The sequence below is a fragment of the Myotis daubentonii genome, chromosome 5 (assembly GCF_963259705.1).
Source record: "Myotis daubentonii chromosome 5, mMyoDau2.1, whole genome shotgun sequence".
NCBI lineage: Eukaryota > Metazoa > Chordata > Mammalia > Chiroptera > Vespertilionidae > Myotis > Myotis daubentonii.
Genome location: NC_081844.1, coordinates 75,323,307 through 75,395,395, shown reverse-complemented (window position 1 = coordinate 75,395,395; position 72,089 = coordinate 75,323,307).

The following is a 72,089-nucleotide window of genomic DNA, read 5'->3' as shown; positions in this document are numbered from 1 at the left end:
TTGTTTTGAAAAATACATTCAGGCCTCAGGAAGGAACATCTACCATCATCTTGCCCAAGTCAATGCTGCCTGAATATGCTGAGAAATTCTGATGAGGAAATAGTGCAGACCTGGACTAATAATGAAGGGGAAGATACCAATGAAAGCATGTAGAGACAGCAAACAGATATTCTATCACATATGCTCCACATTAATCCTTCAAAGTTTTTCAAATAAAATATAAACTGTTTTTTTTTTTTTTAAATGAGACGACCTAGCCAGCCTGCTCAAGAGCAGAGCAGCCTCTTTATTAGCTATCAGGGAATTAGTTTATTCCCACCCCACGTTCTTAAATGCAAACACAAACCTCAAAACCTCACTGATCCTGGAATGCCTGTAGGTTTATTTTCTCTCTCTACTTACTTTCTTATAAATTCTGTTCTTTGATGACAGTAAAGTGGTTGTCTCTTTCTCGGCACCCACCCTCCTCCACCTTCCCTCTAAGATTAGCGGTCTGTTCCATACTTCTGTGTCTCTGGATCTATTCTGTTCATCAGTTTATTTTGTTCATTAGATTTCACATATGAGTGAGATCATGTGACACTTGTCTTTCTTTGACTGGCTTATTTCACTTAGTATAATATTCTCCAGGCCCCTCTATGCTGTCTCAAAGGGTAAAAGATCCTTCTTTTTTACAGCTACATGGTATTCCATGGTGTAAATTGTACCACATCTTTTTTTTTTTTATTTCTTTAAAATATATTTCTTTATTGATTTCAAAGAGGAAGAGAGGGATAGAAACATCAATTATGAGAATCATTGATCGGCTGTCTCTTGTACACCTCCTACTGGGGATTGAGTCCACAACCTAGGCATGTGCCCTTGGCTGGAATCGAACCCAGGGCCCTTCAGTCCGCAGGCCAATGCTCTATCCACTGAGCCAAACTGGCTAGGGCATATCACATCTTTTTTATCCACTCATCTACTGATGGGCACTTGGGCTGTATACAGATCTTAGCTATTGTAAATTGCGCTGCTATGAACATAGGGTTGCATAATTCTTCCTCATTGGTGTTTTGAGATTACATTACTGGAATATATTACTAGAAGTGGGATAGCTGGGTCAAATGGCAGTTTTATTTTTAATGTTCTGTGTAAATTCCATCCTGTTTTCCATAGTGGCTGTACCAATCTGTATTCCTACCAGCAGTGTACTAGCATTCTCTTTTCTCCAAATTCTTGCCAGCATGTGTTTGTTGATTTATTGATGGTAGCCATTCTGGAAGGTGTGAGGTAATGTGGATGTTGTTACGATTTATGTTGTCCTAAATTCCCTTAAACTATCCTCCGACTTTTAAATTCATTTTTCTAATTGCTACTCTGAATGAGTGTTGTTTTTCTACCTTGTCTTTCAAATAAATAATTAAATCCTCTGCTTCATCTAATGTACTTTAAATTCTTTCCAGTGTATTCTTGATGTCAGATATGGTATTCTTCATTTCTGACTGGTTCTTGTTCATTGTTTCTTTCTTTTTTCCCCATTATTTATTTATGTTTTAAATAAACATTTATTGTTGAAAGTATTAATTATACCCCCCCTTCCCCCCCATTGAACTCTTCTAGTCTACCCCCATTCCCCCCACCCTAGTCCTTCACCACCCTATTGTCTGTGTCCATGGGTTATGCATATATGCATACAAGTTCTTTGGTTGATCTCTGTCCACCCACCCACCCTCCCTACCTTTCTTCTTAGATTCCACAGTCTGTTCCTTGCTTCTACGTCTCTGGATCTATTTTGTTCATCAGTTTATTTTGTTCTTTAGATTCCACATATAAGTGAGATCATGTGATAATTGTCTTTCTCTGACTGGCTTATTTCGCTTAGCATAAGACTCTTCAGGTCCCTCCATGCTGTCTCAAAAGGTAAGAGATCTTTCTTTTATATTGCATTGAAACAAAAGTACATTACATAACAGAAATTTCGAGTATTGACATTTTGAATTCAAACACTATACCCAATCACAGTCTTCAGTACTCAAGGGGTCCCTCTGGTGATTTTCTCATTGTGAGTTCCTGTTATTTTGTAATAAAGTGTGACCCTTTTAGAGTAGGGGTGTGTGTCAGACCCCTCTGCAGGCCCCAGCTACAGCGAGCTACACCACGTGGCCCATGGGGAAACTTTCCAGGCAGGGCAATGGCAGGGTGCTCAAGCTGCTTCCTCTGGGTATTTCGGCCTCAGACTCCAGCCGCTGAGCTCCTGCTCACAGTCTCTGAAACCTGCACCTCCCAGGCACCCTCTCTCTGCCAGGCGATCCCAGCTCACCCAGCAATCTGCAGATCCAAAGCTTTTTCAGTTTCTGTCTGGTCCTGGGTTCTGGCGGTGCCCTGGGCCAGCAGAGGCGACAGCCCCCTCCCGGCAAGCATAGTAGTTCCTGACCCTGACTTCTGGTGGAGGAGCCAGGAGGCCCAGCCTGGTGTGGAGGGAGGCCATAGAGGCTGTAGCACAGACAGCAGAGCAAGGCCAGGTCATTTCTTTTTTTTGTTAATCCTCACCTGAGGATATTTTTTCTATTAATTTTTTTAGAGAGAGTGGAAGGGAAGGAGGGAGGAGGAGGAGAGAGAGAAATATCACATTGATTGGTTGCTCGTTAGTGAACTTTATATAAATGAAAACAGCTATGAGATTCAGCCAGATTTATGTGTGTAGCTACAGCCCATTCATTCTCGTTGCAGGGTAGTATTATTGCATGAATATATCATGTTTTATTTATGCATTTTACTATGGATATAAAATTGGTTTCTTTTTTTCCTCACTTTGTGGCCATTACAACTAATGTCCCTATAACATTATTATCCTGCTAATTAATCAACATGCAAAGGCTCAATTTTAGTAGATGAGTCAAACTATTTTATAAAGTTGTACCAATTTATATGACCACCGGCAATGTGTTAAAGTTATAATAGTTCTATATCCTCATCGATCCTTGATAGTACTGTCAATTTTATTATTTTTAGCCATTCTGTGGTATCTCATTGATATTTTAAGAATATTTTGTACATAAGTTCTAGGAAAAAAGTTAATGTACTAATTTTCTTAAAACCATGTTTCAATTACAAACAACTATCAGAAAATTTTTTCATTAAATATATGTCAACATATGCAAAAATTAAGGCCATTTCTTTCTTACATTTTGTGTAGTTGAAAAAAGAAAAGTGAATTACTGGCTTCCATCTGCTACTCTCTGTGAGGATTTAATCATGCTGCCTGGTCCCCAGGATCTCACAGTCGGGAGGAGGAAGGGGACAAACGAACAGGTGTTAGTAAGGCCGTGCAAGAATAAGGAAGCATAGAACACGGCACTGATCCTGTTTCAGGAGGTCTGGAAATGGAGCTCTACCCTTAGATATAAAGGATAAGTAAGCTTTAACAGATGAACGAGTGGGGATTAGGGAACTGAAAACAAAGGTAACCACTTATAAAAAGGCTCAGCACCACCGCCAACTCCCTGAGGGACCGTCATAATAAAATAAACGAGATGGAGCCTGGGAATGTCTGAAGTGTACCTAAGGTCAAATGTTTGGAGACATAGACATTGCTGGCAGCACAGTGGGAGAGCCTCCATACGACTGTTTAACGCTTGTGTGCACGGACATGTCACCTGTCCACTGTTTCTGCACCCACGTCACACTGGGCATTGCTGTGTCCCCTGGTGCCACAGCCTCGCATGGATAAATGGCCCAGAGGGTGACAGACCTGCAGATGCTTTGGAGAAGACAATGAGGTAGGATGACACAGGTACCTTTCTCATCTGCCAAAGACAATCTGAACGCGGACATCTCAGTGGATTCCAGTGTAGTTTTCTGACAGTTCCGAGGAAAGGTCCTCCTCTCACTGCCCCACCCCACTGAGTTATATTTTAGCATGTGCAAGTCCCTTGTAAAGTAGATTTAATTTCAGGAAAAGAGGAGAATGACTAAATTGACTGAGATGTAGATCTGTAACCAGTGGACTGGACGGTTAAATTAGAAGCTCATTTGTTATGGCAGAATGAGGAGCTGCTTTACTGCATACTGAGTTAGGGGAATAAGACTTGCATCTTCTATAGTTTGAGTAGTTTTTCTACAAAATGCTTGGCAGCCCATTGGTATAGTGGGTTAAAGATTCTCTCGGCAGGTGTGAAGGAAGCACAACAGGAAAGAAAGAGAGAGAACCTAGCAAAGAGTCCCGTTTGATGGCCGTCCACAGACTCCAGACTTAAAGACAGAGAGAAGCCAGCATGTCTGAAAGCAGCAGCAGGACAGCAGCTCTCCCAGCTCACCCTGAAGCCCAGGAGTGACAGCACTGAATGAGGGAAGCAGAGAGGGAGGTAGGGTCACAGAGCAGAATGTTTATTGTGGGAGTTAAAAGCTTAAGCTTGGGGCAGACTCCTTTATTATTAATTCAAGATCTACCATTTACTCACTGTATGCCTTTGAGAAATTTACTTAACTAGTCGGAGCCTTGGTTTCCCTCTCAGAAAAATGGGCTCATTATAGCACATCACAGAGTTGAATTCAGAACTAAATGAAACAATAAATCCAAACGTGATAGCTCAGTGTCCTGGCAAGTGATAAGTGTTTAACCCATGGTTAACTATTACAATTGGTAAAGTAATTACTGTTATGGGATTCAAAGTGGTACAGTATCCACAGTGTGGAAAAGGGAGTGTGTGGTTGAGGTGGGAGGGCCATTTAAGACGTGGGCATTGAGGAGGTCAAGAATATTGTGTGGGCTGAAACCGGTTTGGCTCAGTGGATAGAGCGTCGGTCTGCGGACTGAAAGGTCCCAGGTTCGATTCCGGTCAAGGGCATGTACCTTGGTTGCGGGCACATCCCCAGTAGGAGATGTGCAGGAGGCGGCTGATCGATGTTTCTCTCTCATCGATGTTTCTAACTCTCTATCCCTCTCCCTTCCTCTCTGTAAAAAATCAATAAAATATATTTTTAAAAAAAGAATATTGTGTGGGATGGCAATTCATGTAAATAAACTCTGAAGTCTCATAGCACAGTGGCATGACTTGAGGTAGAGAGGAATTCTGAGAGCCAAATGCCAAATTGTATACAGGATGGGACAAAAGTAAGTTTACAGTTGTGGGTACTCGAAGCACAGTTTAGTCTTGCATTATTGTTTATTATTATATTATTTTCCATACAAACCTATTTTTGCTCCACCCTGTTTTAGCCAACAGGGAGTGATCAGATAGTTAGCAATGATCATGTGGAAGAAGAGTATGAGCATCAATGAGCTGGGAATTTTCCAGGACAAATGGGAGCTCTCAGAAGTGAGCCTGGGGAACTAAGAGGTGTGAGGTAGGGGACTGAGAGAGACCAGCAGCATTCACTTAAAAAAGATGCCAGAGGTTGGGTCCTTTGGGAGAATCAGGTTTCAGTTTAAGCAATAATGGACAGTGTTCCAGAAAGTGGGAGAGGTATAGTAGAATTTGTTTACTGTGGAAAAAGCATGCAAGACCCCCTGGAAAGGCTTTCGAGGATGAGGCCACAGGAGGATGGGAGTGACTGAGGGAGCCCTGAGCACTGGTGACCATCAGAAACTCTCTTCAGGATCCTGCAGGTGACCTTCACCCTTTCAAGAGACCTTTTGGAAAGACTCAGACTTTGTGTTGTCAGGGTTGAAAAGGCAAAAGAAAGAAAAAAGAAAGAAAGATAAGTATAACTCAGGAACAGATATAGACAGATTAAAAAGACACTGATGGAAGGAAATTCATGCTAATTAGCAGTGTTATATTCAATACTACTACTCAATAATACTTGTCCATAACTCTCATTCTAGATCATCCCAATAAAATCCAAGAAACTTTTCTAATGAAGTAACTGCACCATTCTATCTCAAAGGCACTAGAAATCACCAGGGTGTGCCTACGTAACCTGTTCAAGACAAGCACTGGCAGTTTTACTTGGCAAATCCCAGAAGCTGGGAGACGGTGATTGGTTTTTAGAAGCCCACTTTAGATATTTCACCTCCTTCGGTGTAGGCAATGTGTTAGGCCAGTGGTTCTCAACCTTCCTAATGCTGCAAGCCTTTAATACAGTTCCTCCTATTGTGGTGACCCCCAACCATATTATTATTTTCGTTGCTACTTCATAACTGTAATTTTGCTACTGTTATGAATCATAGTGTAAATATCTGATATGCAGGATGTATTTTCATTGTTGCAAATTGAACATAATTAAAGCATAGTGATTAATCACAGAAACAATATGTAATTACATATGTGTTTTCCGATGGTCTTAGGCGACCCCTGCGACCCCAAAGGGGTCGCGACCCACAGGTTGAGAACCGCTGTGTTAGGCTGTCTTTGAGAATGCCTCACAGCTGTTGAGACTCTGTATTGTCTAGGACATGGTCTCCTCTCACCCTTTAGGGAAACTGGAGAGACCTGCCTGCCTGAGACACACGACTGCCAAAGTCAACTTGGTAGCTTTGCTGCAAAGCCCAAGATCTTTCCAAACAGTAGAGTTGATGCTGCCAAGGCCAAATACTGTATATGAAATAAAAGAAACATCCACAATGAGGGTCGCTAATGAAGATGAAATTGTTGTGTCAGGAAATAGAAGTAAAACAGTTATGGAGGGGAGTTGTGGTAGGATCTGCTTCCCTATTCAAATTCCTTATTTTGCTCTGTCTCCAGGTAAACAGTATAAAGGTGAGAGAGATCTTTAAGCCTGTGTAGCTGAGACAGATTTCGTTAACAAGTAAGAAGCAGTGCAGACATCTGTCTGCCAGGACAAGCAACTTCAGACCAGGGGAAACTCTCTTCAGCTCATTCAGACATTTGGCATAAATCACTGGCTGCCGGCTGGAAATAGTTTCTTGGGAAGGATTTCCTGAGACATTAATGTTATGCTCGGAAATTCAATGCCGCTGAACAAAGAGAGCACTGTTTCGGAGCTCTGCCATGAATCTGGCGCACCTGGGCACTCTGCTTGGATGCCAGGGCCCTTGCAACCACTATTTGAAGTTGTGGGGCCCCCTTGGTGAGCATCAGAAGCTACTTACTGCATTGGCACTTGGTATAGAAAAGACAGAGTGTGAAGAGCATGGAACTGTGAGTCAGGCAGAACTGCAACTAAAACTCTGTTTTGCACTCACAATGTGTGTGACCTTGGATTAGTTATACACTCTCTTTGAGGGTGAGTTTGTTTCCTTTATGTAAACTGGGGCTGATACCAAGTGGGAATTATATGAGATAAAGTATGCAAGGCATTTAGAAAAGCTCCCAGTTCTTAGAAAATACTAAATAGTATTTATCATAGGAATAAAGCCCCAGATCCACATGCTTAATGGGGAAAAGAGTAAGATATCTATTATAAAACAACTGTTAGCTGACTATGCATTCACATTGAATACACATAAGAATTTACATAACAGTTCTCTAGCCCTAGACAGTTTGGCTCAGTGGATAGAGTGTGAGCCTGCGGAGTGAAGGGTCCCAGGTTCGATTCCGGCCAAGGGCACATGCCTGGGTTGTGGGCTTGATTCCCAGTAGGGGGCATGCAGGAGGCAGCCAATCACTGATTCTCTCTCATTATTGATATTTCTATCTCTCTCTCCCTCTTCCTTCCTCTCTGAAATCAATAAATATATTTAAAACAAAACAAAACCACAGTTCTCTAATTCAGGTTCTGGTATATCTTCCAAGTTTTAAAAAACCATGTGGGTATAGAGTTCTGTTGTGGGATTCCTAAGCTGTTCAACTGAAATTCAGGCCGTGAAACTAGCTTGAGTCCCTCATCCAGACTCTGAAGCTTGCATGTGGCCACCATGATCTTTTCTAGCACCGAGGGAAACAAACACTTCCAAAGGGTAGCTCTCCATCTCTCTTCTCTTTGGTCCTTTCCTCCAAGAGCCCCACCTCCGCTTAGTCTCCTGGAGAGATTGTCAGCTGAGTGGATCTAGTTGATTGCATTATGAATAAACCCAAGTGAGAATGGGAAAGAGGTTCCTCTTTTAGGGATAGGACCCCTGGAGCCTGAGGTGATGATCAGATTTTTAGGTAGTGATGATGGACCTTCTCTCAGCAGTTCTGTGAACTTAACATTTACAAATTTCAATCTCTTCCTTATCTACAAGAACTCCTTTAGCCTTCCTGGCATACTATGTCTGTATACATTGAAAAGGTTGAATGTTGGAAAGGAAAAATAGTTCCATTTTGCCATAGTTCCTCAGCTGGATTTCATTGAACTCTCACAGAGGGAGGAGCAGCTATCTCTGCCCTAATGGCTACAGATGGGCTGGAGTGTTCCTTGAGGCCCTAATAACAGCAATACGTCCCCTGGCACGTTCAGTCTTAAGAGGCCTCTCTGCAGGATATTCCATTTGCTTTTCCACTTTGGAGTTCTTTAAAGTCTCCAAATACCAATCTCCATTCCTTTGCTCAAGATATATTGGCTGGACCCTCAGGCTTTATTGCCACTGTCTTCTGCTCAAGAGTTGTGGAAGGGTCTATCTGCTTTTCTGTCCTGAAGTTACAGACTTTCTGACCCTACACCAGATCTCTTCCTAACCCTCCTACTCTACATCACCCTTATCCTATTTTTCAGAGCGAACAGAGTTGCTCTTTCTTTTTCTCTTGTGACAGAAATCTGCGTTTAATCTGGGTGGGTATTAATGGAAATGTCCTAAGAAGGATGGATCTTCTGCTCTTAATTTCTCCAAATGCACTATTCCAGTCCCTTGATGTACTTCGTAAGTGACAGCGAACTACTTCATGCCTACGCGGAATCCTAAGTTCCACAGCAATGTTCAGTCTCCAGGCCATTGTTCTGGGTGTCATAGAGCTCAGTTTTCTTTTTTCTGTTGTACATTGTTATGCTGATCCATCATCTCCAACAACCAAGGAGCCACTTGGCGTTTGTTTACATGAGAGGTATATACTAAAGAAAATCAGTTCCCTTTGTCCCTTTGTCACATACCATGAACCAGATGATGAGTAGCTAGGGGTTCATTTTGAAGTTTGAAAAATTAGACACTATATATGACATTATATAATGCTATTTCCAGTGGCATTATATATACAGATTAGAATATTTACTGGCTGAACAAAGTAGGTGGGATCTCAATACCAGATATCAAGTTGTATTACAAAGCCACTGTTCTCAAAACTGCCTGGTACTGGCACAAGAATAGGCATATAGATCAATGGAATAGAATAGAGACCCCAGAAATCGGCCCGAACCAATATGCTCAATTAATATTTGACAAAGGAGGCAAGAACATACAATGGAGCCAAGATAGTCTCTTCAATAAATGGTGCTGGGAAAATTGGACAGATATATGCAAGAAAATGAAACTAGACCACCAACTTACACCATACACAAAAATAAACTCAAAATGGATAAAGGACTTAAATGTACGACGGGAAACCATAAAAATTCTAGAAGAATCCAAAGGCAACAAAATCTCAGACATATGCCGAAGCAATTTCTTCACTGATACAGCTCCTAGGGCACTTGAAACTAAAGAAAAAATGAACAAATGGGACTACATCAAAATAAAAAGCTTGTGCACAGCAAAAGAAACCATCAACAAAACAACGAGAAAACCCACTGTGTGGGAAAACATATTTGCCAATGACATATCTGATAAGGGCCTAATCTCCAAAATTTATAGGGAACTCATACAACTTAACAAAAGGAAGATAAACAATCCAATCAAAAAATGGGCAAAGGACCTAAATAGACACCTTTCAAAAGAGGACATCCAGAAAGCCAAGAGACATATGAAAACATGCTCAAAGTCACTAATCATCCGAGAGATGCAAATCAAAACAGCAATGAGGTACCATCTCACACCTGTCAGACTGGCTATCATCAACAAATCAACAAACGACAAGTGCTGGAGAGGATGTGGAGAAAAAGGAACACTTGTGCACTGCTGGTGGGAATGCAGACTGGTGCAGCCACTATGGAAGACAGTATGGAGTTTCCTTAAAAAACTGAAAATGGAACTCCCATTTGACCCTGTGATCCCACTTCTAGGAATATATCCCAAGAAACCAGAAACACCAATCAGAAAGGATATATGCACCCCTATGTTCATAGCAGCACAATTCACCATAGCTAAGATCTGGAAACAGCCTAAGTGCCCATCAGTAGATGAATGGATTAGAAAACTGTGGTACATCTACACGATGGAATACTATGCTGCTGTAAAAAGGAAGGAACTCTTACCATTTGCAACGGCATGGATGGAACTGGAGAGCATTATGCTAAGTGAAATAAGCCAGTCAATAAAGGAAAAATACCACATGATCTCACTCATTCATGGACAATAGAGACCATTATAAACTTTTGAACAATAATAGATACAGAGGCAGAGCTGCCTCAAACAGATTGTCAAACTGCAGCGGGAAGGCCGGGGAGGGTTGGGGGGCAGGAGGTAGGGGGGGTAAGAGATCAACTAAAGGACTTGTATGCATGCATATAAGCATAACCAATGGACATAAGACACTGGGTGATAGGGGAGGCTAGGGGACTGTCTAGGGCGGGGGGATAAAATGGATACATATGTAATACCCTTTGTAATACTTTAAGCAAAAAAAAAAAAAAAAAAAGAATATTTACTGTCTCCATTCAGATGCCACTTCATAACCACTGCACTGGCAAAACTAAAAAGAGCTGGAATAACTATTTCTGGTATGACTGTGAAAAAAAGGGTACTCTATTATATTAATTATATATATACACACACATATATATATTAACATATATATGAACTATTTACACTTATTTACAAACATCTATTAAAATGAACAACTCTTAACTATTCAATCTAGAATTTTAACTCCTAAGGATCTATTCCATATAAATAAAATAGTCTAACCTGATGGGACATTTGAGCAGAATATTTTTTGTAGCATTGTTTATATTAGACAAAAACTAAAGACAAATTTAATACTGATCAATAGGAGAATGACTACATACATTTTATATACCTACACCATGAAATATGATACAGACATAAAAAACAAATAAATTAGAGCTGTATCAAATTCAGTTTTCTATGAGAAAAAGTGTATTTTGCAAAACAACCCAAAAATAGATTTCATATGTGTATATACATGACATGTGTATGTATAGGTGTCTATATACATATATATACACATACCTATAAATTACTTTTATACATATTTTTATATACATATATAATCTTTATTATATGTACACATATATATCTTTATAAAATTATACCAATTTGAAGGAAAAGATCAGACATTGTTACTATAGATTATTTGTGGGGAAGGAAGAGATTAGGTAGCAAGTTGCTGTGGGAAGAACAACAATAACATAAAAATAAACAGCTCTTATGTAACCTTATTTATAGTAATATGTAAGAAAATTTAAAAAATCATTATACATGTGAAATATTCTACACCCACCAAAGTGGACCTCATGTTTAATGTGGACATTGTGGTTATGAAATCCAGGAAGGAAGGCCCTGTACTGGTAACTGGTAATATATCCTTGAGAAAACTCAGCAAGATGTTTTTATTTTTATTTTTATTTTTTTTATCAAGGGCCTTCTTTGATCCATGATATCTACAGAGTCCCATAAACAGCTGAAGTGCTCCAGTGTTGTTCTGGAAACATGAATTTCTCTATTAAAAGACTCCATGTCCTATGCACACTTCCCAGAGATGTAGCAGGAATGACCCACTTCTCAAAGCACTCTGGCACCTTCGGGTGTTTCTCCCAAGCTCCTTCATGGTTTCAAGTACAAATTTTATCTAATTACACCATTACTTCCAAAAATCTTTAGGTACCAACATCCCTCTGCTTCAACCCATGACATATAACTTTGCTTTACAACACCATAAAATTTACCCCATTGAGATAATTCTGAAGGAAAGCTGTCTTACCTTCCTTAGCCAAATGTATCTGGCAATACCCAATCCCCCCACACAACACTGAAAACTGTCACTTCTCACTTCATGTAAAGGGTGTCCTGAACTCAGGGTATGCTGTAACTAATCTTACTCCTTTCACTCCATTCAGATAACCCACATTTACCAGGTACATGTAATGGTTTTGAAATACCAGTATAACCGGTTTCTTAATTCACAGTTACTGAAAAGTGATACTCTGGAGAATGTTGTGAGAAAGTTCATGGCGTTACAATTCTCCGCAGTGCTTCTTTGCACAGCCAATGTCCCATTTATGGAGGGAGGAGGCTGTTCCTTCTCTTTTCTGAACTTAATTTTTAACTCCCACTTTTCATTTCCCATTTTTGGGTTGGGCACGGGAGCAGCTGCCTCCTTTTCCTCTTTCTTCTGTCTGTAGCTTCGTTCTAGTATATAGCTATAGGAAAGTAACTGCATGCTACTCCTGTCTACTGATGACAAAATTGGTTGGTTTCCTAGGAGAGTGCACAACGAGCATACCTATTCTGACTCATATGTGGAGATTTTTAGCACACCATCTCAGAAGTGTACTTAATTATCACTCCCACAATTTTTTACTGTTGTCTGTGTCCATTGGTTAGGCTTATGTGCATGCATACAAGTCCTTTGGTTGATCTCTCCCCCTTACACCCACCCTCCCCTACCTTCCCTCTGAGGTTTGACGGTCTGATGGACGCTTCTCTGTCTCTGAATCTGTTTTTGTTAATCAGTTTATGTTGTTCATTATATTCCATAAATGAGGGAGATCATGTGATATTTTATCTTTCTCTGACTGGCTTATTTCACTTAGCATAATGCTCTCCAGTTCCATCCATGCTGTTGCAAATGGCAAGAATTCCTTCTTCTTTTTTTTTTTTTTTTTTACCGCAGCATAGTATTCCATTGTGTAGATGTACCACTGTTTTTTAATCCACGCATCTGCTGAGGGGCACTTAGGCTGTTTCCAAATCTTAGCTATGGTGAATTGTGCCGCTATGAACATAGGGGTGCATATATCCTTTCTGATTGGTATTTCTAGTTTCTTGCGATATATTCCTAGAAGTGGGATCACTGGGTCAAATGGGAGTCCCATTTTTAGTTTTCTGAGGAAACTCCATACTGTTCTCCACAGTGGCTGCACAGTCTGCATTCCCACCAGCAGTGCAAAAGGGTTCCTTTTTCTCCGCATCCTCGCCAGCACTTGTTTGTTGATTTGTTGATGATAGCCATTCTGACAGGTGTGAGATGATACCACACTGTCGTTTTGATTTGCATCTCTCGGATGATTAGTGACTTTGAGCATGTTTTCATATGTCTCTTGGCCTTCCTTCTGTCTTCTTTCAAAAAGTATCTTTTAGGTCCTTTGCCCATTTTTTGATTGGGTTATCTTCCTTTTGTTAAGTTGTATGAGTTCCCTGTAAATGTTGGAGATTAAAGCCTTATCAGTGATAACATTGGCAAATATGTTCTCCTATGCAGTGGGCTTTCTTGTTGTTTTGTTGATGGTTTCTTCTGCTGTGCAGAAGCTTTTTATTTTGATGTAGTCCCATTTGTTTATTTTCTCTTTAGTTTCCATTGCCCTAGGAGCGGTATTGGTGAAGAGATTGCTTCAGCATATGTCTGAGATTTTGCTGCCTGTGGATTCCTCTAGTATTTTTATGGTTTCCTGTCTTATGTTTAAGTCCTTTTATCCATTTTGAGTTTATTTTTTGTGTATTGTGTAAGTTGGTGGTCTAGTTTCATTTTTTTGCATGTATCTGTCCAATTTTCCCAACATCATTTATTGAAGAGACTGTCTTGACTCCATTATATGTTCATGACTCCTTTGTCAAATATTAATTGAGCATAGTGGTTTGGGTCAATTTCTTGGTTCTCTATTCTATTCCATTGATCTATATATCTGTTCTTGTGCCAGTACCAGGCTGTTTTGAGAACAGTGGCTTTGTAATACAGTTTGATATCTGGTATTGAGATCCCACCTACTTTGTTCTTCTTTCTCAGGATCGCTGCAGCTATTCGGAGTCATTTTTTTTTTTTTTAATTCCAGATGAATTTTTGGAAAGTTCGTTCTAGGTCTGTGAAATATGCCATTGGTATTTTAATGGGGAGTGCATTGAATCTATAGATTGCTTTGGGTAGTATGGACGTTTTAATGATGTTGATTCTACCAATCCATGAACACGGTATATTCTTCCATCTGTTTATGTCTTCCTCTATCTCTTTTATCAGTGTCCTATAGTTTTCCGCATATAGGTCTTTTACCTCCTTAGTTAAGTTTATTCCTAGGTATCTTAATTTTCTCGGTGCGATAGTAAATGGGATTGCTTTTTTAGTCTCTCTTTCTGTAAGTTCACTATTGGTGTATAGAAATGCCATAGATTTCTTGGCGTTAATTTTGTATCCTGCTACACTGCTGAATTCATTTAATAGTCTAATAATTTTTTGATGGAGTCTTTAGGGTTTTCTATGTTCAGTATCATGGCATCTGCAACTAAGGACAGTTTACTTCTTCTTTTCCAATTTGGATGCCTTCTATTTCTTCTTCTTGTCTAATCGCAATGGCTAGTACTTCCAGTACTATGTCTAACAGGAATGGTGAGAGTGGGCATCCCTGTCTTGTTCCTGTTCTTAGGGGAAATGGTTTTAGTTTTTGTCCATTGAGTATGATGTTGGTGTGGGCTTGTCATATATGAATTTTATTATGTTGAGGTATGACCCTTCTATTCCCACCTTGCTGAGAGTTTTTATCAAGAAAGGATGTTGGATTTTGTCAAATGCTTTTTCTGCATAATTGATATGACTGTGATTTTTATCTCTCAATTTGTTTATGTGATATATCACATTTATTGATTTGCGGATATTGTACCATCCTTCCATCCCCGGGATAAATCCTACTTGGTCATGGTGTACGATCTTTCTGATGTACTGCTGGATCCGATTTGCTAGAATTTTGGTGAGGATTTTGGCATCTATGTTCATGAGGGATATTGGCCTGTAATTCTCTTTGTGTTGTCTTTATCTGGTTTTGGTATTAGGTAGATGCTGGCTTCATAGAGTGTCACTCCCACAATTTTATTTGGAAATTCTAGTCCACAATATGCCCAAGATACAGGTGGATTTTTAATAATAATAATAAAAAGATAGTGATTGGAACTCACTGCCCAATTGTGCTTAGCACAGCCATACTTAGACTAGCACCACTGGTCTCTTGAGAAATATCCTAAAATTTCTGGGCCATAAATCTAAGCAAATGGCCTAGTTTTGCAAGATTTAACCTAACACTGCAGAGCCCTGAAAATATTGCCATTAGGACCAAGACCACTTTCTTTTTTTTTTTTATTAATATATTTTATTGATTTTTTACAGAGAGGGATAGAGAGTTAGAAACATCGATGAGAGAGAAACATCCATCAGCTGCCTCCTGCACATTCCCTACTGGGGATATGTCTGCAACCAAGGTACATGCCCTTGACCGGAATCGAACCTGGGACCCCTGAGTCCGCAGGCTGACGCTCCATCCACTGAGCCAAACCGGTTAGGGCAAGACCACTTTCCAAATGCCCCTAACTTTTCGGCAACTTTTTCAACATTAAACTATGATTCCCTAGGTATATTTAGTACTAAATTAAATGTGCATCCCTCTTACTCTATTTACAAAAATGGGCTCTTATTGCTAAGGAAAGCCCTGTGAACTTGGGTAGGAACATCTCTCTCCTGCTCCAAAAAATAAACAAGCAAGCAAACAAACAAACAAACAAACATCTAGGAGGTTCTCAATCACCATTTTAAAAAATGACAGGATACTAATGTTTCAACCTAACTCCACAATATCTTCTACATTGACTACTCAATCTTTAGGTTTTCTATCCAATTCATTTTTTTTCTTTGTTTTTTTGCGAATTCTTAGTAAGTATTTTTAGCCTTTTCTGTTTCCACTTAATCTAACTGTAATATCAGGAAGACTCTGGAAGGCTCTCCTATCTGCAATCTACCGACAGAGCTTGGCTGTATTTGACTTTCGATAATACTGATTGATCTTTATTCACTTCTCTGTACAAGTTCCATGGGCCATTTCTGTACTACCTTGAGTAAAACTTTTCTAATTTCAAAAAAACTAGAAGTCTTTTATTTAGTTTTGTTGGATAGTGTAGATATTGGCATGAATTCTCTTAAATCCTAAGAATATTTTTTCATGATATGTACTGAGAACAAGCATAATTTCATGTTTACTGGCCACTATGTTTTTCTTTAAACAATTATTCAGAGGCTTGGCCAATATTTCTCTTGAGCTGTCGTATTTCTTATTTTGAATGGGTATTCAATTGTTGGCAAAAGTATAGAACAGATATACTCAGACTGTTAGAGTAAAATTGTCACAGGCACTTTAGAAAGCAATTTGGTCTTACCTTCTAAACTTAAAACACAAGGGTATACTATGAGCCAGCAATTCCAGTCTTAGAATTTATCTTAAGGGAGGAGAAACCAAGATGGTGGCATAGGTAAACACCGGAGATTGCTGCCTCGCACAACCACTTCAAAAATACAACTAAAAGACGGAACGGACATCATCAAGAACCACAGGAAGGCTGGCTGAGTGGAAATTCTATAACTAGAAGGAAAGAGAAAAGCATACCGAGACTCAGAGGAGGTGCAGTGCAGAAGTAAAATACAAAGGTGCGGAGGTGCATGTGGAGAGGGCTGGTGGCTGAGGACACGATTGTCTTTTTCAATCAGGAGGGAGTCTCAGGCTCTGAGCTCCACTTCCGGGCAAGTCTCTGGGGACCCAGACTCATACAGGAGAAACGGGACTGTCTGGCATTGGTCGGAACTTGAGGGCAGCTTTCTCTCGGAGGCACTCATTGCCAGGGCCTCTGAAGGCAGGGCTGAGAGCAGCCATACTGCTTGCTCCTCCCGCCCTGTTGATCCCCTTGGACCCTGCCCCGCCCAAGCCGTGCACGGAGGCTTTTGCATATGAAAGGCCCGGCCCTTTGTAATCTGAAAATTACTTAACAAACTGCAGCTGCCCCAAGACCCCAGGGCAACTTGCATTGCTTTACAGCTGGCTTCTGCTGGGTAGCCTCAGGCAGAGGCTTAGATTAGCACCTCCTTAGATCCAAGAGCCAGTGTACCTAGTGGTTAGAGTGGTACCATCCAATTACAACTCAGATCCATAAGGGACACATTCAGGGGGCAGACTCGGGGAGCACCAAAGCCCCACTGAAGCAAGTCTTGCCCCATAAGAGTGTCTTCAGCACAGACGTTCTCCCACCGTAGATACAGCTGATTCTCACAGCCAATTGGCCTGGAGGTCAAATCCTCCCAGTGTTACCCACAACAATCAAGGCTTAACTACAACAAGACTGTGCACAAAGCCCACAAGGGGGTGCACCAAGAGTGTCTACCTCAGGTAATTGGGGAGGCTGAGTCACTGGGCCCTATAGGATACTTAGCACAGAAAGCCACTCTATCGACACAGCGAAGCATAAAAAAAGGTGGAGACAAAGAAAAAGGACACAAATGACAGAAATGGAGGAAAGCAAACGACTGGATATAGAGTTCAAAACCACACTTTTAAGGTTTTTCAAGAATTTTCTAGAAACCGCCGATAAACTCAATGAGACCCTCAAGAAATCTAGTGAGACCCTCGATGTTGTGATAAAGGACCAACTAGAAATTAAGCATACACTGACTGAAATAAAGAATATTATGCAGACTCCCAACAGCAGACGAGAGGAGCGCAAGAATCAAGTCAAAGATTTGAAATATGAAGAAGCAAAAAACACCCAACCAGAAAAGCAAAATGAAAAAAGAATCCAAAAATACGAACATAGTGTAAGGAGCCTCTGGGACAGCTTCAAGCGTACCAACATCTGAATTATAGGGGTGCCAGAAGAAGAGAGAGAGCAAGATATTTAAAACCTCTTTGAAGAAATAATGACAGAAAACTTCCCCTACCTGCTGAAAGAAATAGACTTACAAGTCCAGGAAGCGCAGAGAACCCCAAACAAAAGGAATCCAAAGAGGACCACACCAAGACACATCATAATTAAAATGCCAAGAGCAAAAGACAAAGAGAGAATCTTAAAAGCAGCAAGAGAAAGAAACTCAGTTACCTACAAGGGAGTACCCATACGACTGTCAGCTGATTTCTGAACAGAAACTTTGCAGGCCAGAAGGGAGTGGCAAGAAATACTCAAAGTGATGAATAGCAAGAACCTACAACCAAGATTACTTTATCCAGCAAAGCTATCATTCAGAATTGAAGGTCAGATAAAGAGCTTCACAGATAAGGAAAAGCTAAAGGAGTTCATCACCACCAAACCAGTATTATATGAAATGCTGAAAGGTATCCTTTAAGAAGAGGAAGAAGAAGAAAAAGGTAAAGATACAAATTATGAACAACAAATACACATCTACCAACAAGTGAATCTAAAAATCAAGTGAATAAATAATCTGATGAACAGAATGAACTGGTGATTATAATAGAATTAGGGGCATAGAAAGGGAATGGACTGACTATTCTTGGAGGGGAAAGGGGTGAGGGGGATGCGGGAAGAGACTGGACAAAAATCGTACACCTATGGATGAGGACAGTGGGTGGGGAGTGAGGGAGGAGGGTTGGGTGGGAACTGGGTGGAGGGGAGTTATGGGGGAAAAAAGAGGAACAAATGTAATAATCTGAACAATAAAGATTTAACTTAAAAAAAAGGAATTTATCTTAAGGAAGAATTTATCCTCATGTTCTTAAGGCAATATATAAAGAATATTCATTGCAGTAGTTTTTGGATAGCAAAAATTTGGAAATTAACTAATTGCCCTTAATGGAAAGTATAGCTAAATAAATTATTTGCTCCACATATAAAGACAAAGATATAATACCTAGAATATATAAAGAACAAGTAATTTATGACTACATTATTCTCATAAAAAACATCAAAATCCTATACACAAAACTAAATCTTTTTTATTATCACTCCAAATACCAGGTCCTTCCTAAAAGGCAATCACTATTGTCAACCCCTTGTATACCAACTCTAGCCTTTTCCCCACTTTTCTACCTATTGGTCTCCTTTCTTCTTGATGTCTAAAATTTTTATATATAATTGATACAAATCCAATTTGTGACACATATATTGCAATCAGTGCATTATATTTTATGCACTGTTTTGAAATGCCAGCTTTATCTCAGTCTGTTGTTTATTATATCTTTTTATCATAATGAAGTCTCTAATTTTGATATCAGATTTATCAGTTTTTCTTTATAGTTTTTGGGCTTTGTCTAATACAAGTTATGCTAGCCAAAGTCATAAACATAGTCATATATTTTCTACTGTTACTTTTATAGTTTAGGTTTTTGATAAAAAGTCTTTAACATATTTAGGATTTTTTTGTGTGTGAATAGCATGTAGTAGGAATATTACTTTATTTCTTCCTTAATGGATAACCAATTTACTCAAAACTATTTATTGAAGACTTTATATTTTATGTACTGATTTGAAATGCCAACTTTATACGATAATATATCCTCAAATGTGCTTGGGACATTTCTGATGCTTTATCCTATCACTCTAATCTACTGAATTCACAGAAGAGAAATCAAGATCAAAATAAGCACCAAATCATTAGCTAGAATTAAAAAATTATTCATGTAGAAAACAACCTTAAATTTTTGCTACAATAGTCTCTTATTCCATATCATTCATAGTGGTTCCTTCCTCTTGATTGAACCCCAACTGATACATAGTTTTATTTATGGTCTACTTTGTGAGATTAGCCAATTATACAAACAATATATACTGAACTTTATCATGAGATATATATGGAGACAATGAAATAAGAGCACATTATTATAAAGAGCAATAGAATAAGGGAGACCAATTAATAAGAGGTGGTTGTTTCTATTCTACAGATGAGAAAACTGAGGTATGCAGAAGTTATGGAATTTCCCCAAAGTCATATAACAAGAAAGTGGCAGAGCATAAATTTGAACATAAGCAGTTACTACAGATCTCATGTACTTAACCACTACCTAAAGTGACTTCCAGTTGGAATAAGATTAAACATTCGTAGTCCAGAACAGCACTTTAAGTGCTCCTGTAGTGGTTACTCCAAGCATGTCTGTTCAACTACATTTCCCTACTTAGCCTGACAAGAACAATTGCAATTTCTGCATGACTACAATTTTAAATGTCAAAGAACTTTGTTGCCAGGCAGTTAACTATAGCCAGACAAAGATCTTAAGAAAAACTGTTTTGAACTATAACATAATAGTCCTTTCTCATTAATGCATTATTATGTAACACAAATTATTCCAAGACCTAGATAATAGGATAACATATAAAATTATTCTATTTCCAATATCAAGTTGATTCTCTACTTACAATGATGGCACACTTTATATATAATGATCAGCACCTACCTAATACCTATAGAATAATAACCTTGTTCTGGAGTTTTGTTCTGTTCTTTCATTTGGGACATATTTCTTTTTCTCCTCATTTTGGCAGTCTCCTTGTGTGTTTTTTCCTATATATTAGGTAGAGCTGCTAAGCCTCCAGGTTTGGTATAGTAGCCTTATGTAGTGGTACAACCTCCTTTATCACCCAAGCTGGGCACCTTCCTGCTGTAGTTCAGCCTTGATTGCTCGTGACACATAAGTGGGAGGGATTTACACTCAGGCTCCAAAGACTGGCTGACCCCTGATCACTGGGGAGGGTCAGCAGTGCAGGGGTCCACACCACAGAGAAGGAATTATTTCAGAGGGGCTTTGGTGCCCTCTGAGTCTGCCATTTGGATGTGTTGCTTGTGGTGGAGGTTAGGTGGTGCTTTGACATGGTCTCAAGCTATCCACTGGGTATGCTGGCTTGCTTATGTTCTGCCCAGGGCCCACTGGCATGAGCTACAAAGCAATCTGCAGATGGCTGCTACTTGTGCTGGGCTCCTTTTTAATAAATTAATTGACCATACATGTGTGGATTTATTTCTGGGCTCTTCTGTTCCATTGATCCGTCTGCTGCATTAAACTTTGTTTAATCATACCTAGCACCGAAATGTCCTCAAGGTTCTAGAACAATTATAGCAAAGAAGAACAGCAGTGCCCTCGCTGGTTTGGCTCAGTGGATAGAGCATTGGCCTGCGGACTGAAGAGTTCCAGGTTCGATTCCAGCCAAGGGCACATGCCTGGGTTGTGGGCTCGATCCCCACTAGGGGGTGTGCAGGAGGCAGCTGACCAATGATTCTCTCACCATTGATGTTTCTATCTCTCTCTCCCTCTCTCTTCCTCTCTGAAAACAATAAAAAAATATAAAAAAGTAGAACAGCCGCAATAGTATAGTATACAATTAGATTCTATGTGATCTGATTGTAAAAAAAGAGATACACATCTCAGTCAACTATAAACTCCCAAAGGACAAAAAAAAACACGCCACTGGAGGAAGTTCAAAAGATATATAGTTTTAGTATCAGATTGCCTTCTGTAGTCTTTAATTTCTATTTATTATAGAGTATTATGGAAACACTTAAAATATTGCCACTATAATGAAGTTAAATTTGGATCTTGAAAAAGTAGTTTTCATAGTATTAAAAAACCATTTAATACCCCAAATAAATCTCTCGATTTGCAGAAACCAAAATTAGCCTACAATCTCTAGCGAGGTAGGCAATGTTGACTCTACAATGAAGGAATCTGAAGGATAAAATGGCAATTGCTTTATGTAGAGTCCTTGAGTACCATAATGACTTGGATACAAAGGCCATCAGAATTGTCTCTTCAGCACAAGAAAAACTTGTAAAATAGGGAATAATGTCAAATAATTTAAAAATCTAACTGAAATAGAAACATTTTAGGTGGTGGGAGCAACCAACACCTTTTCAACCATGTCAATGATGCTTCATATGTAAATTCTATTGATTTCCATGAAAAAGACAAATACTAATATTCCCATTTTATTAATGGAGTGCTCAAAAGCTCAAATGACCTACTTAAGATTATGCAATGAGTCAGAAATAGAAATAGCTACTGTCTTTTCAGCAGTATTCCTTAAATGAAAAAACAAAATCATCATCTTGAGTCAATTAAAACTGGAATGCTATAAAAATGAAATGATCAAGAAGCATGATTTTGAAAAAGAAAAACTATACATTATAGCATATGTATAAGCATATTGACCACTTATATATGTATATCTTTTGGCATTTTAACTTGAAGGGATATGGCCTTAATTTAGGTTGGAAGGTTTTCTGAAAGCAGCAGCAACAGTTTTCCACCTGGGCAAGTAAATATGCCAGGAAGCCACCATTCATCTCACTAATTCTTTTCCACAATAAATGGATATGAAAGAAGTGAATAAACATTGAAACAAATGTTGCTATATTCAGCCAACCTCTCCAGGGTCTTATGACTGTATTGAAATAAAGCACTGTCCAGATTCGTATCATGTTTTAACCAATATAATATAATTAAATGGTAAAAACTCTAGAAATCTAATTATGAAGAGATCTGTAGAAATTAAAGGGGAAATATTTAATAGTAAAGACAGGAACTAACTACAGAGTAAATTGCTTCTGAGTTAGAGATGTATCTTTCAGATAGCCAGGTGAGTCCATCCTTCCCCAGAAGCACAGACGGAAGTAAACATTTTGTCTTTTGTGGCAGTAGCATTTATAATTGCAGCACTGCACAATCTGAACAAGAACAAATGCAATTAGAAATAAGTAGATCTGTGAAAATAAACGATAAAGATTTGGTGCTCAAACATTGAACTTTGAGGAATTACTGGTATCAGGAAAAGAAATTCTTCCAAATATCATATCAGCCCTGATGACATGCCTAATTGCGACAAACGAAATGATTTGGCTCACAACAATCCCAGCATTACCATATTTGTGCCATTCCACTACCTTCTTGCCATCTCTGATGGATCTAGAGTTTGACTAGAAAGACCTGGGGTCCCTTGAGGACTGGGCTGAGTCACAAGGGCAGCAGTCCAAAAGAAGCTCCACGAATGCCTTACTGAGGTCCCAGACCCATTTCTCAGGCCTGCCTCCCAGAAGCATGATTGCTTAGCTTTTTTGGAGTGGATGTAGCTCCATCCAATAACTCCATTTTCTATTTGAGTTACCCAGAGGCAAAAATGACCTTGCTTAATATTGTAAAGTGTCACAGAACAATGTGAGATGCGAATGGGCGTGAGCGACAGGAAAGGAATAAACAAATGAAGCTATACAAAATGCTCACCTCCAACAACAAAGTCCCAAACACCACCAAAAAACATACATCCCTCTTATCCACTCCTAATTAGGATATAGTTAGTAATGGACCAATAGACATTTAGAAGATATACCTATATATGGTCTTTGTTTGTATTTTCACTTAAATTAATGATTTACATATTTTACACATGTTATTTTACAGTGTGTGTCTAGTTCTTTTCAAAGGGTTAACCAGATTAATCCTTCAGTGCCTAGAGAGGCCAAACCTTACAAAATTATGCCCAAACAAGACTTATTGCTATCTGGAGTTTTTGAAGTTATGCAGATAATATGTATGCACAGTAAATCAAGTAACTTCTAATAAAGATGATAGGGGAAAAAACACAATGAAATGAATTGTTCTTTTATTCTGTGAAACAATCTGACTAGACAAGGGATTTGGGGAAGCCAAAGGGCAGTGATTTAGTTGATATATATCTGAAAAGGTAGTTTTCTTGGACGTTTGTGCTACTTCAATGTATATCATGCTAGCAAAGTACATTTTATAGGACGACTAAGTTTTTAAAGTAAGTTACAAGGATATTAACCATCCTGTGCATTTGTGTGTTCCCATAACTTTTAAGGGAAAGCCGACTGTTTTATTGTCCTGCACAGGATAAAAGTATAATCAGATACTTGAAATCCATTGAAAAAATAGTATCAGCACTGTGAAACTGAAACACATCCAAATTCATATTTAAGGAACTACTGGGCTTATTCTTTCATTGGATCCGCCTTGTATCTGTTTTCAAGTGATCTTTAGAATATAATTGCCGATGAACTACAGAGGCTTGCCACCTCTCTATGGTTTATACTTATATTTTTACAATTTATAACCTAATTACAGTATAAGTAAATGTCTTGAGTCCAAATTTTGTTTAACATATATGCATTCTGAATTATTGACACTGTGAAGTGCAATATTATTCACTTGGTAGAATATAATTATGTTTTATTATGATAAAGCTTGAGTACATGATGATTCTTCATATTCTTGATAAGACCAGAAAAGGATAAAAATATCTGTCACTGTTTAATTATACCAAAATGGAGATATAATATTTTTATTGCTCAAATGTGACTTCTTTCAAAATGAGGAATTAAAAATTATTTTTACTTTGCAAATTGTTTAGTGAAATTAATTTTAAAGTTTATTTAAAAACCCACAGAACACTATAGGACAACATTACAAAGCCATACTTCTAAAAGTCCAAATAGTTAAATACTCTATGAAATGTGGGATATAAGTATATATTTTATTTTATGAATGCATCAATGAAAATAACAGGCATAGCTATTGTTCAAAGATAAATGGAGAAAGTTAAAAATTAAGCCCCACCCATGTCTTCTGAGACTTTAATGTAAAAAGAGCAAAGCCTAGCCAGTGAGGCTTAGTGGTTGAGCGTCGACCTATGAACTGGGAAGTTACGGTTTGATTCCCAGTTAGGGCATATGCCTGGATTGTGGGGGGCTTGCAAGAGGCAGCCCATCAGTGATTCTTCTCATCATTAATGTTTCTATCTTTCTCTCCCTCTCCTTTCCTCTCTGAAATCAATAAAAATATATTTAATAGCAGAAACACAGTTAGGGCACTAATGTACAGTCTTACACTCAAAGATAATATGGTTATAATTTATGAAATTTTAACCAACAAATTGGAAATTTAATAGTTTACATAATAATATTGAGATTTTTTTCTCAAAGGAGTTGCACATATGTCATCTCCTATTTAATAATAGGAATTATTGCAAGTATTATTCCCAATTTAAATTGTTTGATGTTCTTACCCAAGACTGTTCACAGCTGGGATTCATACTCTAGTTTTTTGGTTCTAAATTATGGTTGTCCCCCACCCCTCATTTGTCATAATAGAACACGTAATGTTGCCTCTCCTTAAACCATAAAAAAAAACAACCCACACAACTATCCTTTTGAAATTTCCTTCATAATCAATTTATGAGCCATGAAAGAAAACTAACTCATGACAATATACCAAAGATCTCTAAGATTTTTCTAAGAAGTAACTATTCTACACCACCCCCAAAGCCTTGAGACTATAGAAATGATGACAGAAAAATTCCACGGTCACAGGGAAAGGTAGCTCTTTTTTTTTTTTATCTCGTCATCTAGTAAGTAATTTAATGAGTATTTATTGTTTTGCCTACTCTGTACAAAACACTGCATATAGTGATGACAATTAGTAGAGAAGAGACAAACACTATTTCACTGAGCTTACAATGAGGGCAATGGCAAATAAGAACAAAAATAAGCAATTAAAATAAAATGTCATAAGTAATCTGACAGACATGATACTGTTTCTAGAAGATAATACTGGAAGTGCTTTCAAACTATGGAAAGAATAAGTGTGCTATAATGCCCACCATATATAGTGCACTTTAGAGTAGAGAGTCTAAGCATATAGAGCAGTGGTTCTCAACCTTCCTAATGCCGCGACCCTTTAATACAGTCCCTCATGTTGTGGTGACCCCCAATTTCATTGTTACAAATTGAACATAATTAAAAGCATAGTGATTAATCAGAAAACAATACGTAATTATATATGTGTTTTCCGATGGTCTTAGGCGACCCCTGTGAAAGGGTCATTCGACCCCCAAAGGGGTCGCGACCCACAGGTTGAGAACCGATGATACAGATTTTGAAGTTGCATTCCTTGGACTTCAAAATCTTTATTCTTAGCTGGGTGACTTTGGAGTTTGGAGAAGTTGATTAATTTTATAAAAACTCAGTGTCTTCTCATAAAAACAGAAATACCTCAAAAGTGTAACCAGGGGGAGAATGCATTGGGAGGAGATTAACGCATTCAGAAAATTCCACAGGATTCTCTCTGTGGGAAGTAAGGAAGAACCCAGAGTATGACTAGTCCTCCAGCCATACTAGAGTGTCACTGCTGAGCCTACAACAGGTGGGAGTGGAAGTTTTGTTCTCTCTACAGGAAGATGATGCAGTTACAGACGAATGAGAAAAAGGAAAAAAAAGGGGTGGGAACCCACAACATCCTGGCTGGGTATTTTAAGAATTGGGCCACTGTAAAGCTCTAAAGGATGAGATTTAAGGAGAAAGTGGAATGTTGGAAATTTTGGGTGTATTTAATTAGCTGTACCTCAGCTAATATTCATTTTTGAGAGATCTATGTAAAGGTTGGGTCTCACGTTTAATTATATTTATTGGCTGGACTATGTTTATTTGAAGGTTATACTGTGTAGACATTGAACCACTTTGGACCCAGGATTTATTTGGATTACACAGGTTGGTTTTACACAGGTTGTTGTTATAAAATGCTTAACATAGTACTTCACACAAACTGAGCATTCAAAAAATAAATGTTATTGTCATTACTCACAATGTACAGTTTAGAAACTCCTGTTTTTATTATTTATCTCATCTAAATATAATTTTAATTTGAGGAAGATGCACAAAAAGCAAAGACTAATATCCAATAATATTGGATATATTTATGAAAAACAAAGGAATTGTGTACACAAATATTAAGCAAAGCCACAATATGTGAATATAAAACAAAGCTCTTTTCTTTCTATGGCTAAAGCAAAGAGAAAAATTCAGTGGATTACATGGGTCCAATTGCCTAGTAAAGCAGAAAAATTTTTAGGGTTATGAAATCTAAACATGTTTACCTGGGTTTTTGACTGCTGAGAAAAATTAGCCAGAAGAATCTTTACATTAGCAGGACTGAACATAATGCATGATATCTGTGACAAAAGTTTTAAAGGAAAAAAGTGCAGAGATGCTTCACATATGGCTGTTTATTATTATCTTTCCTTTTGAAAGCTGATTATATAATAGGTTTCTGCAAAGGTAATTATACGGAAAGGTAACTTTCTGGTGATTTATCTTATCACTGAGATACAGCGTGGGAATAATTTGGCCAATGAGCCTAAACCAGACCTACTGAATCACAATTCTATGGGTGAGGCCCAGGATTACATATTTTAAAAGTTCCCAAAGTGACTCTAACAATCAGACATTATCAGTGAGATTGCTAGTTGCTCTCCCCATATCCATTACCTCCTGTGCCCTTTCAGGACAAAAACCCTTGATTTCCACTGCCTCCTGGCTATCCAGAGTAAGAACCACACTTTCCAGCCTCTTGTTCTGTTGAGTGTCACCATGGATTACTTTTTATGCAATAAACTGATAGAAACTGACCCCTCTGGATTTGTCCTTTCAGAAGAGGCCATGTCACTTCTTTATCCTCCCCTTCCCCGATGCTTCACTGATGGTATAAAGCCTGCAATTCTGTCATTTACCGCGAGGACAGGAACCATAACCAGGGAAATCAGAGAGAAATAAATGGCAGAGGCTGGTCTCTGGATGATCTCATGGAAACAAGTCACCCCACCAGGCCTGGACTGTCTGCCTCCTGACTATTACTGCAAGAGACAAATAAGCTTCTATCATGTTTAAGTGACAATTATTTGGCTAGTCACTAATTAATATAGACAACTCTCAGAGTTATTTTTAAAATCAATAATATAAAGTACAAATTAAATTCTTGTTTTTGCTTTAATAGTTCATATGCAAATTTTAACATGCATCAATCTTGCTCTTTTAAATTTAATTTATATTTTTTATTTTTTCATCACTGGAGGATATCCTTTTTATTGATTTTAGAGAGAGGAAGGGAGAGAGAGAGAGACATCAATGTGAGAGAGAAACATCTATCAATGGCCTCCCGTATTCACCCTGATTGGAAATCGAACCTACAACCTATGTATGTGCCCTGACCAGGATTCGAACCCACAACCTTTCAGTGCTCAGGACAATGCCCAACCAACTGAGCCACACTGGCCAGGGCTCAATCTTGCTTTGTAAGGGCACTCTTCGAATATGAAAGTATTTTCACATTATCCATGTATAGAAGATGCTTCTCTTCTGGTCTGCCAGAGCAGCTAGTAGCTATTTTTCTCTGAAATCTATACCAAACCTTAGAAAAGAGAATGCTTGGAATCATCATTGACAGTCTCTTAAATAAAAGAATATCCTCTATCAGAAGGTTCTTACTGTCCTTTTGTACCCTTGTAGCACATTTTCTGAAGGTTGTGAAAGTGTATTAAAAGGTTCGGATTAAGGCCAAAATGAGGTGATTTGACTTCAGATTATTTTTGTTGAACCAAACTGTGTCAAAAGCCAAAAAGGCAACAACTGTCAAGAGGAATTTTAAATCATATTTGAGTAGTTTACTATTCAATGAAGAGTAGTTTAAAAATTTCAGTGTACTAAACTAAGTAAGCATGATTCCTACAATTCATAAAGAAGAAAGCCAACACTTATGGAACATGTATAAAAGGAAATTTGGAAAATCCTGCCTCACCAGCTTAGGAGACTTTTTGATTATTTTCCACAGAATATCAGGAAAATGGATGGATTTAAAAGAACATGGTGCCTCAAAACATGGTCATTCCATTTCTAAGATGTAATTTATATTAGTTACATGTGAAGGGGGAAAATTGGGGTTATTTTTCAAAGTTCTTTAAGTGCTGAGAAATTTGATACACTTGCTACTTTCTAGTACTTCTATGGAAAAAGAGATATCTAATATTAGAATTTAAAATATTGTTGGATGTCAGCACTGTCAATTATTTTAGGTATAAATGAGAGAGGCCAGATAGCAGTGACAAATGAGGGGTTTTATGTAAATGACCTCAAGCTGTTCCTTTCTAGCTCTAACTTTCATGATTCTATGACTTATGTGTGTATAATGAATGTATAAATTTTGTATGTTTCTTTTAAACCCCAAATAAACAAAAGTAGCCTCGTGATACCACACCAGATTACCAAGTGGTGTGGGAAGCCCAGGGAGTTGAGCATCCAGGCCTGTCTTCACAAGAGTAGGTGAACATTTTTAACTTTTTGAGGAAACTCCATACTGGTTTCCATAGTGGCTGTACCAGTCTGCATTCCCACCAGCAGTGCACAAAGTTTCCTTTTTCTCCACATCCTTCGCAGCACTTGTTGTTTGTTGATTATAGCCATTTGACAGGTGTGAGATGGTACCTCATTATTGTTTTGGAACTCCCATTTAACCCAGTAATCCCACTTCTAGGAATATATATCCCAAGAAATCAGAAACACCAATTAGAAAGGATATATGCACCCCTATGTTCATAGCAGCACAATTTACAATAGCTAAGATTTGGAAACAGCCTAAGTGCCCATCAGCAGATGAGTGGATTAAAAAACGGTGGTTCATCTACACAATGGAATACTATGCTGCTATAAAAAAGAAGGAACTTTTACCATTTGCAACAGCATGGATGGACCTGGAGAGCATTAGGCTTAGTGAAATAATCCAGTCAGAGAAAGATAAATATCACATGATCTCACTTATATGTGGAATATAATGAACAACATAAACTGATGAACAAAAATAGATCCAGAGACAAAGAAACACTGAAACTCAACCTCAGAGGGAAGGCAGGGGAGGCTGGGGTGTGGGGAGTAAGAGATCAACCAAAGGACTTGTATGCATGCATATTAGCATAACCAATGGACACAAACACTGGGGCGGTGGGGGCTTGTCCTAGGGGGTGGGAGTGGCTGGGGAGGGGATAAAAGAGACATATGTAATATGTTAAACAACAACAACAAAAAATGTAGGTGAACATGTGGGCAGAATTCTGTGCAGTTCCTGCATAGGACAAAAATTGGGCCTCTCCAGCTTGAAGGAGGCCAGGCATATAGCACACACATAGTGCCTAGGAAGACTTTTGCATTCACAATGAAAACCAACTTAATTTTCAAGCTTCATGGCAGTGCCTACTTATATTATCTTTAGTCTGATGCCATCTAATCTAGAAACCTGAAAAATTTTATGAATTTCTTTTAAAAATAAATTTACAAGGACATTATTTCATCCCAGATGTCAAAGATGTCTATGTGATTTAGTTCAGGTATCTGAGGAAAGCATAGTCAATAACCCACATAAGGGCCTTTCCTTTTTCTTTTATACTAAAATTCTAACTTTATGGAAGCCCCAAAGCCTCATTTAATGGTTTTGGTTTAATTTATTTTTGGCAGTTCAAGGCTTTTTGGAAGTTAGAAATGAAAGAATCTAAATACTTAAATAGCTAACAAATCGGAAGGGGGAGGAGGAAAGGTGAAATGAAAAAGAGAGCCTAGTTCCAGGGAATCTGCTACAGAAGTTCCCTTTATCCAGAATAAGGACAAAAAAAATGCAAATGTGTTTGAAATTGACTCTCGAGTTTCAGAAAATGTGCAGACAAATTTAGCATAACTCTAGTACTTACTCAGAACAAGTCAAATAACGGTTTTCTGATTCATTTGTAATTTGAAAAACCATTACAAATAATTTACCACTAATCCCACTGTAAAGAACATTTATTCTTTCCCTGAAACAATGTCAATAACTCAGGCATTGGTGGCATACATTGTGCAAAAACCCCCACTAAAAAACAAAACAAAAGAGTTTTGCAACAGAACACATGTAAAGCTGAACCCAGGGCTACTGGAACAACTGGCGTTCACAGGAAAGACCCTATATTTTACTCCAACAACTCATTATAGAGCAGTTGCCCAGGTGATTATTTGATCCACTTCTCTAAAACCTGTTCATTATTTCTCAGATTTACTTTCCATCCCTGTTTTCTCACAGTATCCAGCTTCAGCATTTTCAGGCTTGAAGTTGATTATTAACTATTCGTTGTGACCTCTTGTTAAAAGAGTCAAGTTAGTTCAGGTGGTTTGACAAACCTAATTCCTATGAGCAGCTAGAAGCAAAATGAATTACTGTGCTGGTTCTATAATGCCTAGAAAAGATAGCTAAGTCAGAACTTGGTGTTTTGTTAGTGAAATGTTACTTTAGGCACAATTAGACACAGAGCTTGGAGCACTGACACAAGATTCAGGCAAATGGGATTCTAGGCTGATCAAACCACTCCTTCATTATTCATTGAGAAAAAGCATTTAATCTTTTAGGGTTTAAGCATCTTCCATTGTCCAGAGAGGAACACTCTTCACATTTTTCTCATCAGAAAACTTGGTTTGAAGATATGTTCATGGTGCACAGAACACATGCATACACACACAAACACACACTCAAAAAAGAAAGAATGCAGGAAATCTGAAGTCACATGGTCCAAAGCCCCAGGGAACCTTCAATAAACCAATGCATTCCATGACCAGATTTCATTGTCTAAACAGGGGAAAATGCACAGGATCTATAACCTCTTGAGATCAATGTCTCCATTTCAAGGTCACTTGTATAATGCAGAGAAACATCTCTCTGTTTGAAATAGTGAAAGAGAAAAATTGGGATTTGGCATGTAGGGTGTGGAATAGCAGTAGCTAGAGATACCGCCTTCCAAAAATTAAAAAGAGGAGCATAAAACATACATGAAAGTTGCAGCCTCATAAAACTGCAACAACGCAGCTGGTCTGTGACATAGAGATAGCTACTAGGTTCTTCATTACAATTGCATGATTACTTCTCTGTACTTTTTATTTCCCTTTAGAAAAAAAACCTGTCTTTAACTTTGGACTCTATAGAGCTGCTACTATTTCGTAATTTTTTTAACTCATGACCAATAGTGACAACTGCACTTACCTATAGTGTTAGGCAGCCAGTCACTGACAGAGGTGTATAAAGGTTCAGCCACATAGAAAAACAGATCTAAACCAAAGAAGCCTTCAAATAAAAACCAGGAGAGGGACACTCTCACAAGCTTTCTCTCTACCATGAATGGATTTCATGTTCTTGGTGACTACAGCCATGATAACTCTCATTGTGGAGAGCTCTAGACCTGCTGTCCTGGCTTAACTATTAATAGTGTCCCCTATTACTCTCAAAAGAGCCTCTGCATAATATCTTTTTTTTTCTTTTTTATTAAATCTTTATTGTTCAGATTATTACATTTGTTCCTCTTTTTTCCCCCCCATAACTCCCCTCCTCCCAGTTCCCGCCCCACCCTCTGCCCTCACTCCCCACCCACTGTCCTCATCCATAGGTGCACGATTTTTGTCCAGTCTCTTCCCGAATCTCCCACACCCTTTCCCCCCCCCCCAAGAATAGTCAGTCCATTCCCTTTCTATGTCCCTGATTCTATTATAATCACCAGTTCATTCTGTTCATCAGATTATTTATTCACTTGAATCTTAGATTCACTTGTTGATAGATGCATATTTGTTGTTCATAATTTGTATCTTTAGCTTTTTCTTCCTCTTCCTCTTCTTAAAGGATACCTTTCAGCATTTCATATAATCCTGGTTTGGTGGTGATGAACTCCTTTAGCTTTTCCTCATCTGTGAAGCTCTTTATCTGACCTTCAATTCTGAATGATAGCTTTGCTGGATAAAGTAATCTTGGTTGTAGGTTCTTGGTATTCATCACTTTGAATATTTCTTGCCATTCCCTTCTGGCCTGCAAAGTTTCTGTTGAGAAATCAGCTGACAATCGTATGGGTATTCCCTTGTAGGTAACTCGGTTTCTTTCTCTTGCTGCTTTTAAGATTCTCTCTTTGTCTTTTGCTCTTGGCATTTTAATTATGATGTGTCTTGGTGTGGTCCTCTTTGGATTCCTTTTGTTTGGGGTTCTCCGCGCTTCTTGGACCTGTAAGTCCATTTCTTTCACCAGGTGGGGGAAGTTTTCTGTCATTATTTCTTCAAATAGGTTTTCAATATCTTGCTCTCTCTCATCTTCTGGCACCCCTATAATTCTGATGTTGGTACGCTTGAAGCTGTCCCAGAGGCTCCTTACACTATCCTCGCATTTTTGGATTCTTTTTTCATTTTGCTTTTCCTGTTGGGTGTTTTTTGCTTCCTCGCATTTCAAATCATTGACTTGATTCTTGCGCTCCTCTGGTCTGCTGTCGGGAGTCTGTATAATATTCGTTATTTCAGTCCGTGTATGCTTAATTTCTAGTTGGTTCCCCAATATAAGATCGAGGGTCTTATTAGTTTTCGTGTAGATCTCATTAAGTTTATCGGCAGCTTCTAAACAGTTCTTGAGAGACCTTAAAAGTGTGGTTCTGAACTCTATATCTTCCTTTGACAATTTTGTCCTGTTTCTTTGTCTCCGCATTTTGTTATGCTTCCTTGGTGCACCCCCTAGTGGTCTTTGTTCGCAGTCTTATAGTTAAATCTTGATTGTTGTAGCTAATTCCAGGGAGGGTTTGACCTCCAGGCCAAGTGGCTATGAGAATCAGCTGTGTCAGCAGTGAGAGAACTTCTGTCCTCTAGGGAGGTGCTAATCTAGCCTTTGCCTGAGGCTATCCGGCAAATGCCTCTGTGCAGGGCTTGGGCGGGGCGGGTCGCACAGGATCAACAGGGTGGGCCGGAGAGAGCAGTTATGGCGGCTCTCAGTCCTGTCCCCAGGGGCTCTGCCTCTCTGAGTCCCAGCACCCGCTGCAAAGCTCGGAGAGAAAGCTGCACTCGCTCTGACCGAAGCCAGACAGTCCCGCTTCTCCCGTTTGAGTCTGGGTCCCTAAAGACTCGCCCGGATCTGGTGCTCAGAGTCTGCGACTCCCTCCCGATTGAAAACAACAACCGCGCCCTCCGCCGCCAGCCTGCTCTGGGCACTCCGCACCTCAGAATTTGACTTCAGCACTGCGCCTCCTCTGAGTGTCCGTGTGCGTTTCTCTTTCCTCCTAGTTGTAGGACTTCCACTCAGCCAGCGTTCCTGTGGTTCTGGGTGATGTCCCTTCCGTTTTTTGGTTTCACTTTTGAAGTAGTTGTTCAAAGCAGCAAACTCCGGCGTTAACCTATGCCGCCATCTTGGTTCTCCTTCTTCCCTCTGCATAATATCTTAACTGTAATGTTACCTTAGAAATTATCTTAATTAAATATAATTGCCTTAATATTCCTCTAGAGAGGGATATGAATGTATTAAACCAATATTCCCATGTACAAACCTTCTCTAAAAACAAATTCAAAACCAGGTAGTACCTGTCCTACAAAGCCCTGGCAGGTCAATGGCATTTTAACTTACTTCAGTAAGAACTGACCCTGTTAAAGTTTGCCAAGAGCGTCTGGTTCAATATTACAATTTATTTGTGTTATGAATTTTGTTAGTTTAGTTCCTCCCGAATTATGGTAGCTGTAGAGCACAGGAAGTAGGTCATGCTGTTCAGAAGCTTTCATAAAGAGCCATTCATAACATTTATTTATTGCCCAGGAATGCTTCTCAAGCCAGACTCATAAAGGCCAACAATTATATTGACTTGTTAGTGTGTTAGTGACTCAGAGGAAACAAACATGATTTAGTTTTATTTCTTTTGTTTTCTCTTTTGAAGTTGGATTCGACATGTCAAAATTTATTGTTTTGAATATTTTCATTATAATTCTTGTTACTGTATGCTATTTTCTTAAACTTTGAAGGAACATAAATATTAGAGAATATAAGAAAAAGAGAACAGAAGCATCCTAATGGCAGAAAAATAAAAATGGCTAATATTGTTGAGGGCTTATTAAATGCCAGGAACTTCTCTAAGCCATTTATGCATTAAAATTTATCTTTAGAAGAATCTTAGGAGGTAAAAGGAATATAAATTTCCCCATTTTACAGATGGGTAGGCTGCAGCATGAAGAGTTCAAGTCACTTGTCCAAGTTCAGTCATATAGCTACTACTGAGTGGCACAATCAGGATTTTATTACAAATCTGAATCCAAAGCCTGCATCTTAGCACCTTCGTACACTGCCTATTTAGACTGTCACCACATACCTGATTCAGCAGACACGTGGGCACTAGGCTCTCCCAGATGTGGTGAAACAGATTTGAGAGTCAGAGAATGCTGTATTGTACTTCAAGTTGGCCTTGAAGGCTAGATGAGGTTTGACTAGGTGGAAGAGAGCACAAAACGGAAAAAAGAATGAAGGCAGGGATTAGCTTGATCATAGGTGGAGGCAAAAATAGGATGAAGCATATGTGTTCTTCTGGAGTACAGATGCTCCCAGGAATAGGTTCCAGCAAGCGCTGCCAGGCCCATCTGGCTCACAGCTGCTTTTAGTAATCAGACAGGATTATCTCCTGCCAGAGCAAATGAGTAGTTGAGCTCAATGGCTCAAACTCTGAATCTGGGACCCACCACTAAATGGCAACTCAATCCGAGAAAACCCTCAAACTTACTTAGTGCCCGCTCATCCTCCCTTCATATCTTCCACATCATACCTCCTAGGAAAGTTCTGGAAGAAATTGATTTGTATTCCAAAAACCAGAACATATTTCTTAGTATATTTCAATTACTTCTCATCCCCTGTACTAAGCATCTCTGTGTTCCCTTGGCAGTTCCAATACCTGGTCGAACCTGAGACCCCAAAGTCATTCCCAAGAAGCTTTAGGCTCGGTATTATGAAACAGGTTGGTCCTGGTTTCTCAACCGCACACCATAAATTAAAACTTTATTTTATTCCCTGTCACAAAGTGAAATAAAGCAATGCATACAGTATTTCTAAATTTATAAATGGTAGGTCATAAAAACTACTGGAAATAGTTTACAAAAAAGGGTTAGATTCACACCATATTTACTAAGTAATAAATTCTCCCACCTACCACTACTTCCCAAATTACTAAATTCACATGAATACAGCATCTTCCCACAGAGGACACAGAAGCTTATTCATAATAAAATAAAACATAGGAAAGAACATTGAAAAAGTCCTGAGTACTATTTGTGGTTCTGCCACAAACTGCTTGTATTAATTACCATGAACATGTCATTCTAACATCTCTGATCCCATGTTTCTTGTCTATAACATGTGAGGAAGAGATAAAAACATCTAGGGTCACTTCTAGCTCTGAAATGCTTGGATTACTTCCAGCTCTGAAATGCCTGGATTCCTGGATCTAGATTAATTCCCTGAAAACATGCATGGGCCAACTTGGAACACAAAATAGTTTCAAGGACTAAAGGAAGTCATTAGGTAAGTTGTTACTAGGCTGAGTATATATATTCTATTCATTTAACGCTTGTTTTACACTAAATCTCCATTTTAATTTTTCATTAATTTTAGGCCCAACCTGTCATAATATAGTGAAAAAGCCATATTCTTGGTAGCTAATCTCCAAACATGGCCCTTAATGAACCACACCTACCATTGTTCACATCTTTATAGAGTCCCTTCCCCTTTCTTCCTATTTAACCAATACAATGCAGCTGAAGTGATGCTGAGGGACTTCCAAGGCCAGGACAAAGAAGCCTTGCAACTTCTTGGAACAATTGCTTGGGGGATGGGGAGGAAGCCAGCCATCAAGTATATAAATTTGACTACCCTGAGATCACCATACTGTAAGGAAGCTCAAGCTAGCCATGTAGAGAGACTGTTAGAACATATAAATCAAGTCAGTAAAATTGCAGAATATATAATCAGCAAAGAAAGTCATGTGTGTTTCCATATACTAACAGTAATCTATGTAAAAGGGAAAGAAAACAATCCCATTTACAATAGCATAAAAACAATAAAATACTTAGGAATAAATTTAACCAAGGAAGTGAAAGAGCTATACACTGAAACCTATACAACACTGATGAGAGAAATTGAAGAAGACACAAATAAATGGAAAGATATACAGGTTAGCTATATGAAATTTATAATAATGCATGTATACATCCTTTAATATCTTTAAACTTTATAATGAATATATATAGATATATGCATGCATACATACATTTATTTTGCAAAGTATTAATTATAGCTTATTTAACTGGTGACTATTTTCATAAATATCTGAAAATATTTAGAATGTTACGCTTATCTCTTTTTTTGAGATAAGAAGTCAGATCTGACAAATAACTATTAATCAAATTCTATGCTGGCAAAATAACTATGTAGGATTCCACTGTACTTTAACCTTATTTTAGGTTTTTCTATTGTCTGTGAAATTAATTTGACCTGCAACAAAAATAAGCAAATTAAACTAAAGTTATTAGAGAGTAATTCAAAAGGAAAAAAAGAAAGTATTGTACTTGGGAAAGTGCATAAAGAAATAAAGGTTAGTTGTTGCATTGTGTTTCTATTTAACCAAGGAATAGCTGAGGAAAAAGAGAGCCAAAGATTCTGCCAGCATATCAAAGGAGAAATTGCTGGGTGGATCAGAAAACTGGAGCACAGAAATGAAGTTGAGCTGAAAGTTATGAAAGGACCATAAAGGTTCTCAAGTTATAAAGAAGAGACTAGAAAGAGAGTCATCCCATAGATTCCCTTAAGAGCATTTGGCCTCTGAAGCAATAATGTGCTGAGGTTTAGGGCTGAGCAAACAATAAAGGTAGTGTCAGAATGCAGTTAGTGCCCATAAATCGGTGATGATGTATTCTGTGATGACGTGCTACTTTAAGATCCCATGCCTCAACTAGAGCCATATACTATTCCCATGGAGAGCCATCTTGCAACACTTTGTCACCCTATGTCTGCATTTCAAAATATCCAGCTAAAATGAATTCTCACTGGAGCTTAAATTAAATAGCCCAATCATGGTAAAAAAGAAGAAGAAGCAGGCCTTCAATTTTTCCTTGTACAAGAGGAATTTAATTTTCCTCTTAAATGAGATAGTTACGATCAGTGTAATGGGCTCTTGTGGTACTCCACCCAGATCCCCTGGGATCCCTTCTGCCGTTTCTGCACAGCCTTCATCAGGTCTGGTCTACTTTTGCCTCCAACAGCCTATACACATAAATATCTTCCCCTGAGGGCTCTTGAGTTCTGGCACAGCTGAGCAGCAGGAGCAGAGAGCCAGTGTGCCTGCAAGTTCACATCTGCACTCCCTTCTCCCTTCCCCAGCCAGTAACTGGCAGGGAAAGATAAAAGCCCAGCTTTTCTCCTCAGGACAAAGTAACTCTAAGATGTGGCCTCCACTTAACAACTTCTCTGCAGGACTTAAAACCCTCCCCAGTACTTGATCTGAGGCTAGCCCTTGGCTTGGTTTCTGCCTCTCCCACGCCCTTACCAATTTCTCCTGAAAACACTTTCCAGTGAGTCACTTGCACAGACAATCCTTGTCCCAGACAATCAGTGAAAGATGAATCTACAGTTTATATTCATTTGGCCTTTAGGGTTCTGTCTAAACAATAGATGTAAAACAAGCTAAAACAAACACATCCGAACTATTATAATAAGCCTCTGATTCCTCTTCAAAATCATAAACAGTGAGTCAGAGGCATATCAACTCCATTAAGCCATCAGCCACAGTGATATCATGGATGTTATCACCAGTGGTCCGAGTTTAAGATGGAAAGCACTAGGGTGTTCCAGGTAGAGAATGGACGTCGGAGCCAAATAGACTTAGATGTAATGATGGCATAGCAAATTTCAAGCCCTAAACTCATTGAATCCTTAGATTCTGAATCTATACAATGGCAATACTGACTTTCAAGAGTATAAAAGTTATTTAAATTGGTTTTAGAGAGCGACATATTTGTATCATAAATTTGTTCTGCCCATTTATGGATTCTTGTATATGCCCTGATCAGAGATCGAATCCATAACCTTTGTATATTGGGATGATGCTCCAACCGACTGAGCTACGCAGCCAGTCTGACTTTAAAAAGTGAGTACTTGTTTAAAGCACCTGATACATGTAAATATAAATTACTGTATTTCGCTTTCTAAAGGGAATGATTTTGCTACAAGAAAAAGAGCTGATTGAAGCATCTGTTTCTCTACAGTGAAAGGCCTTGGGGCAGAGCCCTAATTAATTTCTGTCTTTAGCCACCAGTTTACACTTGGGAAAGAGGGACATGACAATTATTACTGTTTACTAGTAACCTTAAGATTCTCTTGAATTACTGAGGCTAATTTCACCATTCATTAACACATGTTTATTGAATGGTTATGTCTCAGGCACTGAGATATTCAGAGATAGAATAAACTGATTCAATACCAATACACAAGTAATCAAATAAATAATTAAAATAATTAGAGCCCTGGCCAGTGTGTGGCAGCCACACATTTGGTAACAGGTTCAATTCCTGGACAAGAAAGTGTGCCTGTGTTTCGGGTTCCATCCACAGCCCTGTTCAGGGGTGGGGGCATGATGGAGGCAATCCATAGATCTCTCTCTCTCTCTCTCTCTCTCTCTCTCTCTCTCCATCAATGTTTCTCTCTCTCTACACCTCTCTCTCTTCCTCCCTTCCATGCTCTGTAAAAATCAATGGAAAAAATATCCTTGGGTGAGGATTAATGAATTTTAAGAAAATAGATGGTGATAAATGCCATGAGAGAAATGAACAGGGTGATGGGACAAAGTAACTCCATAAGGGGAGAGGAACAACATTAGGACAGCAAAGAAACGCCTCTCTTAGGGAGGGGTATTTGAGCTGAGTCCTGGGGAAAGACAGGAGCTAGTCTTGTGAAAGTCCAGGAAAGAACATTTCAGGCATAAGGAATAGCAAGTCTTAGGGTGAGAGAGATTTTGTGTCCAGTGGAACATAAAGTGATCAGAATTCAGAGGAAATGAAGCCAGAGAAATAAGTAAGAGCATGCAGTTTCTCGTGGGTGTCTGAATGATCTGACTCAAAGGAGTATAGGCATGAAGAGTTTTTTTTGTTTTAATCTCCAACTTTAAATATATTTTATCAAATGCCCCTTTTCTTCCCCTTAATGATATTTCAGGCAGAACTTATAGCTTTACAATCCACCTTTACGTGAAGATACATTCTGCAACCTCTGGTTGAAGCCTGGTTCCCTTTCCTGTGCCTATCTGGTCTATGGAAGGATCATTACAAGCCAGTCAGTAAAATTAAATACAATCTAAAACTTAACTCACAAATGCAGTTTAACATTCTGTGCCTCCCTGGCTGAGGCTGATTGGCACTTGTGAGCTTTTCACTTCTTCAGCTCCTTCCCTTCTTCTATGGGTCTCTCCCTCTCTCCTAGGGGTGTGGACTCTTGGAGAAGATAGGAGGAAAGGGGCAAATGTCTCTAACTTCATCGATGCCACTGCAGGTCCTCAGTGACTAACAAAGCTCTCGGTTCAGGGCTGTTCAAAGACTCACTCTCTCATATGGGTAGTATGTGTGGGTTCTTCAGAAATCTCTGAAGAGGATAGCCAGTTCCTTGAGATAGAAAAGCTATCCACTGTGACCTCATCCAATCCACCTTTACGTGAAGATACATTCTGCAACAGCTGGCTGAAACCGGGTTCCCTTTCCTGTGCCTACCTGGTCCATGGAAGGATCATTATCTTTTATCTACCACACAGTGGAGATGTGGCTTCCCTAATGCCCAACCTTCTCCCCCACCCCCTTTCTTGCTCTTTCCACATCTGTTTTCAAATAGGCACATGGGGAGATTAATAAGCCCACTACATAAATAAACTTCCAGCCTATACTTCAGATGAAACTCACACCCTCTTCAGATACTCCCAAACTTTGTGAGTGGATCTCTTGAAGTGCCCATCCTCCAATAAACGCCCCAAAGAGAAGGAAAAGGAAAATCTACAGCACTCTCCCACAGGCTGGTAACCCAGTCTTTATCTTCTAGCCTAGATTTAGGTAGACAGATGAGGGACATGCAAAGAGGTCTGACAGCTATGATAATGAATTGATGCCACCTTTTCATATCAAGTCCTAGGGCAGTGATGGCAAACCTTTTGAGCTTGGTGTTTCTGCATTTTGAAAAACCCTAACTTAACTCTGGTGCCGTCTCACATATAGAAACTTTTTGATATTTGCAACCATAGTAAAACAAAGATTTATATTTTTAATATTTATTTTATATATTTAAATGCCATTTAACAAAGAAAAATCAACCAAAAAAATGAGTTCGCGTGTCACCTCTGACACGCGTGTCATAGGCTCACCATCACTGTCCTAGGGGGATAAATCTGATGCCTTTCTTTGCAATGCAGAACTGCTAGCAGCCCTTTCACTTTGAACACAATCTTTTGTATTGCATACAAAACACAGCTTTTGGCTTTGGATACAATATATATGATGTACCTATCATTAATTAATTCTTGGTAACTATATAGTAAAGCATAAATGTGTTCACTTATTCATCACAACATATTTATTTATTCATTAGTGTGATTTTTCTTCACTGTAATTTGACCACATTCCTACACTTTCTCCTAATTAATTTTTTAATTACTTGGGCCAACCACTACTGAACAGTTGTGATCTCTAATATGCTCTCTAGCAAGAGATACTCACACTTTTGCTAAGCCCCCCACCTATTCATCTAAAAAATCATCACACTGAAATGTGCATTTTCATCTCTCTCTATCCCAGTTCTGTTTCAAGTGATCTCTTCTAATAAATGCAGACACCTGGGAAGGGGCATGATGGATTCTTTTCCTTTTCTAATTGAACTTCTAGTTTTTGTGTATAATGAAGGAGAAAATTAGGTAAGCTGGACCCCTTAATTTCATACTCGAAAGGAAAGAAATGAGTAGAGTTGAAAAGCCATTAATTAAGCACAACTAATGCATACAAGGTTACAATAAGAAAAATTAAATGAAAAAAAAAAGACTTTTTTATCCTAAAAGTAAAGACAGACATCAGGAAGTCATAGAACCATATTAAACCTTTATCTCTGACAGTTACTGATGACAGATGGTGAAATAAAATCACAAACCCATAAATTGGCACATTGCTCTATAGCTAATGTGCTATATATCATGTACTCAGTTCATGAAGCAAACCAGTTCTGAGAAACTTGAGGCTTCAATGAGTTCTAAAGAGAGCTCAGAAATGGTCTGCATGGCATTATCAGCCATAGGGTATTGGTGCCCAAGTATCCATCCCAGATGCCTGTTTAAGCACAGATCTAAGTAGTAACGCACAATAGCCTAAGTCAGACAACTATGAGGGCATTCCCTTTCCTCCAGCATGCAGGTCCAGTGTGTTATATGTCTCTTATTCTCAGGGGCTTAGCCTTTATTTCATTAAAAGTGTGTGATGATTAGCTGTAGCTCAAGCATGTCAAACTCATGGCCCACAGGCCATATGCAGCCCACAGGCCATATGCGGCCCACAACGAATATTTTTGCAGCCCAGCCAATATAATGGTGTGTAAGAAGCGTTTTAACAAAAATTTCGTAACTTAATTTTTACAATATCCTGTTATACATAATTATTAATAACGAACTACAACGTTCGCTAATGACTGATTACTACAATCGTGTTGCATTCATTTCCCTTATGCGCCTTATGTTCAGGCACACCATTTCTCTCCACTAATACTAACAGCAAATATTTTAGCAGCTGATTGCCATGTCATTAGTCTTGTACTGACTTGTTTGGTGTGTGCAACAGGAAATATTTCGCTTTCGGAGAACAAGAAAAATACGTTTATTTGCGTTACGCTTCTTAATTTGTGTAGTGATTCAGTGTTTGGAAAGTTACTGTTCAAGAAAAATATTAACTTTTATTAAAATGTTCTATTATTTTATGTTAATGATTACTAATTTATTTCAGCCCTTTGTATTCAGCATGTCTCTACCGAAACAAACCAAGGTGTTTATGAAAATTGAAGCTTTTGTTTTTTTGTGACCCACAAAAACTTAAAACTTGTTTATTTGGCCCGTTTTAGCCTTTTAGTTTGATATGCTTGGCCTAGCTTTGGCTCAATGGATAGATCATCATCCCGTGGACTGAAGGGTCCTGGGTTGAATCCTGGTCAAGGGCATGTACCTCAATTTTAGGCTTGGGTGTGTGGCGGAGGCAACCAATCTATGTGTCTCTCTCACATCAATGTGTCTCTCTTTCTGTCTCTCTCCATCCCTTCCACTCTCTCCAAAAATCAATGGAAAAATATCCTTGGGTGAGGATTGACAACAACAACAACAACAACAACAACAAAACTGTGATTAAAGTCCTTTGAAAACACTGGGCTGCAATCACATAACCTGAAATCACACTGTGTCATGTAAGTGAGTAAGTTATTTTTCTTACCAGGAAAGAAAAGAAATAGAGAAAAACTTTTGAAATATAAGGCATATTACCAGTCCTAGAATATTTTCTATGGAAAATAAAACAAACAAAAAGGAAAAAGCTATATAAGCCTAGTTTTTATTGATTTGCTTTTAATGTTTCTTATTCCTAAATAAAAAACTATATATATAAAGGAAAAGAGAGACAGAATAAGAATAGAAGGCAAAGGACAGTCTCTTCAATAAGCCATCCCCATTGCCACCATACCCATGACCACCATGGCTGCCACTAAAGCTACCTCAACCACTTAAGTTTTCTCCATGATCAAAATTGTCATTCCTACACAAACCACCTCTACAACTACCACCAAAGTTTCCAGAACCACTTTGACCTTTTTGGCTGGATGACGCACTTGCTTAGATAAGGCTTTCCTTTACAGCTGTGGCCATTCACACTATGGTATTTCTGAATGACAGTTTTGTCTACAGAAGCATGGTCTTCAGTGGTTACAAAAGCAAAACATCTCTTTTTTTTGCCTCAGCCTCAGTCAGCATGAATTCAACTGCTTTGCTTTTCACATTCTGTTCAAAATAATCTCTTAGGTGATGTTCTTCAGTGTCTTCTTTAATACCACTGACAAGTCTTTTTCACGGTTAAGTGGGCACTATGTCTTTGAGAATCTTCTTTTAAGACAGCCCTCTCTGGTTCCACAGCTCTTCCGTCCACTTTGTGTGGCCTTGCATTCATGGCTGCAGCCACCTCCTCAGTGGCACACGTGATAAACCCAAAGCCTCTGGAGTGCTTGGCGTTTGGGTCACTCATCACCACATAGCGAGTGTTCCCCTTGCTCAAGATGGCTCCTCAGACTCCCATCTGTTGTTTCAAAGCTCAAACCTCCAATAGAGAGCTTCCCCAGCTGTTCCAGCTCTTTGGAAGAATGACTTAGACATGATGACTTTGGGAGGGGAGACGTCAACGTTGCTTACTCGGCGGTGTCCACAGGCCTGATGAATGTTAACTAGGCTTATTTTGGTGATCATTTTTTAATACATATAAATATCAAATTATTATGTTTTCCACCTAAAACTAACATTATATGTCAATTATACCTCAAAAAAATACTAGTTGGAAGAAAAGGACAAAGATACAACTACAAATGTTAGCCAAATTGTTTTGAAGCCACTTGAGGAGTTAAATTTGGGAAATGTAAAAAGTTTTATCTGTATCAGAGAATAAACTATACATGTGCACCATTGTGGATACTTGGTCAGGAAGAGTGATAAAAAAATCCACCATCAGAGTATTGGGAATCTATGGTACCTTGGCTATAGTAGCAAGGGAACTCACTTTATAGGAAACATAATAGAAGATTAGGCTAAAGAACAGGGTACAATGTGGGACCTCTATAATCCAATTGCTTCTCAGTCAATTAAAAGGTATACTGGCTTGCTCAAGCAAAAGCTTAGGTTGCTTACTAACAATCTAGATGTGAAAGCTTGGACTAAAACAATCTGTGAAGTGGTAAGATCTGTAAACCATGTTTATAGACAGAACGAAAAAAACTATTGAATCAATATTGTAGGGACCCACAGAGATAAAATCAGCACTAAAGACACTTCAGAAATCTAAATTAAAAGGAAAGTATCAATTAAAAAACACAATCTCTCTCTCTCTCTCTCTCTCTCTCTCTCTCTCTCTCTCTCTCTCTCTCTCTCTCTCTCTCTCACACACACACACACACACACACGGAATTATAGCCCCTTCACTAATAAACCTATTGGGAGACTGAAGGAAAAGCCATATTATACCAAATTAAAAAAAAATAAGGGAAATTATTTCTTTGCCACTGTCTCTTCTTTTTGTCTTGTCATTTCCCCTGACTCCAATATTTTCCTCTCCTCTTGGCCTAACTCCTCATCATTTATGGTGACAAAAAGTACTGCTTCTATAACACCTTTGTTGAATGCCTGCATGCCAGTTATGTATCTATTGTAGCTCAGCTCTAAACCCACATATATATATATTTATAAAATGCTTTGGCTGGGACTGCAAATTACACTTTCCAGACTTCTCTACCAACTGGCTCATATTATATTCTGTCAATAGGAGGCACTAGAGGGAGGTTGGAATGCAGAAGGAGTGGAGAAGGGCCTTTATTCTATTTGCTGTCCCTGTCTGTGTTTCCACAGCAGTGGCAATTCATTTCAGCAGCAGCAATTGGCTTTAGACATCAACAACTTGTACAAGTTTTATATTTTACCAATGGAATGGAGAGTTGCTCCTCCAACCTGGCAAGTCCTCTAATATTTTGCATTCTCCCTACTTGTTCTAGCATCTTGTATAAACCAGCCAATTAAAGTTTGTCTCTTTCTATGGTATCTTGTCAAATGTAGCCAATAGCTGCTCATGCAAGGTACAAACATTTGGATTTCTAATCCTTGCCTTTAATGCTACCAGCCTATTAGATCCATTACCTGTGTCTATCCATTTCACCAGTTGTTTCATCACTGCATAACACTGACATCCTACTTCCATTTTCTTCACAGCCCACCACCAGGCCCCAAACTAATCCTGTTTCTTACTAGTAGTTTTATTGTTCAGCAGCACCCTACTCCTGAAAACCAAGTTACATCTCAATCAGGGTAAGATAAGTTGTGCTATGAAAGCAAATAAACCAAATGTCTCAGTGTCTTAAAACAACAGAGGTATATTTCTTAGTCACACTATATGTAGATCATGCATCACTAATAATAGTCATCACTTAAGGTTCTAAGGATCAAGGGCTACCATTTCAAATATGACAGGTTACAGTAATGGCTGTAAGAGCCCTAGAAGGTCTTCTATCAGCACTTAAATGCTTTAGTTAAAAGTGACAGAGTTCATTGCAGTTGGTGAATCCTGAATGATTTTATACAAAACTTTCAACACTTACAGAATAAACCTTAGAAATACTAGTAGCAGCCAGATGTACCTGCTCCTCAAAGGTCTGATACCCAATTCTGTGGGGGCCCCTCATCCAATTCTTTTTATACTAGACTATGAACTCCAGTGGAGACTATGTCTGTATTCAACACTGTGTCAACAGGCTAAATTAGCACAATGCCTGGTACATGACAGGTACCAATTAAATGTTTGCTGCATAAATGAATGAATGAACAAATGAATAAAAATAAATGAAAGAGGAAACATAGTTGCTATGGAAACACATGGTTAACAAGGAATTTCAGAGACAATATCCCAGGAACAAGAGAAGTGTTCTGGCCTAGGGAATTTCCTATGAGGAAGAAAGGAAGTGGTACAAAAACTCATCTCCAGCCACACACTCCATGCACCAGATTTTTTTCTCTTCCACAAAATACATCATGCTCGTTAATAACTCTACATTCTTTGCGGGCGTAAAAAATGCTATTTCTCCATGTCTCCATTTGTAAAAATTCAACTCCTCAGCCAGTCCAAGATCACTCTATCATAAAATACTTCCTAATACTCCTCAGATCAAATGAATTGCTTCTTCATCTGTCTTCTATTATATTTGCTACTATACCCGCTCACTAGTGGGCTTACTGTGCTTACTATTACTAGTAAGTGCAGCTGTCTCCCCACCTAGATTTGGATGCCCTTGGAGGCAGAACTCAATTATTTAGCTTTGTACTACCTCAAATACTGGCAGAAAAAAAATATTTTTCTGTCTATCAAAATTGAATTGAAACAAAACCAATAACTGCCACAGCAGGAGTTATAAATTAAAGTACCTTTTATTTAGTCTTCACACCAAGCTCACTTCCAAAGTTCTGTTTATTTTTCTGGGGTTGCTTTTTTCCAATTGCAATCATAATTCCTACCAACTACTTTACTGATATTTCAAGGATCAGTAAAGTACTATTATCCCACAATTTTAAGATAAGTTGTAGAAATTGTACTATCTTCCTCTTTATATTGTTAGTTTCAATAGGAGACCGGTTAATACAGTATCTGCTTCTTTCAGTCTCTCTCCATCTGCCTCCCCCGTTTCCCCTCCAATTCTCAATCTCTCTCCCCCAAATAGAGATACTCTTTTGTGATATTCTTTGTACACCAAAGTGAAATCGATTATTGTTAAATAATATACTAAACTCCTCAATAAATATTAAAGATATTAAGCATCCTGAATATAATTAATTTAACAAAACTAGGAAATATACTCTCTATCGCTAGATTTTCTGATGTTTTGAGTACTTTTTTTAAAATCACCTTTTACCTTTAGGAAAATAGCATTAGCAATACAGTGCTTGCACTAAAAAACGGAGAGACCTGACTGAAAGTAAAGTTACCCAAGGAACCAAGTTGGGGTGCAGTATTCTAAGCAGATGGAGCTATGCACGTGAAGGTCCTGATTCAGGGAAAACCTTGTGCCCTCAAGAAACCTTAAGAAAGGCAGGTGGCTGGAACTGTGTTACAGGATATGAGTGAAGCAAGATGAATTCTGGGAGGTAAGCTGGGGTCAGATCATTCATTGCTTTGTGGGCCTGGTTAAAGATTTTATTTTAATTCCAAGTTATCAGGGAAATCTTTGAGTTTGAATTTCTAAAATATTGCTGTGGCTGTTGGGTGGGGAATAAATTGCTAGAGAATTTGACCTAGGAATAACATAAATAAAAACAGATTAATTCTTTCATCCAACAAATATTTATAAAGCAACCAAAAACCACCTCTTCACAGAACATTCTCAAGAATAGGTAATAATATGCTGATCCTTAACAAAAGAAGACAGAAATCATATCTAGTATCTTTTCCAACCACAATGGTATAAAATAAGAAATCAACATCTGGAGGAAACTGAAAAATTCACCAACATGTGAAATTAAACAACACACTTCTGAACAATCAATGGATCAAGGAAGAAATAAAAAAAGGAAATCAGAGACAAATGAAAACACACACACACACACAATGTATATATATATATATATATATATATATATATATATATACACACACACACACACACACATATACATATGCGTGTGTGTGTGTGTGTGTGTGTATACTAAAACAGTGTTAAGAGGGAAGTCTATAGTGATAAATGACTACACTAAGAACAAAAGAAAGAGTTCAAAAAACAACCTAACCTTATACCTCAGGAAATTAAAAGAAGAAACTAGACACAAAGTTAGCAAAAGGAAAAAAAAATAAAGATCTGAGCAGAAATAAAATAAAGATGAGAAAAACAATAGGAAAAAAAATAAAAGAAACCAAGGGTTAGTTGTTTTAAAGATAAACAAAATTGATAAACCTTTAGCTAGAATAACCAAGAAAGAAAAGAGAGGCCTGTAAGAAACAAAATTATAAATAAGAGAGAATACATTACAACTGACACCAGAGAAATACAAAGAATTATAAGAGGCTACTCTGAAAAATAATATACCAACCAATTGGATAAGCTGGAAGACACAGATACATTTCTAGAAACATATAATCTGCCAAGATTAAGTCAGGAAGAAATAAAAAGTCTCAACAGACCAATAGCAAGTAAGGAAATTAAAGCAGCAATGAAAAGCCTCCCAACAAAGAAAACCCCACCCCTAGATCAGATGGTTTTACTGGTAATTCTACCAAACATTTAAAGAAGAACTAATGTTAATCCTTCTCAAACTCTTCAAAAAAATTGAAGAGGAGGGAACACTCCCAAAATTGTTTTATGAAACCAGCATTATCCTAATACCAAAGCCAGATAAGGATACTACAAGAAAAGAAAACTCTAGGTCAACATCCCTGATGTGTACAGATACAAAATTTTTCAACAAAATTCTAGCAAACAAAATTCAGTAACACATTGAAAGGCTCATACATGATGACCAAGTGAGATTCATCTTTGGAATGCAAGGATGATTCAATATACACAAATCAATAAATGTGATATACCACATTAATAGAATAAAGGATAAAAAGTAATACCGAGAAAGGCAACAGAGCTGGCGGAATCACACTCCCTGATGTCAAACTATTATACTACAAAGCTGTAGTCATCAAAACAGCATAGTAATGGCATAAAAACAGACACAGAGACACGTAGACCAATGTAACAGACTTGAGTGTCCAGAAATCAACCCATATGATTAAGACCAATTAATATTTGACAGGGAGCCAAGAATACTCATTGGAATAAAAAATAGTCTCTTTAAAAATGGTGCTGTGAAAACCTGTTTTCACATGCAAAAATGAAATTGGATTCCTATCTTTTACCACTAACAAAAATTAATTCAAAATGGATTAAAGACAAATGTAACAGACCTGAAACTGTAACATTGCCAGAAGAAAACAGGAAAGCCATTGATATTGTTCTTGCAATAATTTCTTACATATGACACCAAAAATGCAGACAACAAAAGAAAAAATAAACAAATAGGACTATATCAAATTTAAAAAGCTCTGTATAGCAAAATAATCAACAAAATGAAGAGGCAATATCAGATAATTAATATACAAAATATATAAATAACTCATATAACTCAATAGCAAAATCACACAAAAAATTTGACTTAAAAATAGGCACAGAACCCGAATAGGTGCTTTTCCAAAGAAGATATGCAGAAGGCCAACTGACACATGAAAAGATGCTCAACATGACTAATCATCAGAAAAATGTAAGTCAATTCAGAAACAGACCTGCAGTAATATGAACACAATACACTTTTAACAAAGGTGCTAACAGAATTCAATAGAAAAATTACAGTCCTTTCAACAAATGATACTAGAACAACTGTACATCCACATAAAGAAAAAAATTAAACCTTAACCTAGAACTCACATATCCTATATAATAAAAGACTAATATGCTAAGTGTCTGGGCGTCTGGTTATCCATTCAACCAATCAAAGCGTAATATGCTAATGATATGCTAAGGCCGCCCAACTGCTCACCATGACATGCACTGACCACCAGGGGGTAGACACACCGACCAGTAGGTTAGCTTGTTGCTGGGGTCCAGCTGATCAGGACTGAGTGAGAAGGGCCACACATGCCCTGGAGCCTTCCCACGGTCCCTCCCCGGCTGGCCAACCTCCTGTGTCCCTCCCTGGCCCTGATTGTGCACTGGTGGGGTCCATGAGCCTGGCCTGCACCCTCTAGCAATCCAGGCTGAGGGACCCCCCCTCTCTGAGTGCACGAATTTTGTGCACCAGGCCTCTAGTGTTCAATAAATAACCAAAAACGAATTGTAGATGCCAAATGTAAAACACAAAACTATAAAACATTTAGAAGATAATATAGAAGAAAAGTTTCTTGACCTTGGATTAAGCAAACAGTTCTTAGGTTTGACACCAAAAGCATGATTCATTAAAAAAAAAAAAGACAATTGGACTTATTCAAAATTAAAAATATTTTTTTTCTATGCAAAAGACAATGTTAATAGAATGAAAGAACAAGCTAAAGATTAGGATAAAGGCAAACATCCAAATATAGCCTTACATAAATGTTTAAAAACAGAACTCACCATGGCCAGTTTTTCCCAGTGGTTAGAGCATCAGCCCGCAGACTAAAGGGTCATGGGTTTGATTCCTGATCAAGGGCATATACCTAGGTTGCATGTTCCCCAGCCCCAGTAGGGTCACATGTGAGAGGCAACCAATCGATGTGCCCCTCTCTCTCTGTCTCTCCCCCTCCTCCCTCCCTTCCACTCTCTTTAGAAATAAATGGAAAAAAATCCTTGGATGAGGATTAAAAACAAACCAACAAAAGAAAAAAAAAAACCCCCACAGAACTCATATAACCAGAAATATCACCAACCCAAATGCACCTCAATACACTATTTTATTACTAAAATGGAAACCAGTCAATCATGGTACATAAAACATGACAAAGGCTTGGAAACGAAAATAGGGTGTGGGCAAAAGTAGGTTTACAATTGTGAATACCAAAAGTTTATTCTTGTATTGTTATTTATTAATTATTGTATTATTTTCCATAGGAACAATAGTGAACCTACTTTTACCCACCCCTGTATATTAAAGACAAAACAATGATTTGGAGTGTCTTACTTAAAACCTAACTACATTCACAGTCAAACTTTACCATGTCTCTAATTTAGCTCTTTTAATTTTAGAGGTGAGAAAAACTTAAGGATATGCAGAGATAATTAATACAGGTGTACCTTGTACATGCATTTAGAAATAATATAATTGAAAATCACCAGGAATATCCTGGATAAAGTACGAAAGAGAGTCAGACATTCTTATTTCAAGGACATTCCACTTAGAGTTCACAGAAAAAGAAAATTAACTGCTAAGCAGCATACAGTCTCTAACAACCACCTTCAGAAGCAAACTATTGTGACTCTCTCCAAAAACCAAGCCCAATGCAAAAGATTTAGAGTAGTGGTTCTCAACCTTCCTAATGTCGTGACCCTTTAATACAGTTTCTCATGTTGTGGTGACCCCCAACCATAAAATTATTTTCGTTGCTACTTCATAACTGTATAATTTTGCTACTGTTATGAATCATAATGTAAATATCTGATATGCAGGATGTATTTTCATTGTTACAAATTGAACATAATTAAAGCATAGTGATTAATCACAAAAACAATGTGTAATTATATATGTGTTTTCCGATGGTCTTAGGCGACCCTTGTGAAAGGGTCATTTGACCCCCCAAAGGGGTCGCGACCCACAGGTTGAGAACCTCTGATTTAGAGGAAGGATTTGAAAAGTAACTGAATGAAGCTCATCATATGGTTAGGGTAAGATAGCTACACTGTCTTAGGGAAGACAGATCCAAGCATATCATTGCCAAATTGTCCTTATCTATAATAATAAAAGCATAATATGCTAAATAGACTGGACATCCTTTTGGATGTCCTTCGGACAACCTTCCGGACGAAGCTGCGGTGGCAGGTGCCGAGGCTGAGGCAGAGGCGGCCAACACAGCCACAGGGGGCCCAGCCCCTTGCACGAATTTCACGTTGCTACTAAATGAGCAAGTGATCTATGGAAGCTCTGCTCTAAAAGTCACATCAGAATAATCTAGAAAATGACAGCAGATGATTACCTTCCCCAAGCTAGTTGCCTTCTCCTGTCTACAGAAAAACCATCTGATAAATATAAGAAAAACATGCTACCCCCCCCCAATAAAATCTTTTGTCTCAACTTTTGTGCTAATCAGTTACTTCAGAGACATAGTGATGTGTGTGTAATTTTTAATATGTTATCACCACAGAATATTATAGAATTTTATGATCTTTTAAAAATGAAATCATTAATGGAATCAAATAGTCTGCCAATAAATTCATTACAAATACTTCTTATGTAGTTCATAATTTATTTTGCTTCCCATGGCAATGTATTATATGGGTTTCATCTTGGCAGGCAGTGTCGACCAACAATTTTATACAAGAGGGGACATTGCTGTAACCCTCTAAGTAATGTAACATAAACTCCTGTGCACTGACTTATTTGGCACTGTACTGTGTGACTAAAACCCAAGAATTTAATGGCAACAAACAAGGAAGAATGTCGGACACGGACATAATGTGATAAAGGCATTCCACACTAAATAATAGAGAACATCCTGAAATTGTTTCTTTGGTTTTGCTAATGAATAAAACTGATGTTAAAGTTCTTGTACTGAATGAGATGCTACTGAGATTCCTTTATCTATGGTCCTCGATTTGAGGGAAGCAGTTAATTAGCCTCATTCTTACTCTGTAATCAAGAAAAACAATAGCTCTCTTTAAAATTATTTTCCCCTGATTTCAGAGCATTCTGTTTTAATGGATGTTCACTGGATATTGCCTAAGCAATTAACGGAGTGTGTTTATCTATTTTTTTTCTTTTTTTTGCTTATCTGACTTAAAATGCTTTACTGGCAACTCAAAGCCTATTCCCCCCTATCCCCCCCCCCCCCCCCCCACACACACAACTCAGCTACCTAAAAGCATGGCCAAACAGTCAGAGAATATTTATTAATTGAGCCAATTTAATTTAAATGCAAGATTTTCTAACTTTTTTTCCTTTCACTCTATAGTCTTAAAACTTTATGGCAAATAAGACCTTAGGATTAGTGGATTTCTTCTTTTGAGAGAAGTAGATGCTGCAAACGTCTTTTCTTCAGCACTGTGCTATTTATTCACATGACAGAGTTTTAACTGCTAGTGAATTATTCCTTCAAAAGCTATGACTGAAACTGTCAGTAGGCTTGTTGAAATATACTGATGGCCAAGGGAGAATTTTCAACAGTCAACAATAGCTAAGGATGGCCTTCTAGGACAGAGCATGGGACCTATCCCTAATGAAGGATATTAAGGGGGGAGATAAAGATATATGTGCTCTCAAAAGTGTAATTGATAAAAAAACATGGTTAATTGATACAAACGTTGATAAAAACAGCAATCCCAAATGTAGAATTTAGGTTTTATTCCAGTCATTTACTTATTTGGACACACATTTCCCCATAGAAACAATGTTATAGGTGATATTTTAGATTCAAATTTTAGATCATAAACTTATTTTCAACACATAAATAAAGTAAACATGCAAATAGTTCATTTTATTTAAACATATGGTATTAGCTAGGACCATTCAGTTGTCAGTAGCAGAAATAAACTTAAGCACAGAAGGAAAGTTTACTATAAGGATATATAGCTGTTATAAACCCCAATGCCGGGAGCCGGTCCATCCTTGCTGTTTCAAGGAACCTGGCATATATGGCATACGGTTCTTAATATGTTTGCTCACCTTCTTGGCGCTGTGTTTTAACCAAGGTCACCTCTCCCAGAAAGGTTGAATCCCCAGGTAGGGATTTTCCCCTGAAGTTAGGGAGGGAATAAAACCCCTCAACTAAGTGCCAGGCGGGTAATTAATCCCTTTAACTATGAACAATCATGCTTAAGCTACATAATCTTTACTCCCTGGAATGGAGATAAGAAACGCCCTAACCTTTGTAATAGAGATTGATAGGATTGAATCAACTGGTATAAATACAGATGTAACCAGACAGAGAGAGACAGAACTTAGCACACAGAACTCAGAACACAGGACTTAGAACACAGAACTTAGGAGACAGAACCTAGGCACAGAACCTACACAGAAGAACTTCGCTGGAGAGAACATGGCAAAAGATCCTGGACTGAACCTGACTACAGAAATTGGCAAGAGAACCTGACTAGAACCTGGTGACTTAACCTGGCTGGAGAACCTGGACAGAACCTGGCTGGATCTTGTGGCTAGAGATCCTGGCAAGGCTGCTGATCAACTGAACGCTGTCTCCGTGTCATTCCTTCTTCGCCGACTCCGTCCACACCTTTGGGGGCCCCTGGACCTGCTGGGGTTGGACCCCGGCACCCCAAGACATGGGAATATAGCTGAGTCCTGTGAAGAACTGGAGAGCCAACTTGGCTCTCCAAGTGCAGTCCCTACTTATCCCATTGAATCTGCTTTATTCTTTTCTCTTTTGCTGCAAATGTTTTTTGTAAGTAACATTCAAGCTACTGCGTGGAGCACAGACAATAGCGGTGCAAAAATGGAAACCAAGCAGACTAGAGCTCTGGCCTTTAATCCTCTTGTTCTCTGAGAGGACAAAATTCAAAGATGATAACAGATTCAGAAGAGGCAGGACTGACAGCAGGTATGAGAATAATACAAGAAAGTAAGAGAAAACTGTAAGAAGTATAGACAGATATACTATATTTGGAAGGAAATTGGGAATGATAGAAACAATGGAGTAATAGTAGAAAAGGAAATAAGAGTATTGTATGTAGGGACTCTCCTAATTCATCTAAACAAAGGAGTTACCTACATTTAGACATTATTTACCAAGCAGAAGTATGCAGTGAGAAAATTCCTGGTTAGGACCCAGGAGTTCAGGTTTCTTGGGCAATCTATATCCTAGAAACTTGAGCTCCATTTGAGTGGGAACTAAAGATCCCACTTTTATCCTGGAAGTCAACCCAATTACCATTACTGATGCCCTGAAGACTTCAGAATGAAGTCCACGACTAGAAAATCTCCCTACCTCATCAGGAAATATACAGAGCCAAACAGAAAACAAAATTCTTTCCCAACTGAAACTCATAAAGAATTCACACCAGAAGTGCCATGTGACTCTCTCATTAGGGAACCTCAAAACAAACATAATGGAGCTGGAGAAGGTCCAAAGACACAAAATTAAAAAGATAAAAGATATCAGTTTGAAACAAGACTATAATAATTAAGGGTCTCCCTTATAAACAGATTTAAGGAGCTAGGGAGATAAATAAAACAAAGATTGAAAGTGATTGTCTCTGAGATGTGGGAACCACAGGTGGGGAGAGCTCAACAGAACAGTTCTTTTTCTTCTTAAGCTCTTTTAGAGTTATTTGACTTTTAAACTTTTTATATATGTAACTTGATAAAAATAAAATGGAAAAATGGAGAACAGGATAAACTTCAGAGAGAAAAGGGAATTGGAAATTGCTTTTCTACATTTATCTGGGGTGAAATAAGAGGATGCTTCACTTAGATTTTTTTTTTTTGGCTTTGGAAGGATTTCACTTTCTCCCCAAAACTTTCTGATACATTTGAAAACATTTATTTCTAATCTATATACCTATATATATAAAAACCTAAGCTACTAGTCAACCAATTGACTGGTCACTATGACGTGCACTGACCACAAGGGGGCAGACACTGAATGCAGGAGCTGCCCCCTGGTGGTCAGTGCGCTCCCACAGTGGGAGCACCCCTTAGCGAGCTTACCAAGCAGCGGCAGCAGGCGCAGCGGGGCCAGGATGAGCGGGAGTAGCGGGGCGCCCAGCCTGGACTCGGGCTCCTCCCCAGCCACCTGACACTTTGCGCACTACTACATCCTTCGGGGGATGTTGGACTGCCAGTTTCAGCCTGATCCCTGGCAGTACAACATCCCCCAAAGGGTCCCAGATTGCAAGAGGGGCGCAGGCCAGGCTGAAGGACCCCACCGATGCACGAATCCGTGCACCGGGCCCCCAGTTTTTAATAATAATGAATAAAATATCGACTATTCACTTCTCAGCTCCAATGTCACCTCCTCTCAAAGGTCTTCCCAGGACTCCATCTAACGACACTTCACTCCATTGTTACAATCAAATCTCCTTCCTTTATTTCCCTCATAGCTCTAACCATTATATGACACTTTCTTGTTTCCCACTTGTTTACTTGTCTGTTAACATCTGCCTCCTTTCTCTGAATGTAACAAGGCTTGTCTGCCTTGTCCACTGATCTATCCCCCGCATCTGTAGGAGTGCTCTTAGTAGGACCCTATTAATAATTAATAAGATATCCATATATTATTATGCTTAGTTCTTTTCCCACCTCCTTTACCAATTATTTGTAAAATAATTGTAAAATAATTATTTGTAGGTTATTAAAACCTACCCCAGAGATCAAACCACATTTAATAGGCAAAGCTTGGGATTGGAAATTCCATTGCCTGGCTTGGAATCCCAGTTCCTTCAATTTTTAGCTGTGTAGAATGACAGCTAATCTTTTTTCTAGAGCTTGGTTACCTCAACTGTAAAAGGATTTCCTGAGGATTTTTCACTTCTTTGTTAATGTAAGAGAAAAGATGAGTTACTCCTTCCCTCTCATCCTTCACACCATTCTGAGGAAGGTCAAGTTCACACAGAGTTAAGAAGATAGTTCGGCAAATGCTAAGCTATTTCAGGGGAACAGAAATAGCCACAACATATCTTTTAAAAATTGTTTGAAGATCAGAAATTTTTTTTTTCTAGTCAACCACATAATTTAAGTATAATATGGTCCAGGAAGAATTTCTCAATCAAATGGATCTTAAAAAAGAGCTCAGGTGAGAAGTGGGTCAACTTGACCTGAGAGTTTATGCAAAGTATAACTCATAAAAGGAAAAATCCAAAAGGTAAAAAAGAAAAACAGAAGAGCATAAAAAAGGGAATACCATATCCGAATAGAAATAGTGAGCCTGAAAGATAATCAACATAAGACATGTAAACAAGAAATACCAGCATTGCCCTAGCCAGTTTGGCTCATTGTAGAGAGCATCAGCCTGTGGACTCAAGGGTCCTGGGTTTGATTCTGAACAAGGGAACATGCTGGGGCTGTGGGCTCAGTCCCCAGTACGGGGCGTGCAGGAGGCAGCCAATCAATGATTCCCTCTCATCATTGATGTTTCTATCTCTCTCTTCCTCTCTGAAATCAATAAAAATATATTAAAAAAAGAAATACCAGCAAAGAAATGATAATAGAGACTTACAAAAAGGCAAGATGACTTTATTAATAATCTGATCTGAAAGATGTTATAAAGGCTAAAGAAAACAAATGGGCTAAGTTGTTCTAAATAAAGCCATGATAAGTTGCAGCATGTCACTGTCAGGCAAAGAGCATAACATAAGAACAAGGGAAGGTTCACCTGGCTCTTTACTGCCACCCCCATGGCATGACTTGCTGTTGAGGATAAAGTACAGACAGCGGTAGCTCTGATTTTAAAAAATGCCCTGGGAATTTCCATAATATCCCATGGCAGATGCAAAAGAATGCTTTGAAGTAGGAAACAAATAGCTAGAGCCAATGAATTTTCTCTGAAGTAAAGTATCTAATTTCCTGCAAATATCTCCAGAGTCTGAGGCAAGGGAAGGACACCATTCTGTGCTCTTCCTATGATGTATCGTCACAAATAAGTGAATAATTCCCACCAGCACAGCACAAGCTTCAGATGTATTTTAAAATTTATATTGTTGTTTTATTATTAAGTTTTCAGAGTTCTTTATATATTATAAATCCAAATCCTTTACCAGAAATGTGTTTTTTATTGAAGTATAATTGATAGACGATATTATATTAGTTTCAGGTGTACAACATAATGATTTGGTATTTGTATACTGTAAAATGATCACCATAATAAGTCTTGTTATCATCTGTCCCCATATGAAGTTACAATTTTTTTCTTGTGTTGAGAACATTTAAGGTTTATTTTCTTGGTAACTTTCAAATTTGCAGTATTTTATTATTGACCATAGTCACCATGCTATACATTTCATCCCCATGATTTATTTATTTTATATCTGTAAGTCTGCACCTCTTGATTCCCTTCACCCATTTTCACCACCTCAATCCTCTTCCCCACTGGCAACCACCATACAGATGTGTGTTTTAAGATGGCAACAGGGTTGAGAAATTTTCAGCAATGCAATATACCATAGGCTCTGGGATTCCCTGAAGGTGATTGTTTAGCTAGTATGAAATTACTTTTCATTTGTTTGAAGCTCACAGGCCAAAGTACATGAAAAACATACTGAGTGTTACTAGAGTTGCTTCTGTTTCACCAGAAAAAATTACATTTGTTCTGTCATCAGTAGAGTGACTGGGACTTTAATGAGTTTTTAAGAGTTAGGCTCTTATTCAGTGTCTACCAGGGTTTGCTGCTATTAAATAAGACTACTATGATGAACACTTTGTTAGAGTAGCTATCTTCACAAAGAAGTATGAAGCAGGGGGACATGAGATGTTTTCAGGAGCTCAGCATTCACTCATGATGTACACACCTATGGAACATTTGCCTTTTGTAGGGTGCTATGTAATATCCCGGGGGATTAACAGTTAAGTAACAAAAAAAGTTCCTTCATGGCACATCCAATTCAGTGGGGAAAACAGACAAGTAAGCAGACAGAGTTAGAAAGTACTAAAGGGAGGTTAGTGCCAGGTTCTAATGAGGTTTCTGTTTATCTGACCTTTGCCGAAGAGGCCCGATGACTCCTAGGTCACACCAGCTGAGCACACAACACAGAGGCAAAAGGGCTCAGCAACTCCGATGAGACAATTGCCACAGTAGAAAAATAACTCAAAATATATCTCCTACAGATATTGGCTCAAGACTATCAGCATTGAATATTAAATAAATACATTATAACAGTATTAGAAATTAGTAAGACAATACCATTGATTGCGTCCTTTTCAGATACAAAGGGACAGCCAATAATAAACAGGGAGTACTGCGCAGAAGGGAGGACAGCACACTGATGATCGCCTCTTCCTCCCAGCACCTCCCCCAGCCTCCCTTTACCCAATACCAACAATTTCTATGGTTCCACAGAAGATCAAAGGGAAATCCTTACTCTAAAGAAGGGCTGTTTACATGCTATATATAACTCAACTCTCTCCTTGACACATTGCAAGATGTAGACTGGGTCAACTAGAAGTAAATTGTACTGCCATGTTGTATTTTTTGAAAATTTCTTGTTTGGTTATTACTTATGTCCTTTGTTTTATATAGCATCTCATTTCTCTGTATGTTGTAGACATATATGACCGTACAATGTGACAAACTGAGAAGGTTTGAGATGATGGAAAAGGAGATTTCTAGGCCTAGGTCTATGGACAATTCTGATAAGGCTAGTCATAAATAAATATAATCTACTGAGTCATTTCATTCCTCTAGAGCAATAAAAGACACACACCAAAAAAATCCATCTTTGTAATAAAAACTACTTAACATTGGCTTTGACATGGGCTAATAATCTAAGTTGCTCTTCTATTGCATGTGATCTGAGGCAAAGAGCTTTCAACTGCTGTTATAGATCCAGCAAAATTGAAAAAAACAAAACTAAAAACACACTGAACAACAAATTACAGCCATTTAATAAGATGCCAATTATTTTAAATGGCATTTGGGATTTTCAAACAGAGTAAAGCTTTTAGTAAAAAGGCTCAGGAAGCAACTTATTTCATAACAGAACTTATTTTCTTAAAAAGGAAAAGTCACACAGATAATAAGACCAACATGCAAAATTATAGTAAGTAAAATGTTACAGCAAGATACAGTATGAAAAATTGGAAAGGTTCCACTCTTAAATAGTACAAGCTGATCACTATTGGTGATATACCACATGAGGCAAGAGGTTTCATATAACACATTAAAAAGCAACTGCATCTCTGTCCAGGTTGATGAATCAATATATTTCACTAATAAATTCATGCCGCAACATTTGTAATATTTGTATAAAATTCAAGAAAACATTGTTTGCTGCAAAAAGATGTCCTGCGGGTGAAAAAAATGTTCTGGTACTAGATAATGGTGTGGTTGTACCACCATATGAATATACTGAAAATCACTGAAGTATATAATTGAAATGGCAGATTTTATGGATGTGAATTATACCTCAATTTAAAAAAAAGCTTCCTCAAAAAAGCAAAGTCCAAGATAAATGATGAAAACATTTAAGACACAACTAAAATGTCTTCCTCAGTCCCCTCACCCTGAACTCTCCTAGCACTCCTTTTCTCCATTATGACCCCTTTCAAAGTGGTCCTGTGCTATAGTGTGTTTGACATTTCTCCAACTAGATTTTAATGTGCTTAAGGAGGAGATAGAAAAGGGTAAAAGGGGTCAAATATATGGTGACGAAAGGAGCTTGACTTTGGGTAGCAACACACAATGCAATACACAGATGATGAATTATAGAATTGTACACTTAAACTCTGTGTAATTTTATTAATAAATGTCACCCCAATAAATTCAATAAAAAATTTAAAAAGCTTAAAAAAATGACATGTGAGATTCCTTACTATCACTTTCTGTAGAATTATTTTGGTTTCCTCTTTTACTAGGGGGTCACTTTTCAGGAATCTTGATTTTTCCTGGGGTTTCTGATAAATCCTCAGATCTCTCTGACCTAGTAAAACTAAAGCTCCAGGACACCAGAAATCTGCAGATTTGCTCAGGGCAGCTGCTGGCTTCAGTGCTGACCGACTGTGAGGACTTATATTTATCATTTTGAACTGGAAATTTTTTTACATCCTTGCCAACCCAGCTATGCATGTGAACAGATGAATGTGCATGTATGAGAGTTTATGTGTTATATACATACAAAGCATTTTTTTGTGTTTATAAACTGTCCAGTCTACACTATTGCTAGAAATGGAAGTTCCCCTTTACTGGACTTTATCTTGTAGGCTGAGACAGAACCCATCTGATAAACATAGCCATGGAAAGTACTTTTCTCCTCCTCCATTCCTGGCCATGCCTGTACTGAGAACCCTAGAAAAAATTACCAGAATATTCATGTCTGGTACCATTTTCTCTTCCATTTTCCCCATCTCCTGGTATCTTCCTTTCTTTCCCTTCTGCTCTCTCCTCTCTCCAAGACTGTGGGTCCCTATGTTTTTCTTCCTCACAGCGTACCTTGTCTGAATTTCAGAAGTAATTTTCACTCCCCTCTCTCTCATCAAAACTCTGCTTCTCCTCAAGTCTTCTTGCTACTGTCCAACTCCATTAATCATCAGGTTATTAGCCACAATAGTGCTCCAGGAGCACTTTATATATACAGAGTGTATTTTCTACTTATACCCTGCTTCCCAGTTGCGAGAATTCCTAGGGGTTTTTAAAAGGGAAGATAATGCTGAAGGGGATGCCATTGTGAGGCCAGGGATTTCTCCCCCGTGTTCCATAAGTCACCCAGATAGGAAGCCATCTCCCACATCAGGCCAGCCACAGGCTTACAGTTGGAAGGAGTCTTTAAGACTGAATGTTGAAACTAGAGAAATGTCAAGAAGAGTTTGAAAAAATGGAAAGTTACAGAAAAAGTTGTAACATATGGTACATTTGTTTAATGTCTTTGTTAATGAACCAAAAAATGTAAGCAGCAAAATAATTACATGTGCCAATGATACAAAATTAAGATGAGGTACCAGTGGCATGAATACAGAAAAAGAATCAAAGGTTCTAAATTGAAAACACAAAGAAAAAATGGGCTTTAGAACCAGTATAAATGAACTTCCATATTGTGTAAAACCAGTATAAATGATGCTGTATAAAGGCAATCTGGGAAAACTTGGTACGGAGAGGCAGATGCTGAGGGGAAAGAGAAGAGATAGTACAGCAGCCATTTGCAATGTGAATGAAATAGCAACAAAGTGGAGGGGACCAAAAGCCTCTAGCAGTGACATTGTAATATCTATAAACACCAAATCACAAAGGCTATTATTTGGACTTTGGAATATTTGAGCAGTAGCAGCAGCAAAATAATATAGGAGAGGTCAGAGAAAACCCTGACTTTAGATTTTGATGGTTTATTACTACAAGCACAACGTTTTGTGTGGCTTTATTTTGCTTTATCTTTATCTTAGAAAACACCCAACAAAGAAAGCAGACACCTTTGAGAACTAAGCATTTTGTCTAGAGCTCACATAAAAGAAATGGAAGCCTTGAATGCTCACCCCAGGAGTACATTCCTGAGCCTACTCAGGCTTTCCCAGCCTAGTGATGACAGATGAGGCAGTGGGAAGAGCAAGGTGAAAGCCCTGTCCTCCACCACCACCACTTCCACCACCACCACGTGGGTCTAAAGGTTTCTCCTTTAACTCACAGAATTTGTCCTCTATCTAGTCCACCTGGCCACATCGGAGTCCAGCAGAGTCTGAGGGACAGGTATGCAGCCCAACTACAATGTTCAAGTAAAGACTACCTTATGGAACAGATATTTAAATATTTTTTATTTAAATGTCAAGAAGTCCTTGAAAACTGTTGGGGGTTCTAAAGTGTAAGACACAGTATCTACCTTTGGTGGAAAGCGCAGTGATATAGAGCAGCGATTTTCAACTTCTGTTATCCCATGGCACACACAAACTAAGTACTAAACTTTATCTTTTTTGCTGAATTGACATAAAATAAAAGATATAATTTTGATTCATTCACATCAGACAGCTATTGTTATGTTGGCTGTTGCCATTTTTTTTTTTTTATTCAACAACCTAAGAGAAAAGAGATCAACGCCCCTGACTAAATAGTCAGGCATTGCATGTTTTAAAAGTTCTTGCGGCACACCATTTGAAAAACTGCTGGTATAGAGGAAAGACCATGGACTTGGGATTCAGCCAGACCTATTCTTATTTTTTATCTGAAGATATGTTTTTATTGATATGTATGTACCGTAGCTGGGAATCAAACCTGCAACCTTTTGGTGTACAGGAGGATGCACCCAACAACTGAGCCACCTGGCCAAGGCAGCCAGGCCTATTCTAAATCCACAGCTTTGTCTCTGAACACTTCCTGTAATTTTACAAGATTTTGTTTCCTCATTCAAATAAAAAGAGAAAATATTAATGCTATCTTACTGGCTTGTTTTGAATAAAAGATGAAATAGCATGTATACACAGAAGAAACTGTGTTGTACATAACAATAAATACTGGTTCCATTCTACCTAGAGAAACAAGATGTGCCTACCTGAGAGAGGTAAGCAACAGTGCAAAAGCAATTACTGATAAGTGCCCAGTGACAAATGATGTGGGCAGCAAATACTGTTATTCTAAGTACTATTATTGATCTAGGAAGTGAGTTCTATTATCGATAAGAACCAAATGATAAATGATGTACTCAGTAATACCTTTCAGAGGAATCAAAGGGTAACTCAGTGTGGACTCAACTGAACTTGAAAAGTATACATGGGAAAGGCAGTAGGGTTTAATTTTTAACTAAAACACAGTAAAATTGACTTGTTTGATACATTGTTTTATACATTTTAACTCATGAATAGATTTGTATAACCACCACTACAATCAGGTTATAAGTTATGAATTTAATAATTTATAACATAAATAATTGATGAAGTTAAGTAAATAAAACACTTAATGGCTTCACAATACTTTATATACATATGGAGATATCCTGGGGGTATCACCAAACCTGGCTTGTGAGATACTGGAATATATAAAGGAAATAAATAATTAGGAAATGATTTTCTTTAATGATTTGCTATTTTCCATAGGTAGCTTTTGAATAAAACTCCTTTTTTAATTCTGTCATTTCTTTGGTAAAGAGAGACTGCATAAAATCAGAATAGAATATTTGTTTTCTGGTGCCATTGGCAAGTCTCATTAAGGTTATACCTAAGGTTTGTAATTTCAAAGGACCAGAAAGGCTTCTGCCTTCTCTCTCCAGCCCTCCCGTCCACATTTTCTGCCTTGGCCCACCATCTGTGATGATGACAGAGCCCTTTAATTTCCTTTGGTGCAGGTAGGGTTGGTTTGGGTTGTGTTGCTGAGATTTCCAAAAACTGGTCCTTGCCAGCCTCTCTGAATTATGCACTTCAAACAGCCTGGCCATTCATCCACAAGCTTTATGAGAGTTGCTTCTGGAAACTGAAGCCAGTCCCTGTTTACAGGACCTTACTTAACCTCAGTAAAGTGATATAGATTCCAAAACACAAGGTGCAGTGAAAAGGGAAGTCATAAAACAACTCATGTGATCTCATTTTCACTCTCAGTGCAAACATTGCAAATGGCAATTCCAGGTGGAATAACGCATCCATAGGGGAGCTTTTTTAGAGCATGACAGCATCCCAATCTCCAATGCAGGACGGAGCCTTCGGCCATGGAAGAGCCATTTAGGATGAGCTCAAAGTTTTCAAGTGGATTAAATTGGCATGTAAATATATATATATATATATATAAATATTTGCTTAATGAAAACATTTGCTTCTTGGGCAGTGACCCAGTCTTTGGGAAATTTTAAGTGGCAGAGGAGCCAGCAAATGGGAGGAGACAGTTGAGAGTACTGAAGTCAGGGCCACGTGCTGGGACCTGAGAGCCAGCACTCACTCTGACAAAGAGCACATGGGCAGGCACAGATCTTATCTTTAGGCAGATATCTGAGAGGTGAGGGTACCCTGTTTTCCTTTAAGGAGCTTTCAATTGCCTAGAGGTTTTCCAAATAAAATTACAATATTCTAAATTTGCTATTACCATTCCCAGAAATGAGAGAGAAGTTGATGATAAGGCATAGAGAAAAACTGAACTCTAACTGCTATTGTCAATTCCATGAAACAATAAAAATTGTCCCCATAATGGTTTGAAAAAATGAGTACTTGCAGAGAGAGAACATGAAATGTTAGAAAGAACTTGTAGCTTTAGTGTCAGAAAGAGGTGGATTCAAATTGTACCTCCATCCCTCCTAAGACATGTTCTTTTAGCAAGTTGTTAATTTCTCAGAGGCTATAATAACATCTCCCCAGCAAAACTGTAAAGCACTCAGATACATGCCTAGCACAAAATAGGTCCTAAACAAACGGGAATGACTTTGAGTGGCCCTGAATGACTTTTTGTGAGTTTCTTTCCCTGTCTGTGCTTAAATTTTCTTATCTTTAGTAAAGGTATATTTATATCCCCATCACTGTATTGTTATGGATAGTGAATTAGATCATTTGAATGCAATGGCTAATATGATGATGAGTATATAAAATTATTACATAAGTATCGATTTCTTTCCCCTGTTAATTCAGTGTTTTCAAAATGGTATTTCTATTAAGTGTAATGAGAATTGGATAAAGAAACTGGAGCTAAAGATAGACCAAAAATAATCTAGTAGGCAGGCAATTAATCCTTTGACAACTCTGACAAACCAAAAGAAAGGACCTTAACATAGCATAGCAGATAGTTGATGCTTGGGAGATAAAGGTTACTCTTCTCCCCACAACAGTTCTAGCTAATGGAAAAGTTACAAAAGAACTGGTGGGCAAACAGGAATCACAGTATCACATATACATTAATGGCGAGGGCAGCACCTAATAACTACCAATATTCAGGGCTGAACTGTCAGCTGTGAGGAAGAATAAAGTTTAAGCTTCAGAACAAATGATGTTCCTGGCCCTTCCCAAATCTTGACCCAGACTGTGGCGAGAGCAGTCTGTAGGACATACCCACCTAGCCAGCTACAAGAAAGATAGCAACCTGCCGCAAAGGTGACCACCTGCAGAACATAATGGTTAATGAGTTGAACTAAGAGATCAGAAATGGAGAGAAGCCAGAAGGTGAAAGGGCCTACAGAGCTACTGCCAGTTTCCCTACCATAAAGCATACTGATCCTACTCACCAAAACTGGTTGACCAAGTAGTTCTTCCCCTGGTCCTTCCTGGGGAGAAATGAATACAGAGATAAAGAAGAGCAGAAGTCTCCTCTAACACTCCCCACTCCTGGGAAGGGAAAGCTTAAGTAGAAGATTCCTAGAACCATAAGCAAGAGGAAAAGGGTCCCCTTCTGACCTTTCACCAAGTCAAGCAAAGCAATGCTTTGGGAATTAGGCAGATCGAAGAGAGATTGCAAATAACAGCATAGCTAGAGGTTGGGAATCCAGTGAGATGCTTAGGCAAATTGTGCATAATCCAAGGCCAGGAGATCGTAAACAGGCTTTGATAGAAGAGCAGATCTGGGCAGGTTTTCTGCAAAGATGGGAATCAGATCCTTGATATGAGAAAACCAGTGTCTGAGATAGACAGAGCAAATAAAAGTGTGCCAACCAGACTTATGGATACAGAACTGAACAGGGTCAGGGGATCTGCGTGACAGCTCCTCCTCCCTACCCTCCCAGCCACGATCCTCTGAATTAGTCATATCACTCTCTTCTCTGGACATCAGCTCCCTGGCATATAAAAGAACGTCCTTTCTCTCCAACACTGAGTGGTTTGAGAAAAGGAGATCCAATGTGCTGTGGTTTTGATTGGTGTGATGCTATGAGTCTGCTCTGTGTCATCCAGGTCTGGAAAACATGGGAATTGCTGTCTTCCCAACAATGACAGTGGAGCACATCTGGACCTGGATATCTGTTCAAATACCACCCAGAAATGCTGGGTGTCTCCAAAGGACATAAAAAGAGAAATACAAAATTCTATTTAAACTCCATAAGCAGGCTCACCCTTCTTTCCATATTTTTCTAGGAATTGGTAAAACAAGAGAATGACTCCAAGAACAGGGCCTGTATTTCAAAATAATGGTACATGACACATTCTGAACAATTATTTGTTATTTTCCTTGTGTGCCTGCTTTCTCTCTCTTCCAAGTCCACCGTTACAAATTTCTGTGGAAAAAAAAAAAAGGTTTCTGCTAAAAAACCTGCTTCAGGAAAGAGAAGACCTGGTTATTATTTTTTCTCAGGTCCTAAACATATGTATTCTAGAAATTGAACCTTGGAAAGGTGGAACGGACTCTCACTTACTCACAAACCTGAAATCTCCTCTGAAGAGAGCACATCTGGCAGGATCAAACCATTTCAAAGGCCAAACCACTTTCCCTCTCTCCAGGGGGAGGAATGAAGGCCTCACCTTTGAGTCTTTAAATTGTACCGTTATGAACACCCACAAATAGAGAAATGCTTGGGGGAAAAGTGAACTCCTGTCAATCAACCCTGTAACTGCGAAATTCACTTCCAGTAACCAAAAGGTTGACTTCTCAAGAATGGCCCCAACTTGTAGACAGGGTTGAGCGCTCCTTAAGGGGAGTGTGGCTGGTCTGTGGGAGCCACCCGGTGGCGGTGGTGCAGCTGAATCCCAGACAAACTCTCCTGTGAAAACAAGGATTTCCTTGGGCTCTCAAAAGACTATGACAATGTTTCATGGAGCTACTTACTGTTAAAAGGAACTTTTTTTCTTTCTAACTATAAAAGGAGGAAATAATGAAAAAGATGGCATGCCTAGGAACCTACCATTGCTGCTGGCAGCTCTTGTTTTTCCCAGTTGTTTATGTTTTATAATGAGGATTTGAATGACATTATCCTAAAGTAGCCCTATCCAAATACATTCTCATTGCTAAAGGATTCTGGAATTGATTACCCCACTTCTTTTCAGACACTTGTAGAATTTAGCTTGCTGCATTGTGGTTAGGTGAACTGTAAATTTTATTTACAGCTTTTTAATATACACATTTTAACCTGATCACAAAAACTGATAGGTTCCTGAAGCTTCCCAAAATGAGTCTAAAATGTGCCTTAGCACATGTAATGCTGCCTAAACTTTTAAGAAAACCAGAAACCCTGCCTTCGTTGGACCCTGTTTGTTGGACAGCATAAATCAGATTCAGTCCTCCCTTCCTTCAGAGGAATCAGAAAAGCCTCAGCCCACCAACGCATGACATCTGGGAATAATTGCTGCAGGCCTGGCTTGCCAGTTTGAGGCCTGAGTCCACTACTGTGGTCTCTTCTGCAGAGCTGATTCTGACTACAGGACCCTGCTGAAGCCTCCACTTCCCCATCTGGTCGTTCCTTGGGAGAGGTGGGCTAAGGGGAGTGTTTCTTCCATTTTCATTCCCCTTGTGTCCTCTGGGTCCTGCTGTACCAGTAAATGGGCTAAACCCCCAGAACCCCGTTGCCTTTGCCTCCCAGAAGCCTAGGGTGGCACAAAACATTGCACTATGGTCATCCTGGCTAACAGAAATAAACTCTCATGGACGAATTATTTCCACTTGGGCAAGAGGTAAAGCTTCCAGAAATCAGTGCCTTTTGGAAGTTTCATTACTAGGTCTTCCAGATATTTTCTCAGGAATGGTAAAGAGTGGCAAAATACATTGTTTTGAGTTAAATTCCTCATCTTGACAAAGTTGTTTCTTGATGAATGAGTGACTGTGAATGTAAAAGCCCAGAGGGAAGCAAGAGGAAAGAAGAATGAGAGAATCTGTGAAAGTGACTGCTGAATAATTAAGAAAAGATAGTACAGGCTGATAAAATGGGAAGTCTGATTACTTCATTTGTTTTTCCTTTGATGAAATTAAGCTTGTGGTCTAATGACAACACAACGAAAATGTTGTGAAAATTGAGAATAATATTTTTAATTCCATAGGCTTAAAACTTTTACATATATAAATAAAAGAATAAAGTTAGCCATTTATCCAGATTTATCAAAGACATCATGCCTATATAATGAATTAATCTTTGAAATTAAAATAGACATCTTAGCTAGAAAACTAAATATTACATTTCTGTTCCAGTGTTATTAATTTTTTTTTTTACTTTATTTTTATTGTTGACACTATTACAGATGTCCCATTTTCTTGGGCTGGGTGGAGCTGGGCAAAGTGGGGCAAAATGGACACATGTTTTTCATTTAGAATATTTATTTTTGCAGCATAAAAAGGTGAGACTGAGTGTAATTATTTCAACTGTTATAGATTCCTTTTCTCAGGGCAATGACTACATGGAGATTCTTAGTTTATTCTCTCTCTACTTTGTGTATGTTTGAAAATTTACACCATAATTTTTTTTAAAAAGACACATACTTCTTATACGACAGATGAATGAGACCTCTTCACTTTCATTCTTTTTTTTTATTATTGACAGTAATAACAATATCCCATTTTCCCCCCTTTATGCTCCCCTCCACCCAATTCCCTTTCATTTTTAATAGAGAGAGCCTTCAATCTCTAAAGACATTCACTTACCTAGAACATTTCAGCATCATCTTTAAAGAATGCCAAGAGTTCTGAGCTGGTCTCCTCATCCCCTGCAACAACTCTACTATCAACTACTGATAGTTGGGGATGGCAAACACACTCGGCAATCGTCAGGACTGTGGTCTAACCTCAACTTTTTACCAGCTCATGATGTGAAATGGATGCCTGCCATATCCAGAGGTTAGGAAAGGCCCATCCTTGTGCAGCTAGAGCAGAACAAGAGCCAGAGATGATGCTTGTTGGGTCTCAGGAGTTTGAGTGGAAGCTCTTTTATCAGCTGAGCTAAACTCTGATCCCACAAAACAAGTCAGGGTTTGCATTAAGGACCCATCAACTACTTCTTATCTTCTGTGACCTAGAGACTTGCACAACAGTGTGTCCCAGCCCCAGACCCCTCAGACCCTCAGAGTGAACAAGTCCTTTCTTCCCTCTGATTTCCCATAGCATTTTATCTTACTTTTCATGAATTCATTCCTTTCTATTTCTGTCTCATAAAACATGACATTTATCTATCCACTGTTCAGAGAATTTGAAAAATAGCACCTCAAGTCATTACACAGATATAGCAAATGCCCTCTACACCAAGTATCTCCAACAGCTACTGTCAGATTATCAATTGGCCCAACAGAAGGCCCAAATGAAGCAAAAAGTCAATATGTAAATTCCTCTGATATACATAAGGCCAGTGAAGATGCTGCCATTACCAAAATCCAAGGAAGCACCAGATCTCTGATTGAGAAATATTGGTGTATAACTGGAGTTCAGATCCATCTAACCTAATTGATCAAAAATCAACTAGGATCTGCTGAACAAATTTACTCTCCAAAATAAGAGTGTTTTTTGTGTGAAAAGAAACCCAGTTAATTATCAGAGAGACCACTTGGGCTGATGAACTGCTTTCGGTCCTGTTTTATTTGCTACTGAAAACAGAGAGACCACTAAGTGGAGGGAAAATTTGACTTACCTCAAAAACTATAGCTTCTTAGCAAAAAATGAATTACAGTATTGCTAATCTCAATTGAGAAAGCCTTTCTGTAAAACCTTCTATAAGATCTTACTATTTCCTTTGTGGTTTAGTTCTGGGAATAGAAAGGGTAACTCTTAAATGTTCCCCGAGAATAGTGTCACATAGTTATTTAAGGAGCTGTGAACCTTTAATGCCATATAAAAATGGAATAAAAAGTACCCAATTATTTTTAAAACTGGAGGGTTGTCAGCGGGATCAGCCCTCTAAAATGCTCAACATCACTAATTTTTGTCATCTCCTCAAGGACTCAGTTTTAGAGAAGGCAGGCAGAAAGAACTAATTGGGATTTCTTGACCATGGTAGTGGTTCTCTCTACATATGAAACCATTAATATGAAGAATCATAGGAATGTGTGGGGTCTGTTATATTTAGAAGGCTATTATTTGCCTTGTAGGTTAGTGTGGATTTTTAAGTAATAAACTAACATTTCTGAACAATATGAGATTTAATTAGGGAAAGTGAATGCATTGCAACTCCCTTGAATATTACACCAGAATGGTGGTGCTGAACTATTTCTCTGCATAGTGATCTGCTAGAAGTAACAGCATGCAGAGAATTTACAGAATTGACATTAGCAAATTTAAGAGACTTCTGTTTCACTTCCGGCCAACAGCCCTAAGGACTGAAGCATCATCTGATATTATATTCTTCTACTAGTTTCAGAACCTCCCATAGATAGAAATGATAGGTTAAAACATTTAGAAAGAAAATAAGCTAGCCCAATTAGGCTCAATATTTAGGCTCCACCTCATTTATTTGATTTAAATGTATTAATGAATTTTTTTGGGTTTCTTCTTTTTTATGCAAGTATAATTTACAAAGTTAGAAATATGCTGAACAAAAATAATAGGTTTAAGTATTTACTGAAATTTAATATCTGACACCAAAATGGCATTTCAAACTAATGAAGAAAATAAATTTGCTTCTAAAATAGTTATTTCAACCAGCCAGCCAATTAAAAAAGCAAGAAAAAAGTAAACTTGGAACCACCACTCAACAAATTCCAGTTGAATCAATGAAATATTAAACAATGAAATTTAAAAGTACTAAAATAAAATATTAAACAAGGAAATTTAAAAGGACTAGAAGAAAATATGGGAGACTTTTCTGAATTTATTTTCACATTAGGGAAGGTGTATCTAAGCAAAGCACAAAAACCAGAAGGGAAAGACTGATAAACTTCACTATGCAATAACTAAGCCACAGTGAGTAGAAGGAAGGAAATAATAAAGATCAGAGCAGAAATAAATGAAATTGAGTTTTGCAACAGCATGTATGGAACTGGAGAGCATTATGCTAAGTGAAACAAGCCAGTCAGAGAAAGACAAATATCACATGATCTCACTCATTTGTGGAATATAATGAACAACATAAACTGATGAACAGAAACAGATCCAGAGATAGAGAAGCACTGAACAGACTATTAAACCTCAGAGGGAAGGCGAGGGTAAGGGGGAGAGGTCAACCAAAGGACTTGTATGCATGCATATAAGCCTAACCAATAGACAAAGACACCAGGGGGTGAGGGCATGAGTGGGGGGTGAGGGAGAAATGTGGAGATAAAGACACATATATAATACCTTAATCAACAAAGGAAAAAAAAAACAATACAAAAGGTAAATGAAATCAAGAAGTGATTCATTGAAAATATAAACAAGCTTGATAAACCTTTAACCAGACCCATCAAGAGAAAAAGAGAGAGGACCCAAATAAATACAATTAGAAAATAAAGAGAAGTTACAACTGACACCAAAGAAATACAAAGTATTGTAAGAAAATATTATGAACTATATACCAACAAATTGGACAATCTAGAAAAAATGGATAAATTCTTAGAAACATACAACCTTCCAAAACTAAATCAGGAA